The following is a 69,109-nucleotide window of genomic DNA, read 5'->3' as shown; positions in this document are numbered from 1 at the left end:
CTAAAATCATGAAAGGCCTAGAATTTCCCTAGTCTTGGAATCTGTCCTTGTGGCCTTTGGGTCTTTAAAATGCTTCTCCTTTCTTTATTAATCAAAGTTGTATAAAACCATATCACACTGCTGATCAGCATGAATTCATACTATCCCAGCTCAAAGCTAGAAACACACTTCTATTTGCTTACACAGTCCTGTCAAGGATAAACATACACTCTCTTTGTGATATAGTTTCTGAAATGTTGAAAATAGCTCATCGAGCCCCAACTACCTTTGAGCATCCTCAAGAATCCAGAGCCTCTCAGGCTGGCAGCCATCTCCTTAGGCCGAGTCTGACACCTATTAGATGAAATTTGTACCCTGCCTAACAGCAGTGACCATTTGATAACTATGTCCCTCAAAGAGAGACCCCACAAAAGTCAATTTAATAATTATTCAATTTCTGAGTCACTGGCAAAAAAACAGGAGAGAGTGAAAAGAGAGAGGTCTGGTGTTGATTTCCCCAGACTCCATCTTGCGGAGTCATCAGAGGCTGGCTGCATCCTGCTGGAGGTGGCGCTCCCAGCTCCCAGCCCTCTCCAGGCAGTCCCCTGGGCCCTGACTCAGGTACCTGCCCCTTCCTCACACAGACTGTTGAACCAGGCCTTTACAGATGTACCGTTTGTTTGTTTTCAATATTCTTCTCTTGAGAACAATACTGAAATGAATAACTTTGTGTGTATATATACATATGTCATTTTCCCTTGATTAGGGATCAATGGATTGTTGGGGTTGGGCTACTAAAGGGAGTAAACTAGAAAGACAGAAAGTGGGATGTCAGAAAATAGAATGATGACTTCAAGGTTAGGAAGTTACTGATAGTGACAAGGTCTAGAGCAAGACTAGGGGGCGAGTGACTGGGGTATAGTGAAGAATGTCATTTGAGTGAAGGAGTTAAAAAATACTGAAAGACTATGGTGTTGGAAGGATCACCTGGAATATTGAAGGAATCACTAAGAATTAAGACTAAAGAGAGAGATTATTAGATTGCAGTTAATATCATTGAAAACCATGGCAGCATTATTTATAATAGCCAAGATATGGAAGCAATCTAAGTGTCCATTAATAGACAAATGGGTAACAGTGATTGGTACATATACCCAATGGAGTATTACTCAGCCGTAAAATGGAATGAAACCTTACCATTTGTGACACAATGGACCTAGAGGGTGCTATGCTAAGTGAAATAAGACAAAGACAAATACCATGTGATTTCACTTATATGTGAAATCTAAAACCAAAATAAAAAAAAATAGAAGCAAACTCATAGATTCAGAGAAAAAACTGATAGCAGCCAGATGGGAGGGATGCTGGGGGGATGGGTGAAAAGTATGAAAGGGAATGAGAAGTACAAACTGCCAGTTATAAAAACAGTCATGGGGATGTCCATGCAAAACTGTAATAACTGTGTATAGTGTCAGATACGAACTAGACTCATTAGGGTGATTACTCTGTAAGGTGTGTTAATGTCTAATCATTGTGTTGTACACCTGAAACTAATATAATATTGTATGTCAACGCTAATTAAAGTAAACTTAAAAATTAAAAATAAAAATGTTAAATGATTAAATTAATCATAATTAATAAAAATTAATACATAATAGGAAAAAGAAGAAAACAAGAAAAGCAACAGATGGCAGCAAAAATGAATAGTATTGGGTGAACTAATCTGATAAGATCTTTTCTTAAGTTTATTTTTTTTTCTCACTTTTCTTCTAATTTTATATTCATTTCTGTGATGGTTTTTTTTTCCTACTGCTTCTCTTCTGAATTCTTCTATTTCTGATTTCATCACTTCCTGCTAATCTCACTGTATCTTCCTTGAGTTACTGCATTTCTGTTTTATGATTTTCTTTTTACAGAGGCGATTGCCTCATCCCAAAGCATCCCCTGCCCCACAATTCAATGAAACACATTTTTTAAAAATTCATCTGCCATAGCAATATTTTATTAGTAAAGTGTTCTTTATTATGTTAAGTTTTGCTACTGTTTTTCCAAAATTTCTGTTATAGTTTCTTTATGTTGGTACTGTGCTACTTCCTTTTTCATCTCTCACCATTGAACAAAGAGTGTTTTCCTGGCCCCGGTATTTGCAAGAGCTGGTTTTTCATTAAGTACAGGGTCTCTTCTCTGCTACCACATGAACAGATTGCTTCTTGCAAATATAGGTTATCTGTGTGATTCTTTGTTCAGACTCACTTTTTGCGGTCTTTTTGAATCAAACTGGGTACAAAGTCTTTTGTTGCCAGCATGGCTTTCTTGCTTCAGCTTCCACACACCCTTTTGCAAACAAAGGATAAAGCTTTTGTAATTCAGAGTGTGTTCCTTGCCTTCAGGAGTTATACTATGGCTCTGAATGTCTAGCTGGGCCTTCTTGCTGTTCAGCTCTGTCTGTGTCTTCCCTCTACTTTCTCCCACACGATTACTATTCAATCTCAGCTGCTATGTAAACTTTTATATGTTTTAACATCTGAGAAGTACACTTGTATCCTAGGTTTGCGAAAGAAGGAAGGAAGGAAAGAAGGAAGGAAGGAAAGGAAAGGAAGGAAGGAAAGAAGGAAAGAAAAAGAAGGAAGGAAGGAAGAAAGAAAGAAAGAAAGAAAGGAAGAAAGAAAGAAGTTTGTGGGTTTTAGGGGATGTAGGTTGTGTTTTTATCCTTGTAGCTCTCAAATAATTTTTAAAGAAAGAGAAAATACTAATATAGCTAGTCATGTTCACACTAGAAGTCTTCTCTAATTCTTTAGAATAGTGATTTCTACATTTTATGGATAATCAGAAAATCCTATGTGTGTGGCCTGAATTCTCTCCTATGAGAATTCATAGTGATATTCAAAACTATGAATTTTTAGGAAAACATACAAAGGGTTCTTGAAAATTATTTAGTCAGCTATTTATAAAAATGCACATAGAGACTACCAAAACTAGGGATGACTCATCTCTTTTCGTTAGGTCTTACTCAAAGCCTCATTATTACAATATGCTGGAAATCTCAAGATCCTAAGAGACAGACTAATTAAGAGTTTGTACTGTTCATTTACTCCTTATAAAATATCATACTAAGCAATATTTAGATATTTCCCATACTGCTTCCAGTTCTTTGCCTCAAGGTCAGATTCTACAATTATCTGAATCATATGGGCCTTGAGCTGGCATTGCTGGCATTGAATTGGGGACAGACGCCCATTCCTTGCAGCCAACAGTGTCTGCTTCTTTGGCAAGATTTACTTCACGTGGCAATGACGTCAGAGTATTTCTGGTCCTGAAAGGTACTTACCGAAAGCAAAAATTTGTTGATTAATTTTGATTATGTCAATGAAAATACAGTTAGGTACTTGAGCGGTTCTTGAGACATCTGGACTGTATTCAAGTGGCATAGAGCTTAATTTCTGCTCCAGATTTTTTGTTATTAACAGTTGCAATCAGCCTGCATTTCAGCTGTTTCATGAAAGAGAGGCATATAGACAGAAACCTAGGACAATCTTGTGATTCATATGCCACTTCTCAAATTCTAACTGTGTCTTTTTTATAGCATAGTTTCTTTCAGGTCTGTGACATTAAATTCCACTTTAACCAAGCTGCACGGAGAGGAGAGATACTTGGTAACTCAAACAGATCTTGAGATTTGCACACCCAAAGCAGCTGCGGAAACTTAAAAGTATGTTTCATATTCATCAAAATCTGTCTTCTGAAATTTGGACTTTATGTCTACCAAAACAGTACAGCAACTCCTCAAAAACCTTTAATTGCATTAACCTTAGAAAAGTTGCCATGAGCTCAATTCATATGCCTGGTTTAAACCTGAGATCTTCACTTCCTGAAACAAAAAGCTCTTCCTTTCCTCTGGGATTTCAAGCTCAGCATATTCCAGTGTTTCATCAGACCAGCAAGAAAGCACAATCTCTGTGGTCCCTGCATGTTGAGTAAGTTGGGCCCCTGAGTGCCTTTTCGTCCCCAAAGTCCTTGACCTCAAAGCATCTCTTAAACAAAACAAACAAAACAAGCAAATGAACAAAAAAACCCTCTTAAACAAGTTCCTATAACCTAGACTTCTGATTGCATTAAAATAAAGCTGAACTGCACACACTGCTTTGTCTTCATGCATCTGGTGATGGTAAGGGCACAGGTACAGAAAATGCTGACACCCCCAATAACTTCCATTCTTACACCAGGAAAGACTCTTTCTTTCCATACCATGGCTCACATCACAAACTGGCCTGATGCAAGGAGCATCAGGCTCTCTTTTGCTTTGATTTAGTACTGAAGCATTTCCCCTCCTTTCACTGCAGTACCCCACCTATAGCAAACATGCACATTTACAGTAACTTCTCCAATTCCTTACTGTCAGAGATGGCCCTCGAAGCGTTCCTGTGTTCTAATCATGGCCAGTAGGTCATCTACTGGATACTGCTTTTTTTTTTTTTAAGATTTTTAATTAATTTATTTTTAGAGAGAGAAGGGAGGGGAGAGAGAAAGAGAGGGAGAGAAACATCAATGTGTGGTTGCCTCTTGCATGCCTCCAACTGGAGACCTGGCTAGCAACCCAGGCATGTGCCCCGACTGGGAATCTAACCAGCAAGCTTTTGGTTTGCAGGCCGGCGCTCAATTCACTGAGCCACACACACCAGCCAGGGCGGGTACTGCTGCTTTACAGCGTTTCACTTCATACATTTAGCACATGGGCTTGCATCTTAAACTTAAATACTTTTACATTGCTGTTTAAGTGTGTGTGTCACAGAGATTTTGAAACCTATTTTTTTTTTTAACATCTGGAAGTTCAGCATGTAAACAACATAAAAGAAAAGCCAGCTGTAGTAAAAGAGGGCTGATAATAAGGAGGCATTCCCTCTGCCTAGGAGACACAGAATCCCCAGGCTCGTTTGAAGTCCGTGTTCATGCATAGTCAATTTTTATGAATAGTCCGTGACTATAGGAAAAGGAGGTACGTTCTTATTCTCTCTCTGATATGTTTATATGTATTTATAACTATATAAACTTATGTGTACAATCCACCTTATTAATTATGTTATTAAGGTCTTCTCTGTCCTTGCTTATTTTATTATTTGTAACCATGCAATCTGTTCTGTGTGAGAGGTAAATTAATTGGTCACGGATTCTGCTGATTTCTCATTTAATTTCTTGTAGTTTTTGCTTAATGAACTTAAATGCTGTTATTTGATCTATGGATATTCATAGTGTGAGAGCTTAATTCTGCACTCTGCACTTCATTGCTTAAAGTGCCTTTGTTTTATTTAATGCTTTCCCCCCCTAAATTATGCTTTGTTTGAGGTAAAAATTTTTGTTTGCTTGGTATGCCTTTGTCACTTTGTTTTCATTATCTTACATTGATAGCATACATTTGGGGTTTGATTTGATATTCCATTTGAAAAAAAACCCAATTGGTAAGTTTAATTTTTTTACATTTATTAAAATGAAAGTTATGTTTTAGTCCATCTATCATTTTTTGTTATGCTTTTATATTACTCACTTAATTTTTTTACTATATGACCTTGATATTTTTTATGTATGCAGATTTTTCCTTAACTAGAAAGGCATGCATTTTTGTTTCAGTGGATATCTTAATAACCTTGTAACTCTAACTATTTTTAGATATTATTTAAAGCAGTGAACAGTATATTTCCTGTTCCTCCCCTAATTCCCTAATAATATATTTTTCTCTAATGTTTACCTTATTCTTTCCTTTTTCAACTTCTATTGGTTGCTTCATTGCTATATTGCCAGGATTTTATAACATCTATTTTCTGTTTTGTGACCACAGTTATCACATATGTTTTAGACTTAATTGTACAGATAAATGGAATTAATGAAACTGGCTTTTTTTCACCCCTAAACGTCTTGGTTGGTTGATGCTCATCCTCAGCTAAGATCCTGTAATACGTTCATGAAAACCATATTGCTTGCTCATTCAAAAATGTTGTCTATTACATTTGTACTTGAACAAGTTTCTCTGGAATAAAATTCTTGGGTATAAATTTCTTTGGGTTACATTTTGATATCTTTTTCCTTACAGATGATTTGATCATTTTAATCTAGATACCCAAAAGATTTTTATTTGAAAATCCCATAGCTTTACTAGAATATTCTGTGCCATTTGGGTGAAGGGATATTACATGCCCTTTCTAGCTATAGCTTTAGATCCTTTTTTATTTCTGTAAAGTCTCTCAAAATATATATTTAAGCTTTTTTTTGTTCCAATACTTATAGATTCTTTTCTTGATCTTCTGTCTTGATTACGTATATGTTGGATTTCTTTTGTCCCTCATTTACATAATTTTCTCTCATCCTTTTAAACAGTTTGTTCATTTCTATTTCATTTTATTTGCTTTGCTTAAAAGTATTTCATGACTTTTTAAAAATGTTTTTGAGACTTTTTTCCTTACAATGGTTTATCTTCTCTTGTGGTATTTCCAAACCTGCCTTCATTTTTGAAATAGTTTACTGTATTTTTCAGACTACAAAACACATCCCCCCAAATTTGGGAGGAAAATGGGGGTGCATCTCATAGTCCGAATGTAGCTTACCTGGCTTGCTGGGGGCAGGGGCGGGGGCCACGGTGGTGGAGTGGGTTCACAGGAGGCAGGAGCAAGACCACATTTTTTGCTCCAAAATTTTTTTCCTGTTTTCCTCCTCTAAAACCTAGGTGTGTCTTATGGTCCGGTGCATCATATAGTCTGAAAAATATGGTAATTTCTTTTCTCCCACTTCTTTCAATTCATGTTTAAGCTCCTTTTGTGTCTTCGCTTCATTAAAAAGAATTCAAATGAAGAGCGTTAGGAAAGTTTAGTTAATCGTGCTCCTCAGTGCGTGCTACGTCACGGTGGCAGGCCAGTTATATTTACTTATTTTCCCACTTTATTCCCTCCCCTTCCTCCCTTACAGGCAACAGTATGTATCTTTTTTATTTTTGTAAAATGTGTATTTTTAACATATACAGTTTTTAAATGTATATACATGGTATTTATCGATCATAATTTTTCTTCACTCACCACTATGATTAAGACCCATCCACGTAGCTCTGTGGCCTCTAGCCAGTCACGTCTAACTGTGCATAACTCTCCCTGATGTACGTCTGCCCCTTTTCACCTGCTCACTCTCCGGGGGGTAGACCCCAGAGTGCTTCCAACTTGGGGCAACCACAGATAACCCAGTTGTCTTAGTCTGTTTTGGCAGCTATAACAAAACACCATAGACTGGGTGGCTTATAAACAACAGAAATTTATTTCTCACAGTTGTGGAGGCTGGAAGTCTAAGGTCAGGGTGCCAGCAGGGTTGGTTGTGGTGACAACACTTTTCTGGGTTGCACCCTTCACTTTTGAAGTTTATGGCAATACAGGTAGTTAAAAATTTCTTTTGCTTAATGGTAACACTTTTTAAAAGTATGTTAATCAATTTTAGAGAGAGTGTTAGTGAGAGAGAGAAAAACATCAATGTGAGAAACATCAATTGGTTGCCTCCCATATGCGCCCGAACCGGGGATTGAACCCATAACCTAGGTATGTGCCCTGACTGGGAATCTAACCCCCAACCTTTTGGTTATGGGATGGTGCTCCAACCAACTGACCCACAGAGGCCAGTGTGGGCAATGGCAACAATTGTTTTGATGAGAACTTAATTTGCCATTTTTTCCTATTCCCTCCTTCCTTTTTTCTTACCTTTGTGTGCTCGTTCCTTTTTGATTGATTACTCATCTTTGAAGGAGGACAGCTTTCCATATTGCTGAAGGTCTGTGCTAAGGAAGGGCCTGGACTGTGTTCCAGCCTGACAAGAATTCTCCTCATGACACAAAGGTTGTGCGGATGAGTTCCTTCAGCTTCTACTTCTTTTATTTTTTAAAAAATTGTATTTATTTATGTTTTAGAGAGAGGAGAAAGCAGGGAGAAAGAGAAGGAGAGAAACATCAGTGTGAGAGAGAAACATCCATTGGTTGCCTCTTGCACGACCCCACCCAGGGACCTGGCCTACAACCCAGGCACGGGCCCTGATGGGGAATCAAACCAGTGACCTTATGATTTGCGGGATAACCCCTAGCCCACTGAGCCACACCAGTAGGGCTCAGCTTCTGCTTCTAAGAGAGGCTGGCAGTTGCAGGGCTGGCCACACCACAGTCTGTTAGAGCCGTGCTCTCCCCATTACTCCAGAGCGGAAGGCATCCTGCACACACCACACATCTCAACATTCCTCTTCCGGCCTCGCTCTTCTAATAAGTATTGTAATAAATCAGGTTGCCACCTTCTCTTTTATAATTAATCAGGTTAGGAGAGGCACTGCTGCCAATCCGAGTACTTGATTCCCTTGTTTTAAATGAAAAATTGTTGGTTTTGCCCGTAAGGTAAGTCACTTAATTGTGTGAAGTGTGCTTTGTTGATGCTTACTGAGATCTGTAGCCTAGAGCATCTTTTATCAGCGTCTTCCTGCTCTTCACTGTACCTCAGGATGTACCTTACTTCAGGGTTTTAGGTGCTTTTCATTTTCAGTGAAAATAAATTTTGCATTCTTGTTTGTCATTATGCTTGCTACTAGGTAATTTCTGCGAGGAGGAGGAGTAGTGGGTGCTATATTTACTTCACCATTTTAATTCTGAACGTTTCTCCAGAGCATATCTTAAAAATTGCTGTTTTATGTATTTATTATGTTATCCCATCTAGATTACACTTTGGGGGCTTTTCTGCATTTCTTTACTTTCCTTATATTCTTTACTGTTGATTCTTAAAGTTTAGTATCATGAGAATTGCTTAAATGTTTGTTAAAATCTTTAGTAGTTAGCCCCAATCATCTCAGGTGATTCTCATGCTAGAAGCTCACCAACTGCACCTTGTAGGTAGCTACTCAGTGATATTAACTGACTGATTTACAAGGGCATGGGTATTTGGGTGAGATGTCTTGGTATACGTAATAGACTAAATACTGATTTTATACATAATGAGATCAGCTAGTAAGAAGCTAGGAAAATTCCTTGGCAATGGAAGAGGGAAACTGAGTCAGAGAACTGAACACAGTGCCCGAGCAATTTACAGCCAGGTGCAGATGGTCACCAGGGTGGAAGGCCTGGCAGGGGCAAAACTGGGAAAACAGGAACCTCACCCCCAGGTAACCTCTCCTCCCCTGGACTCTCCTCCCTGGAGAAAACATCTGGACCTCAGCTCTATTTCAGCTCCAGGCCCAAAAGAGCAGCAAACCAGGTGGGTGACGCCAGGACCAACTGCAATGACTAAGACCCCCTGCCCTGCCACTGACCAATCAGAGGAGACCACGACCCTGAAAGGGCACCTGGAGAACTGAAAATATTCTGCTGAAACCCTCCCCTGAGACCTCCCTAAGGTTCCCCCCTGCCAGAGAGAGAGAAAACCCTCAAGACAAAGGACCCAGCACAGGCTCTCCCTCTGGGGAGCAGGTCCCTTTCCCCTCTTCTTCCCCCACTTCTTTTTCACAGGCATGTGTCCTCTAAACTCTAAGGCAGTGGGCAGTTGGCATCTTGTCCCAGGCTAATCCCCTGAGCCTGTCCCCAGAGCCCTCTTTTCTCTGACTTCCCAGGGAGCCAAGGCAGCCCAGCTTAGGCTCTCCTGTTGCTTCTTCTGTGCCAAGTCCTCCCTTGTTTCATTGTCCCCAGCTTTAGTAAATGTACCCTCATAGTCACCTGGATTTGTGCTGTGAAATCTTTCCTACACGAAGTCAAGAACCCACGCACTACAGCTGGCCCTAGGCCGACCACGCAGGGCCAGGCCCCTGTCCGGTAATAGTAAGAGTGGCAGAGAGAGCATATGTAGCAATGGAGAAGGTTAACAAGGCAGGGTTTTTTTGTTTTTTTTGAGCATGGAGAACATTTTTGTCTTCTAACTCAGAAATATTCTGTGATTTGTTTAATTGAGTGGTTTTTAGCACATTGAATGGCAACATAAAAATAGGACAAAGTTTAATAGCCAAAAAGTCTCATGACTCTCTGAAAGTGACTGAAGAAATTCACGTTGTTTACATGTTTACCTGACTAACCAGGCAAGTTCTCTCTTAGTGTCAATCTAAGCATAGGGTGGATTGTGTGTCAATTTCTGAATGTGTTAGGCAGGGTATAATGTAACTTACCCTCGTTTTCTTTCCCCACCATTCTCTGTGGCAGGCGGCTAGCTCTCCCTTCTCCCAGGGCAGGTGACATTCCACCTAGAGACTACATTTCCCAGCCCCCCTTACAGCCATGTGTGGCCATGTCACCACATTCTTGAGTTATTAGTCCTGCTTTCTTTTTTTCCATAGCGTACATCATTCCTACCGTTATGTATCTATCCCTGTGCCCACTGTCTCCTCCTCTAGAACATCAGAGCCATACATTTAGGCAGGGACATTGTCTTAGGCTCTGTTATATTCCCAGCATTTGTCATGTAAGGGACACATAAAGCAATAGTTGCGAAGACATAGGAATTGCTAGGTGTTACAGGGCACGTGGGTCCCAGTATTTCTGTAACGAAGATGAGTAGTAGGCCTCATCGAGGACACTTTATGCTGATTTGGGTTACCAGTTGAGCTTGAACGCCCACCTTCTCTGTACACACTTAGCATTCATATTTTCAAAGAGAGGGAAACTTACAGGGTTGATTCCAGTCGACGAAGTGGAGGGTCCCCGTTGTGGAGAGCTTCATGCCACTTCAGAAGGTTGACCTTTGTCGTACCCAAACCAACCACACAGATGGCTTTTGGCTCAAGCACGTACCTAGGCCCAGTTATTAGTGGCCAATGCAGCGTTGCTGGTTCCCCTTATATACCGTGGCACGGGTCACAGCAGCACTGTGCACGAAGACCATCCTTCCTCACAAAAATGTGGTGAATATTGCTGGCTTTCCAAATGGATACTGTTCTTTCTAAATAGTCGCTTCGTAGGGAGCTGTACTTGAAAATATTTTTTACATGTCCTGTCTTAAAGTGTCAGAACGAGACAATGGGAATATATAGACTGGTATTCCAAAGATCTGGGTTCAGGAACAACACATGTCAGCTCCATGACTTTGGATATATCACTGCATCTTTCTGGGCGTCGGTTTTCTCATTTGTGAAAATAGGTGGTGGGGTGAAGTGACTGAAAGGTCTCCAGCTCCTGTGTTTTATGACTCTAAGTATTTTCAGAGCCTTCATGGCATAATTTGTGATCATTTCCAATTAGACCAAACGTCCTCTCTTTGAATGCAGACTTGATTTTTTGGAACAGGTAAAACTTATCAGTGCCAAGTCTACCAATACCATGTATGACAAAGGTCGATGATACTGTTTTTAAAGCTTGGAATTGCCATTGATGCCTTCATTTCTGCATATTCAGTTCCAAGTAGCAGAAACCCAACACAAACTGGCTTACACAAAGAGAAAATCACTGGCTCCTATAACTAAAAAGGTTCAGGTTCTTCAACTTTAGTCATAGCTTGATCCAGGAAGTCAAATATCATCAGGACTCACTCTTACCTCAGATCTGCCTTCTGCCTGTTAGTTCCATTCTCAGCCATGTTTTCCATTGGCTGGCACAGATGACATGGCTGAGAATGTTGGATCTGCTTGACTTATTTGCTTGTTGTGAAATAATCACAGAGACCAGGAGCATTCTTGAATGGGTTCTACCTGGGTCACATGCTCACCCTTGACGTTGGGGGGAATTCAGTTCTACTTGAATCACATGAACTGAGCGTGGTGAGAAGGCATGTTCAAAGACAGGGGAGCTTACTGGGTTGATTCCCCCCCCAAAAGTATTGTGCTGATCCCAGAAATGCATAATGGATGCTGGACATGAAGAGAGAGAGAGGGAGGGAAGAAAAAAGGGAGAGCTAGAGGGAGAGAGATCTAATTACTTGTATTAGACAAATTTCATCCCTTGAAATGTTTCTTCTTTCCTGTTTTATCGCAGGCACTCACTATCTCATAGTAACTTCCTATCTAATTTCTTTGCCTCTAGTCATTCCCCACTCAAGTACATTCTGGGCATGGCTACCACAATACTCTTCCTAAAGCAATGTTTCATCATTTCACTGTCCAGCTGAAAAATCTGTCAGGAGCTCTGACTACCAAATTCCACATTTCTCAGTCTGGCATTTATGATCTTCTGCACTCTGGCTCCCACATATCTGTCTACCGTATTTCTCTACCTGCACTACCTGCAGTTCCATGTGCTAATGAATCTGCACTGCTCACCGTCACTGAGCACACTGCATGTTGTCCTTACCGTGCCTTTGCTCTATTTGCATATTCCACCCCATCACCATTTCTATCATCCTAAATCGGAGCTCACATGGTAAGACAAAGGCTGCGAGTTGTCTCCAGTTATTCATTCTCCCTTTCTCCTTTAGTATTAGAACCACTGATTTTCCGCTGGGCACATGGCCACTTAATAGAGACTACATGTTTCAACATCACTTACAGTTAACTTCTGACCAATAAGGTGTAAGTGTAGTGATGTATATATACAACTTCTGCAAGTGTTCTAAAATAGAGGTGTGTATTCTTTTCTGCCCCCGTTTCCTTTCTACTACTTGGAAATAAGGATGTGATGGCTGGAGCTTGAGCAGCCACTATGGACTGTAAGGTAGGACCTACATGTTCACCATATGGTGAAGACACACGATAGAAGCCTGCGTCTGTGTGGATCAGAGAGCCACCATACCTGCCCTGGGCTTCCTGTACTTACTTACATGGGAGGGTGAATTTTATTTTGTTTAAGCTACTGTTATTTTGAGTTTTTAACCACTACAAAAAACCAATCTCTCCACAAAAAGATATTATTTTTCCACTCAAAAACCTATGCAAAGTGGGGGAATGATTTTAAAGATATATGGATTTCTTATAGAATCTATGAGCAGGAATAAAGGAAGCCTCAGAAATACACTGGAACCTGGGACTGAAACACTGTGGGGAAGCCAGGAGGTCCTCTCAAGAAGTCTCATCTCTCCTGCCCTTCCCTCCACTGCAGACTACTTATGTGCTTGGCATAGAGAAGCAATAAATAAACGTGTTTAATGGATGGAAACTTGTGTGTCTGTGAAATAAACTGTATTCGAAGCCAATCCTCAAACATACCCTTATATGTCTGTAACTTGTTAAAGTGACTCTTTTGAAGGAAACCATACTTTTTAGAGTCTAAGTTACTCTGTCAACACTTTCTCTTAGCCCTCAGATCTTTTCAGTTGTTTATTCCTATGTCAGAAAAAGGGCCTGAACTACAGTACTATCCACAACTGAGCTAATAAAAGACACTTTAGAGACAGCTCTCCTTTTGTATAGGAGTTGCAAAGGCAAATTTTTATGGGAATGTGAGCAGTGAGCACTGGCCCATAAGAACTATTTTGCTAGACAAGAAAATGATAGATTGCTTCTGGTACTTTTTTTTTTAACCTGTAACCAGCTTTTAAAAAAAATTTTGCATTGTTATTATTTACTGTCTTGATTCCTGCTTTTACCTAGTTTTTGCCCTTGAGAATTTCTTAAGTTCTTCTCAGCTTATTGATATGTTTGATAAGATGTTTTACATATTTTATCTGATATTTTGAGTTGCTTTAGGTGGGAGAATCAACTAGTCTCTAGTCTGCCATACTGAGGAATATGATGTCCAGTAGGCTTTTTAAAGAGTTTTAACTTCATTCGTTTGTAAGACGTTACCCTGCATTCTGACAACCAGAGCCCTAACTCTGGTGGTCTGATCTCTCCCTCTGTAACGATGAAGAATAATCAATCACCTTTCTACGCATGTCAAACTATTTTTTGTGAAGGACCCATGAGATAATTTATGTGAAGTCCCTTAGAAACTAGAAAGTACTGTGTAAATATACATTTTCTGAGCTTTGAAAACAAAACAGAGGTAAAGAAGCAATGAAAGTTATAACCAAGGGTAACAACCTTAGAATGATTTATTCAATTTTAAGTTTCTAGATATTTACACTCATCTCATTTGTTTTCTGACCCCAGGTACAGATGGGAAAGTCTTAAGATTTAAAAATATATTTATTATTTTATATGTAATATCTGACATCAGTTGTATAACTTACTTTTTAATGAATGAGAAGGCAAACTTGAGCATACTACAAAATCCATCATCATGTTTTTAAAGTGTCTATCTCTTTAATTTATGGTTGGGCAATCTAACTTAGGATGCTCACAACACTTTACATATTTTGCAAGTTGAGATTCTGAGTGTCTAACACTGTGTAATGTACCTTAGTTTCCGCTGCAAGGACACTGAAGTGTAATTATAGGCAACTACTCATATCACTCTTCACATTCTCAAATTATGCTAGCAGGTTAAGTATGTGAGAGAAAACACCTCTAAGTTTATTCCAAAGAGCCTTAGGGATGGTAGGTGGTTTGTAAAAAACCAACATAGGATTTAGGCATATGGCTATTGCTTACTATTTCCTATAGATGCATAATGTCGTAGGTCCTATGTAGAGTATGTCATAGGGCCTATCCTCTAAACATTTATATATCAAGACAGTACATCTCCATGTATGTCATTCATTCATTCTGCATTTATTGAGCCAGTCCTACTACACATCAGGCCTTGTGCCTGTTCTCAAGAAGTTCATAGTAATTAGGAAAACAGACATAACTACACTTAGCATTCTATGTGGTGAGTGCTACAAAGAGATAGGGTGGTATGGGAACACAGTTAGGGGCACCTAGCTCATATGGGAGCATGGGTGGGATAGGGCTGGGTGGCAAGCCACAGGGAAGAGCAGACAACAGAACTGATGCCTGGGCTGAATAATGAAGGAGAAGCAGGAATGAGGTAGGTAAGGAAGAGGTGGGAGGTCAGGATGTAACAAGAAAAAGAGTGGCACACGCAAAAACAAGACGCTTGAGAGTGTGTGGCAAGACTGGGGAACCCAACTAGTTTGCTGTATGTTGTTTATTGATTCCATTTAGCTGTTACTGACATATTTGACTCCCTATGTTTTTGTGGTAGGGTGGTGTGCAATGGTTTTGTGTCCAGCAGTAGGTACAAAGATGGAGCGCAATAAATATTTGAATGAATGACATTCATTCCTGACATGACATGGACAACAATATAAGGGAGTTAGGAGTCCTTTAATGAGGAAGGTCATATTTAGTGGCAGCGAATATGAGGTGTGATAAATTTAAGATCTGAAAGCTAGAATGGATAGGATTTGATATATTGGAGATGTGGTATAAAAGAGTAAATAATGACTTCCTAGGTTTCTGTTTGGATTATAGGTGGATTAATAGTAATAGTGTTATTAATGATTAAAACCAGTATTCATTAGGCACTGTGTGTCCTGCAGTACACCAAGTGTTTTACATGTATTAAACTGTTTACTCTCTCAATGACTCAGTGAGTACCTACTCTTAACTATCCCCATTTACTGATGAGAAAATTGGGGCTCTTAGAGATCAACTCATCCAAGGTCACACAGCTAGAGGTGGCAAATTCAAACCCAGGAATTCTGATTCCTATGGACATACACATAATCTACTTTTCTTCATTGCCTCTAAAAGATGAGAACAATATACAGAATGATGGCCCTGGTCCATATGTGTATTCCCATGAAACATACAGACGCATATGGTGACTGCCTCTTTTTGATCAGATTTTGGGAGCTTGGGTCTGAATCTTCACTTTTCCTACTAGGAGGACCTAACGGGGGAGAGGGAGTGGAAACTTTATAACAATTGACACGGAAGATGAGAAGGCAGGTATAGAAACGACATTCTCGAACGCTCCAGTAGCTCCTGGAAGGACGGGATCTGCGTTCTATTAGACTCTCCCTCCTCCCATCCCCCCACCCTTCCGACACAGACAGACACACGTTGTAAGGTATATATGGACGCCAAGTCTCAGATTGGTTCTAGCAGTCCTCAACTGACAGCGAAGGTTCATTTTCCGACTCCCGGTGAGCCCAGCACACTCGAAGTGAACCCGAGACTGCCTGTCGAGCCCGGGGAAACACGGCTCCGAGCCAGCTCGCTCACGTTCCCAAGGAAACCGCCCGCAGAGGCACCTGGGCCTCCGCCCGGGTACCTGCGAAGAGCCCCGCCTGGAGCCAGGGGGCGCGGAAGCGTGTGGGTCCCTCAGGCCCCACGCCGGCCCCACCCCTTCCCCGCCTCCAGCACCGCCTTCCCACCGCGGGGCCAGCTGCTCCCGGCTCTCGGTTCCGCTCCCGGCGCAGGCGCACTCCCGCACTCCCTCGGCGGCTCCCAGCGCAGTGCCCCCGCCGCGGCTGAGTGTAGCGGCTTCGGTCGGCCGTCATCCTCCGCCTCTCGCTGCTCCTTGGCGCGCTCTGTGCTGCTTTGCGAGCGTCCCCGAGTACCGGCAGCAGCCGCCGTGGGTTCCTCAGGTGAGTGCGGCCGCGCGCGAGAAAGGCCCGGGGCGCGGAGCACCGCCCGTCCCCGGCGCCCGCGCGCCCGCCTCCCGCGAGCCCGCTGGGAGGGGCGGCCGTGGCAAGTGCAGGTGCGGGGGCGGCGCGCGGGGATCCGGCCGGGCGAGCGCGCTCCCCGCCTCCTTACGCGGGCTCTGGCACCCCAGGCGGCGGCGGTGGCGCGGGGTTTCGGGCATCTGGACGTCCCGGATCCTTTGGTGGACGTCCGGCGTCCGCAGCGCTCCCCCGCCCCGCCCGAGGTACGGGCTTGTTACTCATTAACTGCGCGGTCCCGAGCGCCCGAAGCCGGGAGCCCGATGCCTGGTTACCTGTCGGCGGGGCGCGCGCGGCCGGGAGCTGGGGCCCGGGGTCGCGGAGGGGGGGTCTAAGGAGAGTTTCCGAGTAAGTCTGGCGCCCCGCAGATCGCTCAAGCTGCGGCGAGGTGAAACCGTAGGCGCGGACCAGGGGTCTTAGTAAACGATGTGTCAGGCACCGTGCCCTGGCGTAGAGGTCACCCGCAGGAGGTTCCCCCGAAACCTGCTGGGCAAAAGCAATCGCCGGGAGTCGCGCGGTAGGAGGCAGCCCGGTTCAGTCTGACTTTTGTGCCGCGGAGTTGAGACGAGATGCAGAAACGTAATTATGATTACATTGCTCTTTCCAGGGATGACAACTCGCTCCGATCGCCGGGGGAAAAGAGCTTAATGGATTCTAGAAGTGATGTTAGGTGGGATCCTGCAGCACGTGAAGAGTTGACAGTTGCTATGGGATTAAAAACCTATCTGTAATGGCTAAAGGGTAAGGTCTTGTAAATTAAGAGCGCTGACTTAAAACTGATTCCGAAGAGACAGACAATTTAGTTTGGAAGAAATGTAGCATATTCCGACACTTCCTGTTTCACACTCTTGCATTTCCCCCTCCAGCTCCTTTCAGTGTAAGGAAAGAGCCCTATATTGTTTGCTGCTGTGGAATGCTTACATAATTGGAGAGGCCGATAAGACGATTAAAACAAAACTGTTCTATTGTAAATCTGTGGAAAGACCCAGTTTTTATTTATTATCCTCATTCTTATTTTTTTGTTCATGCATTTTTTTTTTAAAGAAAGGTGAATGACAAATCAAGGAGAAAAGAGACAATAGATTTGTAGACCAATTATAGTGAATGTTTTATGTTGTCAAATATTCAACCAGTGTTATGGGGCCTTGTTCTGTTAATATTTGTTACTTACTATTACTGTGAATCATGTTTGGACGGACATTGTAACCCAAATATGGCTTAAGTGATCTAATCCTAAAGCTCTTGTGGAATTTATGGAAATAAATTTAGCAGTTCTATACAATTTTACTACAATAGTGTATTGCTGTTAGAAGAGGAAAAAGTCTTTCAATTTTTTTCCCTGAAGTTATATATTAGTGCATACCTATTTGAATCAAAGTGGGTACATTTAATATAATTCTTCCTTATGAGTTTGGCAAAGAACTCATTAGGGGCACTGAAAATTTCTAACCTTTCACCAGGATAGACGTTCGATGTTCAGCTGCCTGTAGGGTTTGTAATTACTGCGGTTTCTAATTAGATCCAGTTGTACTTTATGAATTAACGTAGTTATACATATTCTTCCTTCAATATTTGTTCCTCTAACTTTCCCTACCCGACCAACACATGCAGAAATACTTCACAAATAATTTTAAAATTAAAGGTTCTTAGGAATTTAGGTCTCCATCATTTTTTAATATGACAGAACAAAAACTTGTAGGTTACAGTAGATTTACATGTATTGTTGTGGTTAGTATACCTTTTTTCCCATCCTGAGTGGGACTCATTGAACCAGTTAGTAAGCTGGCCAAATGAAAGACTATTAAGTCTGTTTTTTAAAGTTTTAGTTATTTATTTATTGTGCATATGACCTTGAGTGAGTTATTTAACCTCCCTGAGCTTATTTTCTCTGTTTGTAAATGATATAGTATTAGGTTGAACCATATGAAATTGCAAGTAATCAACTGTTTCCCACATGGTTCAACCTAATATGAACTTTCTAAGAGTGGGAGGAGACTTAAATGAGATAGATACTCCATATGAGATGTGGGAGGTGTGGGGGACAGGAACCAAAATACCAGCTTGACAGTGTGCCTGATATTGTGCCTGTTGCCTCAGGTAACTTGACTCCTTAATACGTTGGGGCATTCCTGGGATATAGGTGATGGTATCGCATTTTAGAAATTAGGAAATTGAGGCTTATCAAGGTGAAACAGTTTGCCTGTGTTTGCTTGTCGATGGTCATAATAGCTGACTAATGGCGGCAACAGGATTAAAAACTAAGTGTGACTGTGCTTCCATTCATGGTCTAATCCGAAAGCCCTTGTGGAATTTACAGAAATAAAATTAGCAGTTATATACAGTCATACTACAATAGTGTGTATCTTGCCATTAGAAGAAAAGCCTTTTAATTTTTTTCTTATTTCAAAAATTGTAAAGATACGCACAGTAAAAGAGTTTTGTAACTGTAAGGAGGCACAGAGATGAAAGGTGTTATTATTTGTATATCTGGTGAAAAATATTGAGGTTTTCTGATAAAGGTGATACCAGTGCTACTACTGCTGTTGAGGCTGGAGCTTACCCTGTGTCAAGTTCTGGGCTAAGCACTGTTCCAGGGGTGGCCCGCGGGCCGCATCGCATGTGGCCCAGGATGGCCATGAATGCGGTTCAACACGAAATCGCAAATTTACTCAAAACATCACTTAGTTTTATTATTAAGTTTTATACTAAGGTTTATTACTTAGATATTACATTTACTATATTAGTGATCACAAACTGGGGACCTGCTCAATGATTTTAAAAGAGTGTAGAAAGGGCTGCTGCATAATTAGGGTTATTATGTCTCCCATCCAAGTACTAACCAGGCCTAACCCTGCTTAGCTCCTGAGATCAGATGAGCTCGGGCGCATTCAGGGTGGCATGGCTATAGACTAATTAAGGTTAATATGTGAGGACATTTTGCTTATCTGTGGTGGCAGATATCTCAGTAATTATGATCGGACCTTTGTTTTGCTCATCAGTTTTCATTAGTGTTTGTGTATTTAATGGGTGGCCCAAGACAACTCTTCTTTCAGTGTGTCCCAGAGATGCCAAATGGTTGGACACGCCTACACTATGCCAACTTATAATCACAGTGACCTAGGAGTTAGGTAATCCCTAATTTTATTTCATTTTATCGTTGGGGAGATTGAGGACCTGAGTGATGAAGCTTGCTCAAGGTCACAGAGCTAATAGTTAAGTGACAGGACTAGAGTGGGAGTCAGGCTGTTTGTCTTTTATATCCGCGCTCTTCACCACCACACTCTACTGCTTCGTCATGTGTAGGTTGTAATGTTGAAGAATAGCTTTTAATTTAGCTTTTATAACTTAATATTAGTATAAGAAGTAATTATTCATGTGCCACTAGAGAGTTTTAAATCAAATACTCATTGAGGATCTGCTCTGCCAGTCACAGTGGGGGTTAAAGGAAAGTATTCATAAAAATTGTGGAATGGAGGTGAGAGGATCATTTCCATATCTTTTGTAAGTTCCTCAAAATTTAGAAGACACTTTTCACATTCACATACTGTTGTAATTTTAATAAGTGAAAAATAAGACAAAGTGCTGTAATAGTTGGACAGTGGGGAGGAAGGGGGATGAATAGTGGGGTAGAGAGATTTGTGTGTTGAGGTAATGAGGGAAAGCTTTGAGGATAGTCTGAGTCCACTTTAATTAAGCCTTTGTCGTGTATAGTTCTGGTTAAGATGCAGTTCTAAGGCTGGTAAACTGGTTACTAAATTAATTGCTTCAATGCACTTGATATCCTAAAAATAAAATTTGTGAGCTTTGAAAAAAACTCCTTTCTAACTACTTTCTCCTTTTCTGTTCTGATGTCTTTAGCTTTTTTGCAGGGAATACATTATTTTTTTCCTTTATGCTTCCAGAGCACCAAGTACATGCCTCTACTTTAGTATTTATAAGTTTTGATATTTACATTGTATTTGTGATGTTAAGGACAAGGAGGTCTCTTCCTTTAGTGTATGTGTGCTTGGAGGGTAGGGCTTACGACCTCTTACCCCATTCTATAGGTTTAGTAGGTGCTGTGCTGTATTTGGTGATGGACCGTCAGTGGAAGTATGTTAGGAAGTATTGAAGTTGGTCTAGCGATAGAAGTGGAAGTGAGTGTACAGAGTGAGAATTAAGGGGACTAGGTTAAGGGGGAGAGGGATGCTTACACCAGGGAGCATTAACTTGCCATCTCTGTTTTCCCCTCTGCTTTTCTTTTCAACTTAACAACTAACTGATGTAGTTTCATAAGCTTAGATTGTATATAGTCATTGTTAGAAAAATGTAAAAAAGTAATCTTGATTTATCTTAAGACATCAGCCACACAAAATTAAATAGCTATAGTCCTAATCTAAGATTACTTAGATCAGAGGAAACAAGAATGAAAATTATCGAAATAGTTCAAATTTATGGGAGATTTGTTGCTTGTTGTTGACAACGGGGTTGTAAATGTAAGCGTAATGAAAGTTGGTGAAATTCTACATATAAGTAGATGAACTGACAGTCTAGTGTCAAGAAACTCTATTCAAGAATGTAAGAGTGCCCGAGAAGCATAAAGGAGCATACACATGATAGCTGAGCACCACTTAAATAAGTGGATTGTAATTTGATGTATCCAGAGAAGAGTAATAGCACTGAGTATTTGTTTTCGGCACTTGGTTGACAGATAGGGATAAAATATGGATGAACAACCAAAATAAGTTTGGAAAAACAGTAAGTGCCATATTTTGCCATGTATAATGCATACTTTTTTGCTCAAATATTTTTGGGGAAAATAAGCATGTGCATTATACGTAGGTATAATAATTACATACTGTGGGTATAATAATGGTCATAATAATTCTGTGTATAACATGCACAGAATGTGGGTGTGCATTATACACGGCGAAATATGGTAAATGTGCATTAATTTCCTGTTGGGAAGAGCATTTTGTTTGAACTCCTAGATATTAAATGACTTGTCCAAGTTCACACGCTGGTCAATGACAAGATCTGAACTAGAGATTTTCTGAACTGGAATGTTTTCTGAAGCTAGTTTGATAAAATGCTCATATTTCCCCAAACTTTGAAAACTCAGTTTCTCTCGTCTTGTTACTCTCAAGATACTGTTTTATGTCTCTTTTTTTTTTCCAGGAAAATAGGCTATAATCACTCTCTCAACTCCTCACTGCCCTGCTGTTCGTCCGCTCTCTAAGCACTCTTGTTCATCTAATCCAAACCTCACTGCCTGGTGAATGTTTCCCTGACACGTATTCTTGCATATACACAATAAGGAGGCTTCCACTGTTAAGAAAGAGAAACTTGCAAAACGATTTAAAAAATATTTCTGTTACAAGGATTTGTAAATACAATATTAGGAACTCAGTAAGTACTGAGTGTTTTCTGAAAACCCTTCATTTCAGAATTTGTAATAACTAACATCTTATGTGAGGTCGTACATAGTGGAAATTAGTGGAAATTAATTGTGGTCTGTATTAATGAGTGGGAAGGCTGTATAACTTCATTGACCGACTAATTTTTCTCTTGGGTTATTAATTAAATCTACATTTATAAACAATGTGCTTCTTAAAATATAAATGTGAATTTTTTTGGTTATAATCCAAATGTTAATTAGGAAAACCAACTTTAAAAATTATAGTGAAAGTTAATAAGCAAATTATTTCTATATTTCTATATACATTATATATACACACTGTTTTGGTTTTTTCCTCCTTTATGTAGTATTTGAATATATCTCAAAGCTTTCTAATTACGGAGAATTTTAAATAAAATAAATTCACTCAATAGTATAATGAACTCAAAGTTCCCATCATCGAGTCCTGGTAGCCATCGACCACGGTCAGTTCTGCCTCATCTACTTCTCCCCCTCCTGTGTTATTTTGAGCAAATTCTAGGAATTGTGCAATTAAATCTGTAAATATTGTAATATTCTTTAAAAATTCACACTAATTCCTGAGTAGCAAATTCTCTACCCCTTTTTTTGAATACACAAAAATAAGGCCACTGTAGTATAATCAAGTTTCTGTTTATATTTATATGCTAGTTTTTCCCCTAAATCGTATAAGGGGGTGAACAAGTATTTAAAATCCCAGCACAATAGCAAAATAGAGGAGGAAATAATGATACCAAAGACAATATAGGGAGAAAGAGTAGAAAGAACAGAAAGCAATAACAAATGCTCATTTCAATAGCAGTGTATTAGAGAAACTTTACTTTTTCTGAAAGTAAGACAAGGGTTCGGAGATCAGGTGATGTGCTGCTTGACCTGTTCACTTGCGGTTGGTTGGGGGAAGCCTGCTGTAGGAGATCCTCTGCCTTGATCTAACCTTTTTCTGAGTCCTACTCCTTCCTCCCCAGTTTTACCCCTTTTTCTTTTTCAGTTTTACCTTTTAAATGATTCTTAAATGTGGTGGAATCAGGTGTTGGAGTCATACACCAGCCTTTGAGTGCCAGCTCTGTTATTTATTGACCGAGTGTCGACGTTAATAAATCTCTCTGAGCCTCAGTTTCTGTATCTGTAAAATAAAGATCAGAACCATTTCAGAGGGATGCTGTGAGGAGTAACTAGAACAATGTGTATGTGTGTGTGTCAGACACATAATGTGTAATAATGTAACACATATGTGTCATGTCCTGTGTATGTATATGTAAATGAAACTGTTTGAATGCTTTTCATCTGTATGTGTCTCCATTTTCTCTATTTGCAATGCATGACCTTGGCATTGGGTCAGATCTTCATAATCTCTTGTCTAGCCTGTTTCAGTAACTAATCTCTTAAACAATTGCATCTAGTCTCTTCTCTAAAGTTCTTACTGCCTTGGGAGTCATTTTTCTAGTGACATTCCAGTACACATACACCTTCTAAAATGTGGATGTGATCATTGCTTCAGGATAAATTCCCAGCAACAGTTTCCATGTTAAATGAAGCTTTTAATGGTCTGTCACGTGTGCTTCTCCAGCCTGATTTTCTGTCTTTGTCGGTTTTGTTAGCGCCAAACTCTCATTTCCTGACTGCCCTGTCGTATTCCCTTGCCTTGCTCATCTATTGGACTTCTCTTGAACACTTAGAAATCTAAATTCTATTTTACTTCTCCTTGAAACATTCTCTTCTCCCTCCTGTTCTCCCCACAACCCTCAGCGTTATCGCTTCCAGGCAGTGTGCCACCGCTCCAGTCCGCGTTCACACCTGTGCTCTTAGACTTAGTACCGAGGGTTTGCTTGAGGAGTGGAAGCTGGCAATCATCCTTCCGTTCCCGTTAGAATAAATATTGATAAAATTATTAAATACGTTTATTTTATACTAATATTATAATATGTGTAAGTGTGCGTAATATATCCCGTATTTTGCCATATATAACGTGCAGTCACGTTTTTGGCCCAAACTTTCAGGGAAAAAAAAATCTTTCATTTTAGCTTTTTAATTCCATTTTTAAAAAATTTATATTTAGAAACAAAACCAATTATTGTATTCAAGGGTATTATTTTGCATACAGATACTGTTATTGCTTTCTAGAGTTACACTTTTAATGCATAAGCATAAATAAAGGAATTAAAAACATAGATATGGAATTAGTACTACCCATATTTAATGCTCATCCTTATTTTACCTCAAAAATTTGGGCGAAAAAGTGCACATTATACATGACAAAATATGCAGAATATGGTAAATATATATTTTAAATGTCAGAGAAGGTGTTTATGGAAATGAATTTATTGATGGAATTTATTGTACACACCTTTAATTAGTTGTACATGCTATTGAAGTAGCAATCTACTTTTTAATGACAGAAGCTGTTTCTTTCCTAATTTATGCTAAATTAAGAAGTCACTTGAGAATTAAAAGAAGCATCTGGACTTCCCACCATTCTCCAACAGTCTGTCAGTAAATTGAAAGAGGAAAACAATACATTATAAAATCCTTAAACTTACTTCTTTTGACCGTATAACATGTAGATGCTTACTTTGTTGAGAAAGAACATTCACAACTATAAACTTGATTTTTTTTAATCTGCACCTGAGGGTATGTTTTTATTGATTTTAGAGAGAGAGGAATCGGGGCGGGTGGGGAGGGGGGCATTGATTGGTTGCCTCCTGTACACACCCTGACGCAGGATCGAACCCACAACCTTTTCGTGACCGGACGACCCTCCACCCAGCTGTGCCACCCGGACAGGGCAATAAACTTAATTTTTAATAATGCATTTAAGCCAACAAAACAGCTCTTGCTTTTTGTTCTCCTTGATGATGATGTTTGTGCTGATACAGAGTGACAAAAGTATTTGTCAAGTATTATTCAGAAAAATACCTTAGAGACATTATAATTAGTAATAACTAATTGAAGTTGGTAAGTGGCAGGTACAGTGCTAAGCCCTTTGTGTGTATCGTCTGACTTAATTCTCATGGCAGCCTTACGACATAGGTGCAGTTTTTACCCATATTTTTCAGGTGACAAATTTAGACTTAAGGCTTTAGTGTCACATTATTTGTGACTAGCCCAGATAGGATTTGAGCCTGATTCCAGAGTACAAGACTTTTGGTAAGGTAGCAAACAGTGATCAATTTTTCCCATTGAGAAGTCAAACCCCAGGCTGCCTTCCACAGACAAATATACTCACACTTCACAGTTAGGATCATCGGGCCCAATTCTCTCAGTAAATAGATGGAGTAGGCTAGGACAGTCAGGGAACGAGGGTGTGGCACTAAAAAAACTGAGAAAGGAAAGACAGAAAATCAGACTGGAGAAGCACACATGTGACAGACCATTAAAAGCTTCGTTTAACATGGAAAATGTTGCTGGGAATTAGTCCTGAAGACATTTTAGAAGGTGCATATGTCCTGTAATGTCACTAAAATATTTGGGCTCAGAGAAGTTTAATGACCTGCTTAAATTTGCATATATAATTTAGAGCTTGGTCAAAACTGGAGCCTTCTCTTCGTTTTTCAGGTCGTGTCATTTCTGCTCTGTTGTGATGCCATACAACCTTCTGTGATGGAGATTCTTTACTTTCCAAAGTGTAGTGCTTTGAAGGGTTTTAGTAATACAGAATTTAAATTATTTAATTTTCACATGTTAAGTTGATAAGAAAAAAAGATTAAAATCACAGCTTTAACATATATTTTTTTTTCCTGCAAGTAAGCCCTAAGGGGAATGTGTTTTTTGTGGTAAAGTAGATTTTATTTATTTTGGGGGCTACCGATAAAATAGAGTTTCTTGATTTCATTTATTACATGTATTTATTTTACCCTTGTCCTTGAGATGTTTAATTGAAAATACTGTACCTGTACTTCATCTTAATTTCCCTACAGATACCTTGTGTTTGCAATTAGAAAACTAATTTTTATTAGAAAAAATAACTTTTATGAAAAGTTATTAAGATTTTTGTAGGCACTGAATGAGTTAATACATGTGAAATTCTTAGCAAAAGTGTATGGCATATAGTTAACTTTTGGTAAATATTGGCTGCTGCTTTTTCTATGGTAATAACAACTTCTAGAAAGAAGAATAATATGAAATGCATGTTGGGAATCAGAAATAATTGTTTTAAGCAGACTCTCTTTATGATTGGAAATCAGTTTCTTTACTTGAAACTGAATAATAGATCAGCCAGCCAAGCTGTATTGGTAATTCACCCATAAGATTTAATAGAGCCAACTTTTTCACATGTTAGTAGTGATCCTTGACAAGTTCAGTTTATAAATTGGGCTAATCTCCAATTGAAATTATATTTTTTTGAATTACTCATTACTTAAGGCAAAGAGAACCACTTAAACATAACAGTTTATCTTACTCATTTAAGAACTTTGAATATAAAATCTTAAAGCTTCCATATATTTTAAAGAGCAAAAGATTTCCAGACCAGTGAGATTATTAACTCTGCCAGATAAATTACATTTTATGAAAATTTCATGCTTGGAAAAAAAATGGCTAAATTTAATCTTAAAATAGTCTCCCTTTCAGAAGTAGCTTGATATTTAAACGCATCCTCCTAGAGTGAAACACCGTAGGTAGAGGCACTGCTCAGAGGTGCTGCCCTGGGCACTGGAGGTGTGATCCGCTGTCATTCGCATCCCTTGTGGTACAAAACTGAGGCACAGATTTCCAGATGAGCCAGCCTAGGTCCAGACTGTCCCAGCGATTTGTCAGAGGCAGGATTCAGACCTGCCTCTCTTTCATCAGGCGTACTTGTGCTTTCCGTAAATGCTTTGCTTTCACCTCTTAGGTGTGTCTGGGAAGGGCTTTGTCTTCATTGTTGTTATTACCTACCTGTACTTTGGGGCTTGTCTTCTGCTTTAGTTTTTCTGGAAGTCCTTCCGGTCTGATGTTATTTACCCCTCCTGTGTAGTCTCTTCCTCCTCTAGCATCTTCTGAGGCCTAAATCACAATGTATCATTTTGTCTACTTGTCAGTCCTTCCTACTGTATTGACACTTTTTGGAAGCATTTCTTATCTTTCCCCAGAACCTGGCAGGTAGTAGGCCCTCAGTAGACGCTTGTTGAAAGAATAGCTCAACTATTATGTTACATAGAGGGGAAATAGGGTGGATGTTGCAGGGAGGATGGAATTGAATTCAACATAAGGAGAAACATTTTTCCTCATACCATCTGACAATGGAATGAATGGCAAAGCAAGTCTAGTGGTGGTAGTGTATCTGGTGGTTTAGGAGCTTGGATTCTGGAGTGTGACATACATAGGTTTTAATCCTGGCTACTTTAAGCTGCGGTTTCGTCAGCTATAATATGCTGGAACTATACTGACATATAAAGTGCTCAATAGTTATTAGCTGTTTTTCTGGGAGAAACAGCTCTATAATCCTGTGTGATTGGGACTTGTAGTTGGGTGGCTCAGCTCCCCATCCCCTCCCTTTCCCCCTGGATTATTTTGAAACAAATACAAGTAATCCTATTTCATCTATAAATACTTCAGTGTGTATTTCTAAAAGATAAGGCGTTTCTATGTAAATGTAATACCCTTATCCTTAAAATTAATAATATATAATATCAGTAATATCCCCTGTTTAGGTTCCCCTGATTGTCTTATAATGTTTGTTTTTACATTTGGTTTATTCAAATAATTCAAAAATGGTCTGCATATTGTATTTAGTTATATCCCTTCAGTCTTTTTTTAAATCTAAAATTCTCTTCACTTCTTTTTTTCCAGTTTGTTTATTGAAAAAACCAGGTGGTTTGTCAAGTAGAGTCTCCCAAAGTAGAGATTTTGCTGTTTTCATTCCTATGATTTATTTAACATGTTCCCCTCTCTTCTGTCTTCCTAATAACTGATGAAGACGTGGACGCTTGTTTGGACTGGGGTCCTCTTTTATTCCTTTTGGGGCAAGAATGCTTCGTGGGTAGTGAGGGTGCTCATTTCCTCTTCACTACCTAATCTTCATAATGTTTGCTTTTCCCTTTCTGTGATAAAGATGTCATTCAGTTCCTGTCATTCTGATCCACTAATTATAAAGTTCCCCAGATAGATTTCACCTTAGGGTTTTAATAGCTCTCGATAATTATTACCTAGAACCATTATTCATTGCAAAGTTTTGCAATGAATAATGCTTGCAAAGTTTTATTTATTAAGTGGAATTCTTTTCAAAAGAAGAACTTTGTCTCATAAACTGTTTAGTTCCATAATGTACAGAAAAGTCAAGATACAAATATTTGATTCTTTCCTTTATTTTACTAGTTTTCAAAATAACAAATTGGTTCCATAGCTCTGATCAAGGGGGACCAGTGAAATTTTGTTTTGCTTTTATTTTTAGTATCATCATGAACTCATCCATTTAAAGATGTTTTGTTCCAGTTCTTTACAGATAGTAAGTACCCTTTTGTGTTCAGACTGCCCGTGTTTGGTCAGCGGGAGTCTCGTTGGCACCACTGCAGTAGTCTCTGCCAGCTTTCCTGCGTCCTCGTCTCCTTGTGCGGCAAGGTGTCCCGGGCCCTTCTGCGCATTCCCGCCTGGGCCTGGAACCAGCCGTTCTCCAAGGAGTCCTTGTTCTTTTTTTTTTTTTTTTTACAGGAAATGGTATTATTCTAGGTACAGTTGCGCTTGAGCTGGTTATTACTGCTATACTTTTTTAGTGAATAAAGTTAGGAATCAGTTTTTAATATTTTTTTCTGATACTTCTGATTACAATTTAGGATTTCAGAGTTTTAACTTCGTTGATTTTACATTTGTGTCCTCCCATAAGCTGACAGCCTTAGTTTTGAGTGACGTTAACACAGTAACTTACTTGTTTAATCTTATATGTAATAGTTTCCGTACAGCAATATCATCAGTATGACTAATACGTTACTGAAAATAGTTTGTAATTTTTCTCATTTCCTTTTGTCCTTAGAATATATTGCATTAGAGATACACAGTTTTATTACTGTTTCGAAGTCATTTGCTATAGCTTTTTTTCTATGTGGTTAAGCTACCATTTCAATACACAGCTAGGTTCAGTTGTTTTATTTTTAGGGATACTCTTTTAAGATTTAATTTTATTTTATTATTTACATGATTCTAAATTCCAATTTAAATCTACAAGGCAAGGTCAGTTTGGAAAAGTCTAGCTTTCATGCCTGTCCCCTTTTCCCATTCTCTATGTCTTCCTATAAGTAGTGATTTTAATTAGTTTTTGTTTTTCCATTTCTTATGGTCTGTCCAAAAAGTATCCAGCTGTGTAATATGAAAAATAGAGACATTTACTGAAGAAGATACAAGATACGAGAAACATTGTATGTAGGACAATGATGCCTCAGTCCCCTTCAAAGGCGGCACCTTGGGACCTCACACAGTTCTCCCAGTCGCCATCAGCTGCCCCTACAAATTTTCCTGAATCTCACTGACGATCTGAATTCTCTTCCCTTTCAAAGGTGATTTTGCTTTTGGCAAAAGCCTAAAGTCGCAGGGCACCAAATCTGGGCTGTAGGGGGTGAGTCACCTGGGTGATTTGATGTTTCGCCAAAAATCTCTGCATGAGACATGATGCGTGAGTGGGTGCATTGTCCTGATGAAGCTGCCAATCACCAGTTGCCCATACTGCAGCCTTCTGAATCATGTGAATAGTTTCAAGCTTAATGCAAAATTTGATGCAGATCCATTGCTCTGCTCTCTCAGTCATTTTGAATGCGACGGCCACACAGTACACATGCTCACTCAACGGTGTCTACTGCCCCCACTGACTAGTACAGTGAAGTTGTCATTGTTCACATATGCACATTCCAGTCCACTCTCCTTGGCTGCCTGGTTACATTGATGTTGTTCTTGGTGTGTTAACAGTGGTTGGACTTTTTCCGGACAGACTTTGGTATACATATAAATATGTACGTATGATATATAAGTAAATTTATATTTTCTACTTTCCTAGATAAAAGGTAGCTTACTATTCAGTTATTTTGTTTTTTAACTTTGTCAGTATATCCTCAAGATCACTTCATAGCAGTATGTAGATAAGTGACTCTTACAGATGCATAGTGCTTCATTATAAGGAGGTACATTAGTTCATTCAATTAGTCTTCCTGTCACACGACTGCCTTCTGCTAGCTTTATTTTGCATAAAGCTAGTACTGCCAGTTTATGCAAGTATCTTTTCTATTTTGCCAGTTTATCTTTGGGATAAAGCCCTGAAAGTGGGCATGCTGGATCATAGGTTTAATGAATATGTCATATTGCTAGATAGTAAGTTTTCCTCCATAGGATTTGTACCATTTTACGTTAAATGCAAATGCTTTCACATTCTATGACTCAGTGACCCTTCAAGGTGTAGAGATGAATTAGAAGTATATGGGATAGAAGAGAATATAAATAGTTACTGATAAAATGTCAGAAGTTTTTTTTTATTACTCCATTAAAGTTGTCCCAGTTTTCCTTCTTTGCTCTCCCCTGCCCCGCCGCCCCCCCAGTCAATCCCCATCCCGTTGTCTATGTCCATGGGTCATTTATACCTGTTTGTGGATTAGAACCTTCCCCTTCTATCCCCTCTTACCACCCCCTGCCCCAAGTTGCTGTCAGTCTGTTCCTTGTTTCCATGCCTCTGGTTTTGTTTTGCTCATTTGTTTTGTTCATTGGGTTCCTCTTATAGGTGAGATTATATCTTATTTGTCTTTTGCTGCCTGGCTTATTTCACTTAGCATAATGCTCTCCAGTTGCATCCATGCTGTCTTGAAGGGTAAGAGCTCCTCCTTTCTGCTGCATAGAATTCCATTGTATAAATGTACGTAGTTGTTTGATCTACTCATTTATTGAGCAGCACTTAGGCTGTTTCCAGCATTTGGCTATTATAAATAACGCTAATATGAACATTGGGGTTCATAGGTTCTTTTGGATTGGTGTTTCAGGATTCTTAGGGTATAATCCCAGCAGCGGAATTGCTGGGTCAAAAGGCAGTTCCATTTTTAGTTTTCTGAGGAAATTCCATACTGTTTTCCACAGTGGCTGCACCAGTCTGCATTCCCACCAAGAGTGCACCAGGGATCCCTTTTCTCCGCATCCTCACCAGCACTTGTTTGTTGATTTGTTTATGATGGCCATTCTGACTGGTGTGAGGTGGTATCTCACTGTGGTTTAATTTCCATCTCTCTGATGGCTAGTGAAGCTGGAACATTCTTTGATATGTCTGTGGGCCTCTGTATGTCCTCCTTGGAGAAGTGCCTGTTCAGGTCCTTTGCCCATTTTTTTAAAATTGGAGTGTTTGTCTTTGAGTTGTATGAGTTCTTTACTCATATTTTGGAGATCAAACCATTTTCCGAGGTATCAGTGGCAAATATGTTTTTCCATATGGTTGGTTCACTTTTCATTTTGATGATGTTTTCTTTAGCTGTGCAGAAGCTTTTTAAGTTGATGAGGTCTCATTTGTTTAGACTTTTTTCCCCTTGCCCTATAGGATATATTGGTGAAAATTTTGATGCCTGGGATGTGTGAAATTTTACTGCCTGTTTTCCTCTAGGACTTTTATGGTATCACAGCTTATGTTTAGTAATTTTATCCATTTTGAGTTTATTTTGGTGTATGGTGTAAGTTGGTGGTCCTAGTTTCATTGTTTTTGCATGTAGCTGTCCAGCTCTCCCAACACCATTTGTTGAAGAGGATATTTTTACTCCATTTGATGTTCTTGCCCCCTTTGTCAAATATTAATTGACTGTAAAGACATGGGTTTACTGCATTTTGCCATGTATAATGCATACTTTTTTGGTCCAAATTTTTGAGGGAAAAATAAGGAGGCACATTATATGTGGGTATAGTGATCACATACCATGGGTATAATAATAGGTATAATAATCCTGTGCATAATGTATGCACAAACATGGGTGTGCAGTATATACAGCAACATACGGTATTTCTGGGCTTTCTGTTCCATTGATCTGTGTGTCTGTTCTTCTGCCAGTACCAGACTGTTTTGATTACAGTGGTCTTGTAGTGTTATTTGATATCAGCATTGTGATTCCTCCACTTTGTTCTTCTTTCTCAAGATTGCCGAGGCTATTTGGGGTCGGTTTTGGGTCCATATAAATTTTTGAAATATTTCTTCTAAATCTGTGAAGTATGTCACTGGTATTTTAATAGAGGTTGCGTTGAATCTATACATTGCTTTGGGTAGTATGGACATTTATGGTACATGCTTCCATTTATTCGTATCTTCCTTAATTTCTTCTTTCAGTGTTCTGTAGTTAGAGTGCCTCTTTGATTAAGTTTATTCCTCAAAGTTTAATAAAAGCCTTATTATCTTAGTGAATTCACTAGTTAACTATGTTCAAGTGTAAATGAAATTTTCAGGATCGGATGCTTGCTTGTTGTGTATTTGTGTGTGTGTATTATGAGTAAGGAATGAAAAATACTCTCTGATAAAAAATAATAAGTTATAATTGAGTATTTAACACTGTAAACTACTTGTTAATATGATCTTTCATTTGGCATAGTGAGTATTTTGGGCAAAAATATAAGGACTAGTTTTTTTTGAGGACTGAAATTACTATTTGGTACAATGAAAAGAATAATAATTGGATTTGAAATTTGGCATTTGTAGATGTAGTTGTTATAGTTTTGATTGCCTGTATATATTGTTGAAAGTCTGTGACATGTAATCTGTAATTTTGAGGGAATATGTAAATATTTAGGCAACTCTTTTTTCCCAACTTTATAGCAGCCTTCGTTATTCTTTTACTTGGCTTATTATTTATTTATTTATTTTTTTAGAGAGAGGAGAAGGGAGGGGAAAAAGAGAGGGAGAGAAACATCAGTGTGAGAGAGAAACATCCATTGGTTGCCTCTTGTACTTGCCCTGGTGTGGGACTGGACCTTGCAACCCAGGCATGTGCCCTGACCAGGAATGCCTTTCGGTTTGCAGGACAATGCCCAACCGAGCCACACTGGTCAGGGCTTGGCTTATTTTTAACACTTTCTGTTAAGGATATGACAGTAAAAATTTGCAGCTTAATGAATGAGTTTTGTGATATTTAATAAAGAGATGTAGGCCAACATCAGTGCTTGTGTTTGGTAATTTGGGGAAGCTTTCAGAAGGTATTACGATTATCCAAGTACTGTTGCAGGAAGGAAGAAATTGGAAAGAGGTTGGGTTCAGATAATAGAAGACCTTCATTTTGAAGCTAGTAAGTTTGGACTTTATTCTGAAGACAGTGGGAAGTCAATAAAGGAGTTACAAGACTTCTTTTAGATTCTTCAAGTGGAAAATGTAAGTGGTACACTTTTTAGTTTTCATGTGAACTCTGTGATATAACTGTAGTCATGAGAAATATTTTTTGCTTATGGAGAAACCAAAGCATCCATGTTATTGTTAGTGGCTGACTATGATAACAGATGTTTATTGAGGCCATACTATGTGCCAGATAAATAGCACACTGCCAAGTATCTTCTGTGGCTTGTCTCCCTTAATCCTCATAGCAACTTGGTGAAGGAAGGAGGTACTGTCATCCCTGTTCTCATCTCATCAGAGGAGAAACTTAACGCTTAGAGAAGTGTAATACATTATCATGGATTGGATCCTAGGCCTATAAAGGACATTTTTGGGACAGTCAGTGAAATCTGACTGGAGCCCGTTGTTTAAATGGTAATATTGATCAGCATTAACTTCCTGATTTTGAGGCTGGTCTTGTGGTTGTGAGGAGATTGCCCTTGTACTTAGGATATGTGCACTGAGATATTAAGGGATAGTGGGCAACATGTCTGAAACCTATTCTTACATGGTTCCAAAGTGTTAACAGTTTCATAATCTCTGTGAAAGGTTTGTAAGAGCTCTGTAGCTCTTATGTAAATTTGAAAATATTTCAAAAATACAAAACAAAAGAGAAAACACTGGCTCATCCAAAGAAACATGATCGGCTTGAAGCAGAACAGAACAGATAGGTAGGGTCTATCTCCTAAATACATATGTTCTACTGCCTCTTCTAATTCTAACCAGTGCCACATGAGAGCAAAATTAAAAGTATCAAGCAAACTTTCATTTATTCCTCATTGTTACTTGTGACTCGCTTGAACAGTATTTGTATCACTCTCAAGTTTATTCCAGATCAGACTATTTGCCTCTCGCAGTATGTGTACTCTGAGGTCGCTTAAGGAATGTTAAATGATTGTGATTTTTTCTCTGCTACCTCTTATTGTAGGCTTATACTTTATAATAGACTGTTAGACACATTTTATAATTTAATTTTCAATGACACTATCTCAAAAGAATTACCTGCTTTTTGTTTTAACAATAGGTTATCTTATGATGAGGCTGTTGCTATGGCTAATGACCCCTTGGAAGGCTTCCATGAAGTAAACCTTGCTTCACCTACTTCTCCGGACCTTCTTGGCGTGTACGAGTCGGTGGCCCACGAGCAGACTACCTCACCAGGTGTCATCTACCGGCCGCTCCCTTCATCTTTGTGCTCTGCCCCTATCCAGGCTAATGCCTTAGATGTCTCCGACCTTCCTACACAACCCGTATATTCATCCCCCAGACGTTTGAATTGTACGGAAATATCTGGCATCAGGTAGGAGATCATCAGTGTGCTATTGTTTTAAACAGATGGACAGTTTGCTTGGTTACCTTATTTTAAGTTTTAATGATTTAGGAAATTTGAATTATATAGGCTTGTCCATGAACAACAATACATGTTAATGCTCGACAGCAGGGGTCAGCAAACTTTTTATATAAAGGGCCAGATAGTAAGTATTTCAGGCTTTGTGGGCTATACAGTCTCTGTTGCCACTCAGCTGTTCAGCTCTGTTGTTAAATTGCAAACGCAGTCATACACAGTAGTAAAGGAATGAGCTTCAATATACTTTATATGTGGATACTGAGTTTTAAATTTCAGATAATTTTCTTATGCCACAAAAGATTATTTTGATTTTTCTCAACCGTTTTAAAATGTAAAAATAACTCTTGGCTTGTGCGCCTTATAAAAATAGGCAGCAGGCTGGATTTAGCCTGTCCAGTTTGCTGACCCCTGTTCTAGAGCAGCACTATGCAGTAGAACTTTCTGTAATGATGGAAGTGTTCTATTTCTGTGCTAATATGATAGCCACTAGCCACCTGTGACTATTAGGGACTTAAAATCTGTTAGCTTTGACTGAGACATGCTATTCATTAAATGTAGTGGCTGCCAAATTGGATAGACCTGGTGTTTATGGCCTGAGTGTTTCTGGACCTGTGTTTATGCCAGTTATATTTGAGCATTTGCTGAAGTTTGCTGAACTCTCCTTACAGCATCCATGTTACAGACCCAGCACCTGGTTCTACCTCTGGAGTAACAGCGGGGTTAACCAAATTAACTACGAGAAAGGACAACTGCAGTGCCGAGAGGGAGTTTCTGCAGGGTGCTACTGTGACAGATGCTTGTGATGGCAGTGATGATATTTTCGGGTTGAGTACCGATAGTCTGTCCCGTTTACGAAGCCCGTCTGTTTTGGAAGTCCGAGAAAAGGGCTATGAAAGATTAAAAGAAGAACTTGCAAAAGCCCAGAGGGTAAGCAAAAAGATATTTTATTCTTCCATACATTATATTCGACATGGAGTGAGGTAACTCAAATGAAATCATTACGGTTCTACACTTATCCTTCACATGTGCACGGCCTCAGCTTCTCAAAATACTAACTGGAAAATCAGATTCCGAAACTCTCTCTCCCCTACATAGCCTACTCCCTGCCTTGCAATGCATATTTGGTGGGTTTTGTTCCATGTGTCAATTTTTCCCTTCTTATATGTGATTGACTTTACGATCATTTGCTTGAAGTCAGTCAGTCCAAGTCACTTTGTCTTGAGGGATTGTTTTAGTAATATAACCTTTGTCCTGTAGCTGGGTTTGAATGTTTTCTGAGCCTTACCTTGGAGAATTTTCTTTTTCTGGTAATTTGTCCTATTTTCCACTTGGTTGTCTTTGAAATTTCTGCTGTGTATTCTCAAACTTGTAGCCCTATATTATTCTTTTTCTGAGAATAATTAAATTTCAGAAGGAAATTTATAGCATTAAATATTCATAATTAGAAAAAAGGAAATGTCTCCAATCAACAATCTAAGCTCTCACTTTAAGAGTGAGAAACCAGAGTAAGCAGAAGGAAGGAAATAAAAAGCAAAAAAAAAAAAAAAAAAAACCCAGTGAAATTGACAATAAAAAAAACTAGAGAAAATGGATGAAACAGAGTGCTTGTTTTTAAAAAAGATCAGTGCAATTGACAAACCTCTGGCAAGATTGTCCAAAAAGTGACAGAAGACATAAGATTATATTCAATAGTTGGAATAAAATGGAATATCATACAGATCCCACAGATGTAGAAAATGCAGTGCAGGAAAATATGAACAATTCTATGTAAATTTGACAACTTAGATGAAATGGACAAATTTACATTTAGATACTTCGGAAGATAGGACAGACGTAATAAATTATAGGTGTAATTTCCAGCATATTACGACATGTTAGAAACACGTATTTCCACCCCATCCCTACTCTACTTGTCTATCAAAAGCATGACGCTGATTTTTGTATCCCCAGCACCTGGTATAATATGGTGCAATGATACATGTTTCTTTGTAAATGCTGTAATGAATGGCTTATGGTTAAGCAGCCATGCAGATATGTTAAAACATTTTGGTTAAACATAGCTTATCAGAAAGAAATATTAATAGCCTTTTACGTCCTTTCCCGAAGAGAAAGGGGTATACTGAGATGCGATTGTATTTGTCTTCTGCCATCGGGCTCAGGCTCTGCTGTCTGAATACACAGAGTCCAGTGAAATCACAGTTTATACAGAGGTAAACTACTGAGCGTGTATATTCATCTTTGAAAACGCATTGTAGTTATTTATTGATCAGAACGGATTGCTAATTTCTTAGCTGAAGCTGGTAATTTCTTTTGAAATCTTTAATTTGCGGTATTTAGGGGTATTGTTGGGGTAATTGAAATAATGACATGGAACACATATGAATAGTGGGTTTTATTATGAAGAGTACAAGGTAGTGCAATACTCTCCTGAATTACGGCAATTTGTGAGTCAAAATGAAGTCAACAGCCATTCTTGAGAGGCCGGATAGTTACCATTTTTCCATCTTTTTGCTTCTAACCTATTTTTGTCCTCCCACGTAGCTGTGGTTTCCAGTGCTCTTCACCCCTTCATGTAGATCTAGGTTTCCATCTATATCATTTTATTCCTGCTCTAAAGGCACCCTTTAGCAGTTCCGTTGTGTGTGTTTGCAGGTGATAAATTATTTTTAGCTGTTGTATATCTGAATAGGTCTTTTTTTTTCCTACCTCTTTTTGGGAAGATATTTTCACTCTGTAAGGAATTTTAGATCGATAGTCTTTTCTTTTAGTACTTTAAAGATATTGCTCCAATATCTTCTGTCCTGCATTGTTTCTCACGAAAATCAGCTGTTACCCTTACCTTTGTTTCTCTCCAGGCAGTGTAAGATTCCTCTTTATCACTGGCTGTAAGCAATTTGATTATGATTTACTTTGGTGTAGTGTTCTTCAGGTTTCTTGTGCTTGGGGACTTATTGAGCTGTTTGAATCCATAGGTTAATTTTCATAGAATTTGGAAACTTTTGGCCATTGTTTCCCCAAAAGCTCTCACTTCTCCTTCAAGACTCCTTTTACATGAACATTGGATTGCTTAAAGTTGTCTCGCAGCTAACTGAAACTCTGTGCGTTCTTTTAAATCTTTTCCGTGTTTCATTGTGGAGAGTTTCTGTGGCTGTGTCACTGTTTTCTTTTGCAGTGTCTACTCTCCTAATCCTTCTTTGCTGTATTTAACATGTAGTTTCCCTCTAGCTTCTTGAACATATGAAATTCAGTTAAATAACTATTTTAATCCTTGTCATACTTCTCTTTGGGTGATCAGCTGGGGCAAATCACAGAGGTCCTTTTATTTCCTGCCATGTCTGGAAGATTGCTGTTTTGTTGCCTGACCTCCATTGCCTTAAACATCTTTGTCTCATGTATTTTTTCCAGGCTTTTCATTGTGTCAGGTGGGGTGGTGTTAAATGTGATCCCTGTTACTCACTCTGTCTTGACTGGAAGTGAAAGTTCCATTTCTTTATTCTACCCCAACACAGAGACACACACGCACACACTTCATTAATTTTGAACTTCATAAGGATAAGGATCATGTGTGGTTTTGCTCATGATTATATCTTGAGTATGTAATGGATACATTTTGTTGATTAAATGAATATATACATGTATATGCAGTTACATCGTTGTATGAATAGGCACACATGCATAATATGTTAGTTAGGAACGTACTAGCTGCTTGTAAGCAACCCCTAAATTTTAGTGACTTAGCCTAATATAAGTTTATTTCTATTCTTTTAATACTCCAAAGCAGCTGCTCCTGGTTGATAGGGAGTTCTCTGAGAGTGAAATAATTTACAGATCTGTGTTTGTTCTGTCTACGATCTTTGTGGTCTTTCAGAGTTTTATTTTTATCTGTACTTAACCAATGGAATGAAGGGGGAAAAGAAGACTTGGAGAAGGTACGCCTGTTTTTGAAAAGCCTTGACAAGAAGTGATACACGTGACTGTCAATCGTATCCCTTTGGTGTGAGCCGTTACTTGCTGCTACTTAGATGTGTGGTGGGCTGGGAAATGCAGCCCTGGCTGGGCCGCCACTTTCCAGCAACAAATCCGTATTGTGTGTGAGGGGAGCACCCACGTGATCATTGACTTTCAGGCACAGGAATGTGAGAGATGATGATTTAGACTTTCACCCGTTTGGCCTTCCACAGGTCATTGCTGAAGAACCGTTTTTGTTGGGATTCTGAGGCAGAAGTTTGGCTTTAGTCTATCTTTATTAAAATGTAGCTTCTCAAATTCTGCTGAAAGGAAATTATTGTGTTGAGGCTTGAGAATATGCATTTCCACTAAATTCTCCTGTTGGTTCTTATATTTCCCAAAAGTGTGAAGCCTACTGGTTTAAGGAGTTACTTTCATCTTTTAATAAACTTGGAAAATAACATCCAGTGGGATAGCTTGCAGCCAGAGAAAGTCACTCAAAAACACATACCTGTACCAAATCCATGTTCAGCACAGCCCTACTAACAGTGGCTAAGGGTGTGTATAAATGTTTACTGTGTTCCTTATAAACAAATATTCTTGAGTAACCAAAGTACTTAGGGCAGTTTGTGAGGCCCTGCGGAGGGAAAAAGTAAATTTTTTTGACCCTGTCCTTCAGGTGTCTCCAGGTGGAGAGAAAAGACATGTATACGTAATAATGTTTCACTGACTCTGAGTTGTAGGTTTTTTCCTATTTTAAGGTCCCTGAAGTCAGCATGAGTTTTAAAATTGCTCTCAGCTGGGCAACAATCACGACAGTTGTCACTGACCACTTGTGCATGAACTTGGTTGTAGCTGTTCATGTGTGATTAGTTCAGTCGAGGCACTTGAGTTGGGTGCTGTATTTGTTGGCCTTAATTACTTGGTTAAATGTCTTCAAAATGATCTTACTATGACAAAAAGAAAGGTACAAAAGAGAAGAATGACATGTGATAAAAGTCTGTGTCTTCGTCAGTTTAAGAGAGTCTTCCTAAGACTATACTTTCAGGGATCATTTCTATAGTTCGTTACAAGAGAGTTCTTCCTATAAGTGTAAAATGAAAATTCTAAGTGAAAAAGCAGCCTTGTATCATAGTTTCATTGACAGCATCTTTATTTCTTGATGTATGAAATGTTTATCTTAAAAGTTATGTCTTAAATATGATGGAATACACTTGATCAGGAGCCCCGACACAGTGTTTTAAATATCCCTCAAGTTTCTTTTCTCTGGTATTCCCACTCGAAAGCTGTGTCTCTTGCCTAAAATACTGCAGTGATCAACTGTTTGCCATGTCTCCAGTCTTTTTTTTTTTTAACCTGGTCACACCTTCCAAGTTATCATTTGAATTGCAGATCTGATTGTCACTGTTCTACTTAAAATCCGTTAGTGACTTCCCATTGCCTTTGAGATAGTTTCTCCTTGTCTTTAAAGTAAGCCTCAATTTCTTAGCCATGACTTTTCAGGACTGGCCTTAACCCTAACTTTCTGGCACTATCTTCTTAATGGTATCCACTCCTCCCCATCTGTAGTTACTATAAAACTATACTGTTTTATTTATTTATTTATATTTCTGTGCATTTTCTAGTATGTACATATTACTACTATAGTGCTTACCAAATTGCCTTGTGAATCCGTTTAAAGATTTGCTACCCTTACTAGGCTATGACTTCGTGAAAATCATGGACAGGGTCTCACTTTGTTTAAGTGTCTCCACCGCTTAGATAAATGCCTGATGCTAACAGAGAAATGAACATCCAGTGAACACAAAATTAATGTTCACTGAAGGGATGAATTTTGAAAACTGTATTATAATAATGAAAAGTACAAATTGAACTCTTAAAAATACTCACATGAGGTACAAATTTGACTTCATATAGGTACATTATGTTGGACCTTGAAGCATAAAGAGAAGGTAATCTGACATTTACGGGGAAAGGGTTAGCCCAGCTAGCTGGGATCAGTTAGGGGGATGACACAAGAATGAATCAGACCAAATTAACTCTAGTTTTACTGTATGGATCATAGGAAATAACTTGGGAAAGGAAAATCGAGCACATGCAAAGCGTCTTTAGTGTTAAGGTGAGGTTCATGCCACTTTGGTAGACTGTAGGGAGCAGTCCGAGAATTTTGCCTTCACGAATGACATACGTGTGGCTCTAATAGATGGAAGCTTATCAAGGGGTAGTATCTTACTGGGTTTTGTATCCTGAAGGATTACCGTAGTGCCTGCCTAGCAGGAAATGTTGAATGAATTGACTTAGTTTTCATATATATTTACAAATGAGTGAAATTTTAGAGTTCCAAAGATCCTGGTATTAAATGTATGCATTTATAAATTTATAAATTAATTTGGGAAAATCGGCATCTTTATGATGTCTTTCTCTCCAAGAACATGAGATATCCTTCTTCCTATTTGTTTAGGTTGTTTTTTTATATTTGGGAATATTTTAAAGTTTTTATTTTGCGTTGTAGTCTTTAGCGTTATGAAGTTTCCTTGTCTTTAATAATTTTGCTTTGCATTCTGCCTAGTCTGCCTGCTATCAAGATTGCCAGACAGCCCTATTTTATTTTTATTTGTATTATATTTTTTAGTATACTTTTCTGCTTATTCCTTTTATTTTTAATCTGTCTGAGTCACCTTGTTTTAGGTATGTCTCTTGTGTAGAGCATAGAGATGGATTTTGCTTTTTTAGCCAATCTGAAAGTAATTTTGTTTTAATAGGTGAGTTATGCCCATTTGCATTTATTGATAAGTATGTTACATTTGGGCTTGTTTCTGTTACATGACTTTCAGATACCTGTTGTCTTTTCTCTGTGTGCTTTGTTTTTTTGTTTGACCTCCTCCTCCTTTCCTTTTTGGCATTTTGGAAGGTGTAATTTCCATTCTGTTACCTGTAATTGAAGATACAAGTATCTCTTAGCCCTTCTTTAGCTACTGTCTTTGTTCCCTATGATAAGCAATACTAAAATTATGTAGTTACTGTTTTTTCTTGTATAATTAAATTGTAGTTTAAATATCTTAATCCCTATGGTGTTGAATATATGTAGGTTTATACTGATTGATTTCTGAGTCTCAAAGTGATTTGCATCCCTTTACTTCCAGTTATTATTTAAGATATTTGTGAATTTAGTTTCATCTTTCTCCTATTTTATGTGTGGTATTTTTACATTCCCAAAGCTTCTAACATTTACATAACTATTTTGTCAGCTTTATCCTCATTTAAAAAAATAAAATTTATTTTTTAGAGCCGTTTTAGGTTCGCAGACAAATTGAGGGAGAAGTACAGAGTTCCCAGAATAGCCCCTGTCTCAACACCCGCACAGCCTCCTCCGCTGTCGCCACTGCGCTGGAGTGGCACGTTTGTTATAGTTGGCGAACCTGCATCGACACACTCATCATCCCCCAAAGCCCTGAGCTTACGTGGGGTTCACTCTTGGTGTCGTATGTGTATCTCTGAGTTTTAGCAAATGTATGATGACGTGTATCTACCATTATAGTATCATCCAGAATAGTTTCCCGGCCCTAAAAGTGCTCTGGGCTCTAGTTATTTATCCTCTCTAGCCTCTAAACCCTGTCAACCATTGTTTTGCCTTTTCCAGTTTGTCATATTAGTTGGCATCATCCAGTACGTAACATTTTCAGATTGGATTTTTTTATATAGTCCTATGGTTTATTTTTGTCCATGCTTTTTCATGGCTTGCTAGCTCATTTCCTTTTAGTGCTGAGTAATATTCCTTTATCCGGATGTACCACAGTTCATTCATTCACCTACTGAATTTTTCAGCCATTCATCTACATTTTGGTTGCTTCCCAGTTTTTGGCAATAATGAATATATAAACATTTGAGTACAGATTTTTGTGTCGACATAAGTTTCAGCTCTTTTGGTTTATTATCGAGGAGTGCGAAGCTGGATCGTAGGGCAGGAATACAGATGTCAGCCAGCCAGTTGGCTTCCAGAGACAACCATGGTTGGGGGTTTCTTTTTTGTATTCCCATGAAGGCTTTCTGTATGCATGAAACTAAATGTTACCTATTGAAATATGTAAAGATATGTAAACGCTGTTCACATCTTAAATTTTGTACTTAAGCTTTCTTGACCATTCTCTCTCAGCATTCACATGAACCGTAGCCCCAGCCCTGAAATTGAGCCCTTTTCATCGTATGGAGTTATGGTAATTTACTTAACCAGTCCCTTGCTTTTGGGTATTTAGGTGAATTCTAACCTTTTTCTATATTAAGCACTGTTGCAATAAATAGTCTTAATGTATAGTAAAAAAAAGAATACGTTTAATTTTTGTAAAAAACTGCTGCACTGTCTTCCTAAGTGGCTGTACCATTTTGCATTCCTGCGCAATGAATGGGAGTTCCTGTTGCTCCACATCCTCACCAGCGTTTAGTGCTGTCTGTGTTCTGGTTTTTTGGCCATTATATGGTGGTGCTTGTTTCAACTTGCATTTCCCATGATCTCTTCATTTGCTTATTTCCCCTCTGTATATCTTTTTTTGGTAAGGTGTCTGTTCAGGTCTTTTGCCCATTTTGTAATCAGATTGTTCATTTTCTTACTCCTGAGTTTTAAGAATTCTTTGTACATTTTTGGATAACTGTCCTTTATCAGGTATGGGTTTTTTTGCAGGTATTTTTTCCCAGTCTTTGGCTTGTGTTTTCATTCTCTTGATATCCCCATCTTTTAGCTGTCGTTCTGTAATTAAATACATTTACTTCTCATCCCCGGTCTTTAATGTTAAATCTTCTTCAGTATTTTCTTGATTATCTGAAACTCATTCTCCACTCAGCCACCCAGGCATGCTCTGGGAAAGAGATTCTCTAAAGTTTTACAGGTTTATAACTCTTTGCCTCGGACCTTACACTTGAAGGACACTTTGGCTGGATTTAAAATGCTCATCTCACTTCTATTTTCCTTTGAGTATGTTAAAAACATTACTGCATTGTTTTCTAGCATTAACTGCCGTTGATGTTAAATACCAGTCTGATTTTCTTTCCCTCATAGGTGGATTGGCTTTGTGTTTTAAGTTTTTTATTATGATAACTTCACATAATTTTGTTTGTTTTCCCTGTTTCCATGAATTGGATTTCCCTGGACCATTAGGAGGAGGGTCCTGTGAAGGAGTAGGTAAGCCAGGATAGCTTCCTTAGTTTTACATTCACCGGCTTTCCCTTCTGTTGTTATGAGTGTATCTGCTTAGCTGCTTCTATCTCTCTGAGTTAAGCCTTATTCGAGAAGGTTTTCTCCTCTTCTAGCCCAGTGTCTCTGTGAGCTTTACAGGCTTAACATTACATCATAAGCTACTTATTTTTTATACTATTTTCTGTGATCTGTTTCCTTTGGAACTTTGCCCTCACCTTTTTCCTTTAATATCTGAAACTTCTATCTTCCCTGTTCCTTTCCTTCAGTTTGGTTTCCGATTACAAGAGTTTTTTCCTTAACATGGGGCTCTGTGCTGAAAGATTTCTTTGCTTTGAGATACCTGAAAGTTTGGAGCTTCACAGTACTGTGTGCTGCCTTAGGACAGATTTTTGCACTTAACCTACAACGGTGGAGCCTGGGAAAACATATCCCTTTTTTTCATTTGTTTTCAGATTTGTTTTCCCAGTTTCCACCAATGGCAGAATCCTCTTCTTTTGAGTTATTTTAGTGATTATTTGGGTTGTGATATTTTGCAGGGTATTTCTGTGGTCCCATTACTTCTCTTGCTTCCCTTCCACACGCCTGCTGATTCCGTGGCGTTGGTAGTGGAGCCACATTCTCTCATGGTCTAAGATTTGAGGGGATTCTCTTTTACCTGCTTTTATTGAAGACGTAGTAGTCATTGGGTTCTTCTGATAATCACAGTTGGTATATTTAGCTTTCAGGAGTTGTCCTTGGGAGATTCAAAAACTATGCTGCCACCTGTTATAACGCAACTAACCCATTATTTTATTAGTGTAATTGTGACCAATGTATAAGGAGCTTGAACTTCTTCATCTCTAAGTTTGAAAGATTAATTTAGAGCAACATATAAAATTGCATTTGTAACATCTTTTAAAAAATGTAGTGCTCATTTCAGCAGCACATTTACTAAAATTGGAACGATACAGAGAAGATGAGCATGGCCCCTGCACGAGGATAGCATACAAATGTGTGACATGGTCCATATTTTAGTGCCCACCAGTAAATGAGTGGGTCAAAAAACTGGTGCATTTATACAGTGGGATGCTGTACCGCAGCAGAGAGAAAGAAGGAGCTCCTACCCTTTGCAACAGTGTGGATAGAACTGGGGAGCATTATGCTAAGTGAAATGAGCCAGGCAGTGAAAGACAGATACCATATGATCTCACCTGTAAGTGGAACCTAATCAACAAAACAAGTGAGCAAAATACAACCAGAGACTGGAAATAAAGAACAAACTGACAGTGACCAGAGGAGAGGGGCAGGGAGATAACAGGGAAAGAAGGGGAACAGTCGTCAAGGACCCATGTATAAAGGACCTATGGACAAAGACAATGGGGGTGGGGGAGGATTGAATGTGAGGAGGGTGGGCAGGGCAGGGGAGAGCAATGGGGGGAAAGTGGGATCAACTGTAATTGAATAATAAAAATTTTTTTAAATGTAAAATTTAAATCATTTTTTATTTTTCAATTAGAGTTGACATGCAGTATTATTATTTGTCTTGGTGTACACCCTAGTGATTAGACATTACATAATTACTAAGTAATCATCCCAGTAAATCTCATACCCATCTGACACTATACTGTAACATCTTAACATAGCAGTTCTTTTAAACATCTTTTTGTGTTCTGTTGGGAGTCATGTATAAATGTAAGATGTGATTTTTGTTGCTAACATTCTTCTAGATTTTAAATACGCACCATTTGCCTCTGGTTGTAGTGTTAAAATGGTATAGTCTAGTGGAAATTTTAAACTAATTGAGATATGGTACATAAAATTATCTGTAAGTAAAAAATTTTGTAAGTAAACATGGGAAACAACCTGTTGAACTGAATATGAATTTAAGTGAATAAACATAATTGAAGAAATTGCTTGCTTGATGGAAATAAATATGCTCGTACAAAAGTTAAGGGAGAAAAGAATGAAATAATTTAATTGTTTATTTTCACTTGTAATATATAATCATACTTAATCTTTGGATGTTTTATGAAGGAAACATGAAAATTTAATATGTGAGGTACAATTATTTGTGATTTTAGTTTTGCCCAGTTGTCTTCCACATATATAGCCAGTGCTAAATAAACATTTCATTGTGACTATTGTAGAGGGAACAGCATTAGTATTTTGTAATTTTATTAGTAAGATTATATAGTCTGCTGAGTCTAACTTCAAACTATGGAAATCCAAAGTAAAATGATTGATTTCTCACAGGAACTAAAGTTAAAAGATGAAGAGTGTGAGAGGCTTTCCAAAGTGCGGGATCAACTTGGACAGGAATTGGAGGAACTCACAGCTAGTCTCTTCGAGGTTGGTCTATTTACATCTTGGCCAGAGTCTTGATATTTATGTATTGACAGAATTGTTTTTTGAGGGAATCTTGAGAAAAATATGCTTAGATTTATGCATATTTATAAGTCCTCTAAGAAAAAAATAAAGTCTTTAAGAAATGTAGAGCCTGCAACTTAAAATGCTGTGAAAAGGAAAAAAGACTATGGGCAACCGGTATCAGGTTATTTAAAAATGCATATGTGGAAGGAAAGGAGGTAGATTTTAATTTTGGTTTTTACCGAGTATTCAGGGACTGCTTTAGATTAACCTTATGTGACTTCTACAACAAAGATGTCAAACCCTTGATGGATATCTGATACGGGATGATGTGAGGAGTTTACGGAGGTACATCTCCTTACCGGAAGGTACACCTTTTCACCTGCAGCCTGCCGCTGGGACCAGCATTTTTGCCCAGCTCAGTGTTTCTCAGTAGGAGTGCTGTTGATGTTGTAGGATATTTCGTGTGCTTGGTGCATTAGTCAGGGTTCTCCAAGAAAAAGAAGTAATAGGATGTGTGTGTATACATTGACACATATATACAAAAAAAGACATGTAAGGAATTGGCTCACATGATTATAGAGGCTGGTAAGTCCCAAGTTTTGCAGGGTGAGACCCAGAAGAGCTGCTGGTATAGTTCCAGTCCAAGTCCAAAGATCTGAGAACTAGGGGGGCTGATGGTATGATCCTAATTCTAAGGCCGACAGGCTCGAGACCCAGGAAGAGCTGATGTTTCAGTTTGAGTCTGAAGGCAGAAAGAATTCTCTCAACTCTGTGTGGGTCAGCCTTTTGTTCTGTTCAGGCCCTCAGCTGATCGGATGAGGCCCACCCATGCTGGAGGGCAGTCTGCAGTACTCAGCCTACTGATTTAAATGCCCACCTCATCCAGAAACACCCAGGATAATATTGGACCAAATATCTGGGCACAGTCAGGTGACAAAATTAACCATCACACTTGGCTTTGCCCCCCCAGTGCTAAAAATACTCCCTGATCATTTTGACAACTTATAAATGTTCATGAGGGGTGGGTAGAGGATAGTACTTCCTTGCTGTTAAGAATTGTGGCCATGGAGTGCCTCCTTTAGGTTAGCCCCCAGAAATGTTCCTTATCAAAAACATCCATGTGTTACTAGAATGACTGATGTTACTATCACTCACCAGTATTTTTTTTCTTAGAAATTTGTTCTTAAAACTTTTGATGTAATGAAAGATTTTAGGGGGAAATTTCCTTACCCTTCATTTGAATCTATGCAGCATCTGTGGATGTCAGTGTTGGGGATGCATATTTGCTCACATACGTGTAATCCTACTGTATTTTACAGGTTACTGCATGTTACTGCATAGTCAGTGGAGTGACAGGATAATCTATCAGATGCATATTCTACAATTTTTATGTTTACAAGTAGTGTTGCACGGAATTCTCCAGACATGGGAGCTTCCTGTGTGCCTTCTGCTCCACACCTTGCCTTCTCCTCTGTCCTTTAGGGGGTCATTTTCTTTCATGAACATTTTAAAGCTAATTTATATTTTGTTTAGTTAGCTAGCCATCAGAAATGAGAGGACGAGAAATTTGAGGTGGAGGCGATTGGGGAGTTAAAGATCTGGAACAGGAGCTAGCTATGTGTCTTGTTATATTTTTATATGTACAGGGGGTATACAGAAACATAAGACTTTCTTCCAGTATTGTCTGGCTAGAAGAAAATTTTGAATGGTATGTTGGTATTCGATAAGAAAGCAGATATGTTACACTACTTAAGTTAATTTTGATTTCTTACCTGCATGCCCTTAATTTTAGCCCTGCTTAGCACCACCCTTCTGTACTTACATGTATATTCTGCTAGATGAAACTGAAGGAAAACAAATGGAAAGAACCCTTTCCCTCTCTGTAGTGGGACGTGAAGTACCAGAAATGCAGTTTCTGTAATGAATGAAAATATATCTAGAAAACATGGCTTTGGGGTCCCTTAGCTATCCCTGTGCTAACAATGGCTAATAGTATTGACACTGGGAACCTTCTGGGAAAGAAATTACATTGATTTAACATTATTTTAGTAATGAAGAATATTGTATTCAAACCAGTTGTTTATGAATTTTGAAAAAAAGTGCTAAAAAGTTTTTCTCTTGTCTTATTTGTGGCTTCATGATCTCAGTTTACCATTGTCTTTTGAAAAGATTTTTTGCTTGTATTTTATGTATATGTATATACGTGTGTAGGTTTAAGAATTAAAGATTATTCTAAATAAGCTCAATTTGCACAGTTTTGGTGCATTTAACATGTAAACTCAAATTAGCAGTTTATTATGGATGATGAATAATCTTGAATATAATTATACTTTGAATATAGCCATGTTGAGTCTTAAAAGTATCAAATGGAAGAACTCTAAAGTTATATATGTTATTTTTCTCCTAGTTTCTTAGATTTTGAGATAATACTGTAAAATTAAGTCAGTTGAAAGAATGCATTACAAAGTACTCTACATTTACCATGGGAAAAAAAGATAGGTGATCCTAAGAGTTTTAAAAATTGTCAGCCAGTTTTAGTAAATTTTTATGATATGTGTGGTTTTCTCTCCATAACACTATGAGGCATAGAGTGTACATTATTATCACTTTATGTGTGAAGAAAACGAGGCATAGTAGGCCAAGGAGCGATGCTGGGACTCAAATTCATGACCTCAGCTCTTGCCTTGAGTACTGTAAAAGTCATAAACGGTGATTCCTTTTGTCTCAAGCCATCGTAGAAGAGTCGTCATTGAGACCTCTCTTCATCCCACATTCGGACTCTCCGAACGGTCATACTGAAGCACATAGAGCAATCCATCTGCCTTTCTATTTTGATGTTGCTACACCATCGTTCACGCCATCATCATTTCTTACCTAGATCAGGATATGCCAAACATTTTGTTCATGTACCTGATCAGTGAAAGAAAAATTTGAGCATGTACCTTAGTTATGATGAAGATACCTTATATTTCCTGAGGATTCCCTGTGGGCTAGGCACTGTTCTAAGAGCATATATACTTACTTATACATTATATGCATATGCTAACCTTCATAATAATGTGTTATGTAAATTGTGAGACAATAACTTTATAAAGAATAAAAATAATAAAAATACTTACCATTTTTTATAATAGTACACAATATTTTCTCACTGAAACATTGTGTGTGCACATTACCTTACAGGGGTGGGCGAAGTGGGTTTACAGTTGTTTGTGTGGAAAGTAACACAATAATTAATAAATAATGATGCAAGAATCAACTCAGTTTTACATACAACCATACACTTACTTTTGTGCAGCCCTGTATTTAGTGAGAAGAGTTTGATTGAATATGTTACCTTGTTTTTGAAAATCTTGTTTTAACAATTTATTATCTCGATGAAGGTCTGGTCTAAGTTTTGTTTTTTAAAATTAGATTTAATGCTGCTGATACCTCACAAATATATAGATCCAAATGGGAGAAGTGCATCTTCCTTTGTTTTAAATCATTGTACTGAATTTTCAGTTCTGTTGTCAGTTATGTGAAGGCTTTTTCAGAAAACTCTGTATTGAAGTTCTGCCTTCTGTAATACCAACAAATTGTTTGTGCAAATTAATCAGAAGATTAGGAATAACTCATGCTTTTGGGAGAATTAGGTTAAAATTCTGTTTTCAGAGTATAAACATGTGACTACTTCCTGCAGGGTAAAGCTAGTCCATTGTCTACTTTTGTACAGCCTTGAGCTGATTGGTTTTTACATTTTAGAATAATTGGGGGGAGGAATCAAAAGGAGAATATTTTGTGACATCTGAAAACTATGAATTTCAAATTTTAGTGCCCATACACTTGTATGGAAGTGGCTACACTCATTTGTTTATTGCTGCTTTCACCCTGCGGCCGTGGAGTTGAGTAGCGGCAAAACTGCTTACTGTGTGGCTCTTAGAGAAAGAATTTGCCGACTCCTGGTATAAATGATACTTCTGTCATTTTCTGCTTCAGAATGATAGATTGATAGAAAAATGTTCTCACTTTTTCGTGCCTACTTCTGATGTGTTTTGTCGTTGTATAAAACCCTATATTCTATTTAGAGACTGCTGCCCCCTTCTTCTAGCTCTCTTTCCTTTCCTTCCGGGACTCCAGTACATGTGTGTTGTATCTTCTCACTGTGTCCTGCAAAGGGAAACGTCACCCCAGATCCCAGCTCCCTCTTCTGAGTTTGCGTCTCCTGTTGGGTTTGGTCCCCCAGTCCTTCACTGTTTCATTTGCTCTCTAAGGCCTTCAAACATGTTTAAAAAAATCCTCCAGTTCTTTTCGTTGTTCCCCATGGGAGGTTTGGTCCAAGTCGCATAGTCCACTATTAATGAAAGCAGAGTCTGTTTCTAAACATTTAAACAATTATTCTCTCCATAGCATGAGTTACTCTGCATTTATAGTTAAAATGTCACTTATCTTGAAGAGTCAGATTAGATATGTCTATTATTTTGAGAATATCTGCCAGATAGTTCTACTGACAGTTACTTGTTACTACAGAAAAATTCAGCAAATCTGAAACATTTGTTATTTTCACAAGAAAAACGCTTACTTCATTATTAAATTTGACAGTTCTAAGGACTTTGATACAAAACAACCAGCACAATTGTTCATGGAAGATTTTCACAGTTAATCTCATCTTGTCATAAACCATTGATAGTAAAGCTTTTTTTATTTAAACTAACATAATCTGTAAATTCACATTCATGGGCACATACTGGGTTGGCCAAAAAGTCCGTTACCTTTTTGCCATAAAACAAGAAACACTATTTTCATTTTCGCCAGTGACTTTATTGATTTGGATCTTCTGCGTATGTCTGCTGTCCCCTGCAGTTTATTGGCTTCTAGTGGGCAGAGGCCAGGGGTGCTGCTAAGCATATTCCAATGCATAAGTCAGCCCCACAGCAAAGAATCATTTGGCCAAAATGTTAATACTATCACAAAACTTCACAAACCACTTCTAACACGTTCAATCAGCCACAGCACTATCTCCATACACTGCACAAATCTTCTTTTTGTGTTTCAGTTGCGGTTTTACCTTTCTTGAAATAATGAAGCACAATATGCCAAAAATGTTGCATTATCGTCTTCCATCTTCAATATTAAAATGGTTGCTCAATTTTGTTTTTTTTTAAATGCACGTTGATATGACAGCTGTCACAATGCAATCTACCAAAATTGGTTTGAATGAAGTTAAAGACAACTAAGCTGTATGGGAGTCATTGTGTGGAAAAAATGTAACAGACGTTTTGGCCAACCCAATATGAACTGCAATCCCCTGCAGTGCCGTAAAAGCAAATGAACAAAGAGGAGTGCCGCTGTCAAACTCTGCGGTGGAGGCCTTCCACTCCTCCACTTTGCCACTGAACACTTGACAGACCTGGTGAGGGTGGCATTGCTTAGATATTTATTAAATATCTTTGAAGCTAGTTTCCTTCCTTCCTTCCCTACTTCCTCCCTTTCTTCTTCCTCATAAACTGCAAATTGAAGTTCCAGAGTATATATTATTACATCACAGGGGATTATTATTAGCACCCTCTATACTGTTCCAGTCCATCTTTAATCCTTTTATAGGGGTTATTCCATACAGCAGAGTAATCTTTCAAAAATACAAGTTTGGCCCTGGCTGGGTAGCTCAGTTGGTTAGAGCATCATCTGATCCCTGGTCAGGGCCCATACAAGAATCAATCAATGAATGCACAAGTAAGTGGAACAACAAATCAGTGTTTTTCTCTACCCCCCTTCCCCACTCTATCTGCCCCTCGCCTTCTCTCTTTCTCTCTCTAAAATCAGTAAATAAGAAAAGTACACATTCAATCATATCCCTCTCTCTCTTAGAAAACTGGAAGACCTCATGCTGTACTTCGAATACAATCCAGAATTCTTGCTCAGACATTTTAATAACCAGAATGTAATCAGGATGTAAGCTCCTTAAGAGCAGGGACCTTGCTTTTTTCCTAATACATTGTGAGCACCTGGAACAGAACCTTGCGGGGACGGTGCAAATAAATGTTCGATGAATAAGTATTATATGAATAAAAGAATTAAATACCTGGAGTTTCATATTTGTGGCACTAAAAAGTTAAGACCCTGTTAAAAGGTAAACTGATTTATCTTTTTAGATTACTCTGTAAAAAATCATTACTTCATATATTTGTGACTGTTTTCTTTTTTAAAAAATCGAAAGCCTAGGTTTCTCAGCTGTCATTTCTGTAAACAACAGTACTATTGATGTTTCAGTGTTACTTGTCCCTCTGTATGTCTTTGCTGTGACTAAGATGAGTGTGTTTATATGCATGAACAGTAGACATATGTACACATGTAGATAGTGATCGAACTGTAAAAACCTAATCACATAGAATTCGGGTTTAACACGCACATCATGTACTTTGTTCCAGCACAGTCGCGGTCCTTTCTGCTCCCGCGGATTGGAGCGATGGCACTCCGCCTGGCTGCCTCAGTGGTTACCGGTGCTCAAAAAGTGCCTGCTCCTGATTTCTGACAGGTTGTCTCTCTGCTCACAGCTCCTATTTCAGTAATCGACACTGAATACGTGCTTTCAGGCTAAATTTTGGTAGTATATCTTGGCTTGCGTCACTTAAGAGATTTTTGAAAATAGATGCTAAATACTTTGTTTCCAAATTTGAGGTGTTAACTTTTCTAGGAAGCACATAAGATGGTGCGAGAAGCAAATGTGAAGCAGGCAACAGCAGAGAAGCAACTGAAAGAAGCACAAGGAAAAGTAAGTTTTTACTGTTTTTAATTGTATACAAAGTAAAGAAATTAGTGATTACTATTTTTTTTTTTAACCACAGCACTAAGTTTTATCAGGAATTAGATTAAGGTTACATCTCTTGAGAATGAGGTAGTCAATTAGGGGGCACAAAGTCCATGAAGTCTCCCCAAACCTCCTAGTGAGCCACCTGCGCAGGTTGTTGGGTGGGATCTCTGCCTCATTCCAGGAACAGATTATTGGGAGCGTACTGCCTCAGCCCCGCAGACGGGCAGGAGGGGTCGTCTCCCCGCCCCACAACATGAACAGCATGCAGGCTACAAAGCTGAAGAGGTGCTTACACGTGAGATTCCAAGAAACAGGTGTGGGGGACGTGTCCATACTGTTCCTGATGTCCCTCTAGGTCCCAGTGAATTGGTCCACCCCAGCTCAGTCTCAGGTCTGCTGGTCCCAGTCATCCCGTGGACCCCTCTCGTGCTGTGAGTGGTCGCGGAGCTGGGTAGTCACCTTACCCCGTGCCATCCATCACCCGTGTACTGCTCATAGTCTTTCACCCACTTACCTGGCTGCGGCAGCCCACTCTTCTGGCGGTTGGGATAGTGCCCCGGGATCATGTCCTGTTAAAGTGGGAGGCGGTCGGTCACTCAGCAGCACTACAGGCTTGGCTGCTCTTCGCAGCCACTGGACTCCCAGGACCCATGCCGTGGCGGCTGTGAGGTTGACCTTCTTCATGTTGCCTAGTGGTTACTGTCTTAAAGATACATTAACAGTGGGTTTTGTTCTGATTGTAAACGTAGTGATTATTTTAGAAGATTTGGAAACTATAAAGGAGAAAATACTATGTAGATAAAATTGATAGTGAACATTTGGTGTCTATTTATATTAGAACCCGATGATTCAGAGGCATGTGAATCACATGTATTATCAAAAGGATTATATAATCACATTTTAAAGTTAATATTCTCTTAATTCACTAAAAAAGCTACTGAAATGTTAGAGTTTACTCTTTTAGGAATGATCTACATCTAATGATAAGCTATTATATTTTGGGGATTTTGAAAATTCACATAAATAAAATGTTAGTTTGATAATTTTTCGATTTCACTAGACATTGTGAATAGCAGCTGAATGCACTATGTGGAAACATCCGAAAACTTAGTTTTACTTTGCTTTTATTAGTCCACAGAAAATACAAATCAGACTTAGGTTTTATCTTTGAAAGTGCCCTGACGGAATTGCTCACCTTTGGCTGCATCTGTCATTACATGTATTTAGTATATGTGACTATGTTGATTGCTTCTCAAGATCGATGTGCTTCAGGCTGAAGTAGCTGCATTGAAGACGCTTGTATTGTCCAGCTCTCCAACCTCACCTACGCAAGAGCCTCTGCCAGGAGGAAAGACCCCTTTTAGAAAGGGGCACACAAGAAATAAAAGTACAAGCAGTGCTATGGGTGGCAGTCATCAGGAGCTCAATGTGATGCAGCCAATTGTAAAAGACTGCAAAGAGGTAACTCCTCAAGGACTGTCCCCTCTGACTCTGTTGATACTTATTTATTCTCGTCACTGAGGTGTCAGTTATGATTTTTGCCAGCAAAGTTTTTAGCAGTATTAAGATGGGGGAGGCTTAATCTAGAGCTGGCTGCTTTCAGGGATTCTTCAGTTCCGTTCTCTACCTGACTGACCTTGGAGTATCTGCTGGAAACTTGGTAAGTTTCTTAATCTCGCTATTTCATTTAGGGAGCTAACTGGCATGTTTTGCGTAAAGGAGAACGGGTGGCTTTACTGCTCCGGCTAGTTAAAATTAACTGCTCGGGGGCTCTGACAAAATAGGCATGTAGCACATGTGTGAACGCCAGGTGACTCCTTGAAGAACAGTGTGTTGCTTTTACTTAAGTTCTGGGAGAAGGAGAGTTAGAGGAGTTAGAGTACAGGGAGTCCTAGGGCTAATTTAGATAATTAAGCAACCAAAAAATAGAACTAATGGAAGACTTACTGTTTTAAAAACTAGAATGATAACTGAGATAATATAGAGCTATTTTGAGTAAAAATTGTATAATTGTAAAATGTTTTTCACTTAATCATTGCATGTGATGAGGGTGCATTTCCAAGGGGATAAATCAGTAATTTAAGGAGCAGCCCTCCCTTGTTTTTTTCTTAAAACCTCTACTTTACAGTGTCGAATTCAAGTCTGTTAATCTTTAAGAGGCCATCTGTGCTCATTCAGTTAAATTTTTACATGGAGGCCAGGACTTCAGTAAACTGAATAACCAAGGGCATTACTATTTTAATTGAATTACATCTTGTTTAGTTACTATCAAAGATGCTGTGAGAGAGAGGTTCAACACTCGGTCAGATCTGAATGCGACAACATACAAAATTTACACTGGTTCTGTTAAATATTTAAGGAACTTTTTTTTAGTCATAATTTTAATTTCTTTGAATTTACCATATTTAATGGCTTAGCATGACTTTTATTTTTGTGATGGTTTCTCAGTGTGTGTAGTTATGTACCTTTTTCCTATCATTTACACTAACAAAATTGTAATGTTTTCTCATGGAACATTTTAAAGTTTCATTTTTAATTAAAGAAATGCCTTAAAATATGAATAGGCAGCATATAACTTTCATAACTTTTTCCTCTCCAGCTACATACCATATTCTATTTTGTGAAAAATGTGTTAAAAAGTTTTTTAGACAAAGGAAAGCCATAAATTTGACATGTGTCTTAATAAAAGATACTACAATCCAAGAGAAAATGAAACATTCACGTTTCTGTAGAAAATGTGGTGCAGGCATTCAGTCATGACATCTGCAACGTTTAAAACATGGGAGAGTGCACGCGCACCCACGTGCGTGTGCAAGACTTCGAGAGCCAGTCACTTAGGTGTGCATTGGAACTTTATTAGCTTCTTGCTCTGTAGCCTTGGACAACTTACTTTCTCTAAGCAAGTCTGTAGGAAAGGTTGGCTACACTCAGCCTTTTGCTATTTCTATGTAGAATACCTGCACACCTGATTAAGCTATCCTAGAGGCCATAGCTGTGGTCAGTGCCTCGTTTAGAGTGTACCCAGGGCTTCTGAATACGAGGACCTCAGAGCTGCAGGCGGAGGAAGGACATTACTCTGGGTGGCTGGGCGGACATACAGCCTTGTATGTTGACAGGTGGTACTGAGCTCGGCTGTGGAATCTGTAGGGAGGAATACTTAAATTAGTTAAAAGGGAAGAGGGAAAGAGAGAGACAGCTGGCAGAGTGAATAGGAAGGCTGGTGCCAGCCTGGATTATTGTTGATAATTCAGTTGGTGGTTACGGGATGTTCATATGCCAAAAAATATCTAAATCAATGTTACATTTTAAGATAATCAATTTAGGAGGCTTATATGTATGCTGCTTTTAAGTTTTGCTGCTTATACAATAAACATTTTGGAAATTCCTTTGGAAATGCCTTCAGGTAATAGTAGAACAATTAGTATCATTTTTACCCCAAATTTTTGGTTTTACAACTTAGTCTCAGTTTTTTCAAATACCGTATTTAACTTAGGTCCAAATTAATTTTTGATTACTTTCACTAAAGACTTGTCATCATTTTTTATAGTCAGAACAGTATGCACATGTGTCTTAAGAGGAGCTCCGTGCTAATTGTGGGGAGGGATAATGGTTGCATCACTAAATGCCATGGTGGGCACATTGGAAAGGGCCATTTAATCATTTGGGAGTTTGAATTTTTAAAAGGAAAAATTGCCACCAGGTATTATAACTAATTAAGAATGGTTCAGTTTATTATTTTAAATGCAGAGTATTTCTTTTTCAGTAATGTTTATAATTTTATATTTGTACTTTTTAAAAATTTATTTTTTGTGTTTTGTTTTGGTTTGTCAGGCTGACTTATCTCTGTATAATGAATTCAGATCTTGGAAGGATGATCCCACAATGGACAGAACATGTCCTTTCTTAGACAAAATCTATCAGGAAGATATATTTCCATGTCTAACATTCTCAAAAAGTGAGGTAACTAAAAATTTTTTTAAATAGGAATGTATTAGAGTTGCTCCTATACCTTTTACTAAATCATGTTATGTATTTTAGTGTCTCTTACATAACTAAGTTATTATAAAATGTCATGTTTACCATTTTCCTTGTTCCCTCTGAGGATCAAAACTTCTTGGCATTCAGGTACGGAGCATCTTTTCTGTCCGAGCAGAGGGTCTTTCACACAGGGGTGTGCGTTGCGCTGGAGCGAAGTATTGGCTGTGTGTGGGGCTGGGGCGTGTGCTTGATTCCCAGTCCAGGGCGCAGTGCGCTGGAGCGAAGTATTGGCTGTGTGTGGGGCTGGGGCGTGTGCTTGATTCCCAGTCCAGGGCGCAGTGCAAGGGCAGTTCTACACTCTCAGGTGTGTGTTGGGTGTATCTGTACGTAATAAAAAATTATAGTTTCCTCATCTTGAAAATGGGGGGGGCGGGGGGAATGTCTTCCTAGCCTGTGTCATAGGTTTTAAGGAGGTGGATTAAGTAGGTAAGTAAAAAGGTCATGATCTTAATTTGCTCTTACGGTGGAAGGTTTGTCTGTAAATACCTGTCAGTCAGTGTTTAAGATAGTTCATCCTCAGAGTCTTTTGTTAAGTCTCTAGAGGATTTAATGATAACATTACTTGTAAGGAGAAGTTAAGATGAGCAGTAAAACACTTCTGATACGTAATAGTTACTCATTGTAGCTCTGTGCCTGGTTTTCGGCAGGCCATTCGGTATTGGTGGTTTTGCCATACTGAAGTAGTTTGCCCGCTTCATCTGTTGTTTATTAGTTACTACCATCTCCATCTGGGCATCTAATATTTAGTGATTCTGTTAATTCTTTTGTACACATAAATGGAAGTTCAGAAAATATATAGCTATAAAGAGTATATATTGTTGTTATGAATGAGCAGTATTAAACATATTGCATATATTTAACAAAATAAGGCATTAAGATACTCATTTTGAAGTTGCAATAACAGGGTTATGTTAATTGTGGGTAAGGTTGAACAGAGATTGGAATTAATGCCTTTAATCCTCTCCCAGATAATGAGAAAAGTTATTTAGCTGTAACTGAATTGCCTTTCTTAACAATGTTTGAATCATAAAAGAATTCAAATCAAGATTACACGGTTTCTTTTTTTCCCCATTGGCTAAGTCCCAGCTAGTGGAACTCGGGGAAAGAATGTTAAAAATTGGTTCACTGTGGAAAACAAATTTGGTATTTTTCTGCCAGCACAGTGTCTAATGCTTTTTTTTTTTTTTCTTTTTTAAGCTGGCTTCAGCTGTTTTGGAGGCTGTGGAAAACAACACTCTAAGCATTGAGCCAGCGGGATTACAGCCTGTTCGATTTGTGAAGGCTTCTGCGGTCGAGTGTGGAGGGCCCAAGTATGTTTTCAGAACCATGTCTTGTGGAAGATACTGAGTTTTTAAATTTTTATGTGTTGAAATTACTTAGCTTTTCCAGTTTGAAATGTGGTTGCATTTCTTGTCAGTTTTCTGTTTGGAGCCTGGGCAGCTCAGGCGCAAATCTCCAGCAGTGTGGGATGGAGCGCTTCAAATTAGAGTCAAAAGAGAGCCCTTTGAATTACAAAAATGTATGTGTATGTTAGGGACCCAGGCAGTCCAGACGTTAGAGACTCTTTGAACCACAGGTCGTGACCCATTCGTTGATCATGAAGTCACCTTAGTGGGTCCTAAGCAGAATTTTTGTTTGTTACACAGATATGTATAGCTGTGTGTCCTCAGTTTCTGTGTAGAATGTCTCTTCCCAAGGGTTACCAGCAAAATTAGTTGGGAAGACAGTGATTTAGACCGAGTCTTATCAAGCATGAAAACAGGTACCAAAAAGACTTAGGTAGTGAAAGGCTTAAGTAGCCTTCTCCTTTCATACTGTCATAAAAAAAGATTCTCACTTTGGGAAATGATTGGTTCTGTCTTCGTATGTGAGAGACGTTTGGCAACTGTAAATCTTCAGAGGGAAGACTCCCGCCTTTCATAGCGGGGCAGGCTCTGTTCCCTCCAGACCTAGGAGGAAGAAAGATTGAAATCAACAGTACCTAAAACCTTTGGCACAGCTGGTTAAAAAGTGACTAGGAAAGGTTTTGAGGAAGCTGCTTACTTGATGGTTTACAATTAGATTAATATAGGGGACTGGAAAGCCGAAAAGAGCTCATAGAAGGCAGCAAGTGACTCTCGTCTGGGTCATTTTGAAGACAGAAAAGGGAAAGGCTGATTGAGATTCACTGTAGGTCTGTGCTATAAAGCCTGTTGTGGGAGTTGTCTGATTTTCCCCTTCCCTGTTAATGCAAATTACGTTCTGATCAGTCGGATCAGATAGTGTTGTTGCTGTTTGGGTAATCATGCGGAGGGACCTAGTCATGTATTTTGCTCTGTGGGCCACACAGCCCGCCTAGGCTTGTGTCCTGCTCACACTCCTCTTGTGAAACGCCTGTAGCAGAGTGGCCTCTGAAGTTGGGGAACGTGTTCACATTCTTAAATTCAGCTCCCCAAACATCCACATGTTTTTATCCTGATCGTTAATGCCACTAGTGTTCATGCTTTCAAGGTTTGTGTTGTACCTTACTTTAAATATGGCATATAGTAGTTTTTAATCATAAAATTTTAAATCCGTGCTTGCATAATATATCACACATACATGTGCAGATAAATATATGATGACAAAGAGAGTACCAATTGAGTGGATTTATATAGTATCTTAGTAAAATAATTATATAGATTAGGATCAGGGAACAGTTTACATAGTTTAAGGATATCGTGTTTGTGGGAATGGGGCCAGAAACCCATTTTTTGTTTCAAGTGCATATTGTGTGGAAAGTACACTGTAAGATGATACTGTCCTCTTTTTCGAAATGTGAAGCATGGCTCTGGTCAGGGTTGCTGTGGACCAGTTAGGAAGGTGACCTCTGAGGAGTGGCGGAGCGCTCTGGGAGTGTTGACGACGATAGTCCAGCGCTGGGGATCAGATTCGATCTGGGGTTTTGAAGCATGGGTGGAACTTGGATAGAGAAAGAATACATCTGACTGAAAGCCTAGGAACAAGGAAGCGGTGTGTTCAGAGGGTGGCGAGTATGTGGGGAGGAAAGATGGGACAGATCTAAAGAAAACTTAGGAGACCATTAGATTTGGGTGGAGGGATGGTCATAGACAAAAGAGTTAATGATGACTGAGGAGAAGAATGATGTGGCATTTGGAAATTAATGGGGGAGGGCAGCTCTGCTTTTGGGAAGATGATAGGTCTGGATTTAAACATTTTGACGTCCCAAGTGAAAATGGCAAGCAAGGGTTTGAAATCTTGGGACTGGAGCTGACGGCAGACTCGGAGGGGGTGTGGAGTGTGAAGAATAGTGGAGTCGGAGGTCAGAGGACTCAGTATCGAATCCTAGCTCAAATGAAATACGTTGGCGGTGACAGTTTTCAGATGGCTTTAAAAATGAGAAAACTTAACTACTTTTTATTATTTAAAAATTGATACTTGAAATCACTTTACCAGATCCTTTCAAACTTAGACAAAATAGTAGACAAACAGGTATAATCTGTCTCCAGAACAATAGTGTATAAATTGATTTCAATCAGTTTGATGGTACTTTTTTCCTCTTGTATAAAATTATACTTTTGGAAGTTCCAAAGACTTTCAACACTTGTTCTTTAAATTTCTTGATCTTCTATCCTCCCTGAGCTAGTAGTTTAGTGTGTTTGAAAAATATTGTTACAGATCATTAAAGGAATTTGCTAATAAAGAAACAATGAGGCAAAATTTCTTTGAAAAGACAAAAATTATTTTGTGATTAGAATGGCCATCTCCAAAATTATTCTGTGCTAAATACACATTTTCTATGTGTTTTCTTAATATGGAGGCATATTTGTGTCATATTTCTTATAAGTATAGTGGAAATTTAATGTTCATTTAATTTTTTTTACTATTTGTGATGTCATATAAAATGCTATTGGCCACTTTATTTTACTTAGAACTGCGCTAATTTTGCATTGATCGGGAGTGGTAGTTGTGTTCAGACAAGCTCCTCACTGCCCAGGGTGGCTGCTGGGCTGCTGCACGTCCAGCCTGGTACACAAGCCAGCTTCGTCCTGAGCAGTAGAGTGAGTGACAGGTGTCTGTCTCTTCACCAACTGCCAGGAACATGCTTGGTGCCGGCCATTTAAAAGTGGATACAATACAGTTCCCGCCCTCAAGAGGCTTGCAGCCTAATTGCAACCAGAAGGCCCTTATACCAAATTCTAGATTTTATAGTATGTAATAAGGATGGTATATCTAAATGTAGTGTGCCCTTTCCATAGCTGTTAAGATTCAGTGTTTTTGTAAGGTGGCTTATTCCTTTGTATTTCTCAGGCCTGGGTACCACATTAAATGCATGTAAACCAACAGAACACACCAAAAAGTACCTTATCTGGAAGCTACTAGCCTGGAAGCTGTTGGTAACATGTTTTGAGACTTGATAATCATCATTAGGTTTTCTCCAACCCAGGAAGAAGTCCAAGTCCTGATGGAAAGCCGAGAGCTTTCCTGTATTGGGTTGCTCATTGGTACATTTGCTCCAGGATAGGACGTATATTTAAAACAGTTTGTTTCTATTTCTAGAACCACATTTAAGGTTATGCTGTTGAGCTCACGTTGGACCGTTAACCCCACAGGGGGAAGGGACTCTGTCTTTTCCATCACGGTAGCCCAGCATCTAGAACAGTGCCTGGTACCGACAGGGTCTCAAGTATTAGTTGTCTTTAGCTTGTACAGAAGGTAGGGCAAAATGCCTTTAATTTAAAAAACTGAAATTTATCATTATTTTACAGAAAATGTGCTCTCACTGGCCAGAGTAAGTCCTGTAAACACAGAATTAAATTAGGAGACTCAAGCAACTATTATTATATTTCTCCTTTTTGTAGATACAGGGTAAGTAACTTAATCATGGGTTTTAATAAAGTTCGCTGTTACATAAGACATGTAATTATTTATGACATTTTCTTCTTCTGGCCTAGATCACGTCTGTGTGTAACTTTTTTACGTACATTCGCTACATTCAGCAGGGACTTGTGAAACAGCAGGATGGTGAGTGTTCTTAATGTCTCGTAAAACATCTACATAAAAGTTCAGTAATGCTTCAGTAAACCTTATTGTGGGCATATTTATATTGAGTCTCTTTTATAGTTCTAATAAAATGTGTGGAGAATTTGGAAACAAATGTCTCTAAAACATTGTGTTTAATCTTTATATTTGCCTCATTTTACGCTGATTTTGAGTTTTAAGCAGAATCAGTTTTAACTCTTAAGAGGTATATGATAAACCAGATGATAAGTGTGAGGTGAGTACAAAGCTGATTGAATTTACTCCTTAAGAGATAAAAATGAGCAAGCTCTAGACATGGTCAGTTTTATTTTAATGGGTGAAAACCACGAAGAGCTAACAGCTCGTATCTGTATTTTCCACTCTCACGTGAGAATTAGGAAGCAGGCATGGCGTGGTGTAATTCTGAGTGGAGGAAAGTTACGGTATTATAAATCGGCAGACGCCTGCAGGTGACACAGCCAGGAGAGCCACCCTCACGCGAGGGCTTCCGTGGCCGTGTCTCAGTACCGGGCATAAAGCAGATGTGGCTGAGCGCGCCCGGCTGTTTCAGAACAGAAATAACGGACACTGGGCAGGGGCAGGTCCGTGCCAGTTTTGTCTTTGAAGTTGTGGGGAGTTTTCCTGTTCATACGTTTTTTTAGACACTGAAAATACTCTTTTTTTCTTTAATTCTTATACTTAAAAACCAATAGAAGTCTTCTTTCAATCAGGTAAAGCAGTGAATCTTAATTCTGTGGAAAAGTTAGTCATGCCCATAAAAACTTAGTTTAACATTTCTCAAGGTCTGGTATAGTGAAAACAGGCATAAGAGTAAAGGTGAAACCTGTCAATAATTAATGTTGAATTCCAGAAGGTGTGTGGCATAAAAGGAGTCTTTCTTTAAACTGCACAATACTTCCTATGACTTTAATAAAATTGAAGTCTTTTTGAATCCTGTTGGTGGATACTGTGATTTAAGCTGGAGGACAGATGATTTTTGTTATGTTAAAGTGACAAGCGTAGTTTTTCTCCTGACTAGAATGATGTTTTTGTAGGGAAAGACGACTGAAAGATAATTTACTTTATGTAAATAGAAAGTCATGAGTGATGGTCGGGTGTTGTTGATAAAAGCAGTTTCTTCTCTGGTTTCCATCACTCTTTCCCTTGACAGTATTAGATGCACATCATACACTGTGTGGGTTTGTAGTAAATAAATATTACTAATGTAAAAATCTGCTTATTCTCTGTGCTTGTGCCAAAAAGAATTTAGGGCAGCTGAACCGAAAGCAAGGTTTCTTGACCTTTGTGCTGTTTAACATTTTAAGCTGGATATACCTTCTTGTGGGGGACTATCTTTTACATTGTAGGATGTTTAACAGTATCCCTGGGTGTTACTCACTAGATGCCAGGAATGAAAAATGTCTCCAGACATTTCCCAGAGAGCCCCTGGACAAAATCTCGCCTGGTTGAGAACCACTGATTTAGGTCTAAGTCTGATCCTATGTCAGATGAAGACATTTTATTGTCTGAAATGTAGAGCCATCTCTTTTTGTAATATTTTTGATTATATTTTACTGATTATGCTATTACAGTTGTCCTGATTTTTTCCCCCTTTACCCACCCTCCACTCAGGCAATCCCCCTACCATTGTTCATGTCCATGCATCATGTGAATAAATTCTTTGGCTGCTCCATTTCCTATCCTGTACTTTACATGTCCATGGTTATTCTGTAACTACCTGTTTGTACTTCTTAATCCCCTCACCTCTTCACCTACTTCTTCACTTTCCTTTCACATCTGGCAGCCATCAAAATGCTCTCTGTATCCATGATTCTGTCTCAGTTCTTATTTGCTTATTTTGTTTTTTAGATTCAGTTGTTTTTAGAAATGTATTTTTGCCACATTATTGTTCATAGTTTTGATCATCTTCATTTTCTTAAATAAGTCCCTTTAACATTTCATATAATAATGGCTTGGTGATGATGAAGGCCTTTAGATTGTTCTTGTCTGGGAAGCTCTTTATCTGACCTTCGATTTTAAACGATAGCTTTACTGGGCGAGCAATCTTCCCTGCTTTTCATGACTTTGAATATTTCTTGCCAATCCCTGCTAGCCTGCAAAGTTTCTTTTCAGAAATCAGCTGACAGTCTGATGGGAACTCCCCTACAGGTAACTAAGTTCTTTTCTCTTGCTGCTTTTAAGGTTCTCTCTTTACCTTTAACCTTTGGCATTTTAATTATGATGTGTCTTGGTGTGGTGCCCTTTGAATCCATCTTGTTTGGGATGCCCTGTGCATCCTAGACTTGCATGTCTCTGTCCTTCACTAATTTAGGGAAGTTTTCTTTCATTATTTTTTCAAACAGATTTCCAATTTCTTGCTTTCTCTTCTCCTTCTGGCACCCTATGAAGTGAATGTTGGAGTGCTTGAAGTTGTCCCACCAGGCTGCTTACACTATCTTCATTTTTTTTATTCCTTTTTCTTCTTCTTCTGATTGTTTGTTTGTTTGTTTGTTTTGATTCTTGGCTTCATTCATTCTACTGTTGTTTCCCTGTAAATTGTTCTTTATTTCAATTAGTGTATCGTTTGTTTCTGACTGGGACTGTTTTATGCTGTTATGGTCCTCACTAAGTTCCTTTAGCAACCGTATAACCAGTGTTGTGAACTCTGCATCTGGTAGATTGCGTATCTCCATTTCTTAGTTCTTTTTCTGGAGTTTTGATCTGTTCTTTCATGTGGGCCATGTATCTTTGTCTCCTTGTTTTGTCAGCCTCCTTGTGTTTGTTTCTATGTATTAGGTAAAGCTGCTTTGACTCCGTGTCTTGGTAGTGTAGCCTAATGTAGTAGGTGTCCTGTAGGGTCCAATGGCACAGCCTCCCCTATCACCCAAGCTAGGTACTTAGGTTCTTGAGGTGTGCCCTTCGTGTGGGCTGAGTACTCCTTCTGTTGTAGTTGAGCCTTGGTTGCTGTTGGCAGATCAATGGGAGGGATTTACCCAGGCCAGTCAGCTACAAGGATTGTCTGTGACCACTGACCACCAACCTCTGCCCTCCATGGAGGATCAGCTGTGCAGGTGCAGGGTGGTGGTGCTCTGATGTGGTCTGCAGCTGTCCACTGGGTGTGCTGGCCCTGTGGTTTACTGGGTGGTGCAGGCCAATGTCAGTCCCCACCTGTGTTTTTTGGGGGCCACTCTGCCTGAGCTGTAAAGCAGTCTGGGACAGCTGCTTCTTGTGCTGGGCTTGGAGATGCCCAGGCAAAGGCAAGCTGTGAATCTAGGCTGGCTGCCACTAGTGCCAGGCCTGGGGCTCACTGAGGCCAGCTGTTCCTTGTTTGATAGGATTTAGGAAGTTGCGAAGCAGGAGCCAAGACCAGCCATTTGTATGGAAAATCAGCTTGGGTGGGCCTGTAAGTTGGGTGGGACAGAGTCTCTAGAGATCTCCAAGGTGGGTCTAACAGTGTTAGCCAGGTTGATAGAGTCGCAGAATAGGACACCAGCCTGCCAGCTCTGTGTCTCTGTGTGGGGAGAGTTTAGAGAAGGGACAATGGCCTCTGTTCGCCTTGATGCCATATACTTCAGTTCTTCCCTATATCCCCCACTGGTGCCTTTCAAGCTGCTACCCTGGTGCTGAAGTCCAGACGGAGTGAGTCTGAGTAGGTGAGTCTGTGTGTTGGTTCTTTAAGCGGAACTGCTTGGGGCTCCAACAGTTTCCTCTACCGATTTAATCCCCGCTGGTTTTTTCAGCCAGAAGTTGTGGGGACTTATCTTCCTAGCACTGGAACCCTGGTACGGGAGGCCTGGTACGGGGTAGGGACTCCTCTCCCCTGAGATATCCCTCCCAAATTTTTATTGACAACACGTGGGTGTGGGACTGGCCCATTCTGCATCTGTACCCCTTCTACTAGTCTGGATGGATGTGGTTTCTTTAATTCCATAGTTGCCAGATGACTTCCATTCAACTTGATTTCTGACGGTTCTGAGTGATGGTGGTTCTATATTTTAGTTGTGATTTTGTTGAGGTTGTGGGAAGAGGCATGCCGTGTCTGCCTACCCTGCCATCTTAACTGGAAGTCTGTAGAGCCATCTTTTTTGTACCTACAGAAGGGGCTTACAAATGTGGAGATAATGGAAATTTACAGGTCATCCTCTACATTTGTTTTTATTTCTAATTTGAGCTATATATAAAACTTTCCTTATTAGGCACAAAAATGTTACTGAGTTCTCTGGACTGTCTCTTGTTTTCCTTTTCACTGTCTGTTATTAATGAAAAGTGCAATGGCCAGGATGGAGTAACCAGAGCAAGAAGATGTAGAAGCTGGATAGTAACTCGAGCATAATGGAGCATTGAGTGTAATTAGCTATGAAGGCAGCAGCATTGCTGTTTACTCAGGACACAGAAATGTCTACCTTCTGTTGAGCTAAAGTGCTGGTCGCTGATGCATCTAACAAATAGCTGTGGCAAAGTGGTGAATCCTGCTTGTTTAAAACTGGGATGCTCACAAGGACATGAAAAAGAGTGTGTGAAATAGCAATAGAATGTCTAGGCGTTGGGTATGTCACTAGGAAATGCCAAATGGCTTTCCAGGTAATCCTAGATTTTCATTGACACATGTTAAAAGTAATTAGGATGGTATTTTATGATTTATGCATCTCTCTTTCCTGTTTGTATAGTTGATCACATGTTTTGGGAAGTTATGCAGTTGAGAAAAGAGATGTCACTGGCAAAGCTGGGATATTTCAAAGAGGAGCTCTGATCCTCTGCCTGGGACCGTGCACGAACCTCCCTGAATACCTGGAAGATGGCTGAATATTTTTATGGTTACTTGATATTTATTTCCAAGGTCTGGGCCCAAGACTTCTTCCCTCTTTTGCAATTTACACCAAGAAGTACTGTGATTTCTTTTAAACTGACCTATGCTGTTTTTGCTTATTCTTTAGTTGAACACTATAAAAAATTACAGGTGTACTAGTGATTGTAATTTATAGTTGCAAAAGAAAGCTAAATAAATAAATACTAGATCGAATGTGTTTTTGCTTTTCTCTTCTAGCTGTGACATAGCACATGGAGTCAGCTGAATGTATTGCATTCGTTTTCAAACTGCACAGCAGCCTGTGGGAGGCAAGGAAGAAAGCTGAGTGGACAGGGTCAGCTTCTGTCTCTCCACTAGAATGCCTCTATTCTCGTCTGTTTTATATATTGGGATTTTAAAAAAAAAGCTTTCATTTAAGGAGAATTCTGCTGCTTAAAAGTCTGAAAGTTACTGTTTTAATCATTCTGTTCTTTGTAATTTAAAGAATCCCTTTATTACGGTGGTTAGATAGAGGATAGCCACATTTTATCCCAGAAATGCATTCTCGAACGTCTTGATGTAATATATTCATACTTTATATATGTTGAGCACTGTAATAGGCATTGAAAGGATACAAAGATAAATAAGGAATTTGAGGTATCGCAAGGAACATCGAAGGAGCGGGGTTGAAAGAATGGTACATGCAGAGAGTACACGGACCATAGAATCACTTAATCTGCAAGTTCCAAATTGTAAAACTGACATCATGTGGAGGAACTATTTATTAAAATTATTTATAAAAGGAAAGAGTTTCGTGGTCAAAATATAGTGAAGTATAGAAAGGAAAAAGAAGAAATGACAAATGAATCTCTCCATCTAAAGAAAGCTACTGTTAATATTTTTGAAGAATAATAGCCTTTCGGCTTTCAGATATTTCATACATAGTTCTGAAACTAAAAGCAGACTTTCTTTAAAAATTTAAGTATTTTCCTACACATCTTGATTACTCTGAGGTTTTGATTATAGGATAAGAATTTTTTATCACTTGATAACATGCTTATCAAGACACTTGAGAACGATACAGTAGAAACAGTGATTACCATGCCCAGCTTAAGAGTCTGAAATTGAACATGAAAAGAACTTTGAACCTAGAATTTTATGTCCTGATAAATATTTATTCTAATGGAAGGGCATAATGAAAATGTTCTCAGGCATTCAGAGCTTCAGAAGATTTTCCAACAAAGGTGGAAATTAAAAGCCCCTTTGGAGAAAGCACTTAATATAAAGAGAAACAAATCCAAGAGATGCTACGAGAGATTTGAGAAGAAGAGTAATCAGATACTTAGGGGAAGTTTGTTGATAACTTTAAAAAGAATAAATAAAAAGTAGGACTAAAGCAAGTAAAGTATATCAATTACTTTATAATTTTAACACATGGGAGTGGTAGGGGACTAGAGAACATGAAGATCAAGTTCTTGTTAGAGGGGAAAAGACAGAAAAAAGAAATATAGTGTGACACAGAAATAAAAAGATGATTTAACCACTGAATTGGACGCCTTAAAAGGGGATTTCTATGGTATGTGGATTATATCTCAGAGCTGTTTAAAAACATTTTTTAAAGTGCTTTAAGATGGTGAGATAAACTCACCAGTGAAAAGATAGTCCAATTGGGTTAAGATATATTTATAGACAAGGCATAATGGCACGAAAATGTTTAAAATAAAGGATAGAAAATATCAGGAGGATAAAAAGGTGAAGGGATTCAGACGTACAAAGTGGTAGTTACAAAATAGTCATGGGAGCTCAAACAGTAAAGCACAGCACAGGCATATAGTCGACAGTATTGTAATAACTGTGTGGTGTCAGGTGGGTACTAGACTTCCTGGGGGATCTCTTCGTAAAGTATGTAAATGTCCACCCACTATGCCATACACCTGAAACTAACATATATTGAATGTATACTGTAATTGAAAAAAATAGATACCAGGAAAATAACAAAAGAAAGCATGTGTGGTTATACTATTACCAAAGTAGACAAGACAAAGGTATTATTAGAGATAGAAATGGTACTACATGATGCTAAAAATTGAGTTCACCAAGGAGACTTAAGAAGATAGTAATAATAAATGATGGAAATAGAAATAAATTTTAAAATGCTAAGAGCTAATAGTGAATACTACAATATAGGGTGCAGAGTAAAGATGGTTCAAGGGAAACTGTATAGTCTTAAATCCTTATTTATATTTTAAAAATGAGCTAAGTGTTCAATTAAAGAAGTTACAAAAGAATAAGATAAAGGAGATAAGAGCAGAAGCCGAGAAAACAAGGTTGCAATAGAGGGTCAACAAAACTGTGCTGTAACGTTGAAAAGATGAACAACGTAGACAAAAATTGGGGCAGGTTTATCGTGGAGAAAAAAGAAACGGCACAAATAACCCATATCGGGCGTGGAAAAGGGTAGGCACTGTGTAAACCGCAGGTGTTAAACAGGTAAGTGTTATGAACAACATGCCAATAGTTTTTATAAT

General features: G+C 38.8%; 1 protein-coding gene, 1 non-coding gene and 1 pseudogene across 7 annotated transcripts; all 3 read left to right on the top strand.

Moving 5' to 3' along the window:
* The first annotated feature begins 16,147 nt into the window (after positions 1-16,147).
* RAB3IP (RAB3A interacting protein) lies at positions 16,148-66,815 on the top strand. Of its 6 annotated transcripts, none has more exons than XM_053921147.2 (12): positions 16,150-16,364; positions 17,047-17,180; positions 34,158-34,433; positions 35,150-35,408; positions 45,850-45,945; positions 52,640-52,717; positions 54,014-54,217; positions 56,588-56,716; positions 57,992-58,104; positions 61,543-61,642; positions 61,729-61,798; positions 66,463-66,815. In XM_053921147.2, exons 2-12 carry the CDS (start codon positions 17,170-17,172, stop codon positions 66,543-66,545), a joined length of 1,419 nt encoding a protein of 472 aa, XP_053777122.1. In that variant the 5' UTR covers positions 16,150-16,364; positions 17,047-17,169; the 3' UTR covers positions 66,546-66,815. The 6 variants fall into 6 exon arrangements, with proteins under 6 accessions (XP_053777124.1, XP_053777122.1, XP_053777123.1 ...); XM_053921148.2 differs by lacking the exon at positions 16,150-16,364 and adding an exon at positions 16,468-16,645; XM_045184713.2 differs by lacking the exon at positions 16,150-16,364 and adding an exon at positions 16,682-16,787.
* On the top strand, positions 39,462-39,544 carry LOC112319211 (small nucleolar RNA U3; annotated as a pseudogene).
* LOC112319187 (U6 spliceosomal RNA) lies at positions 44,524-44,630 on the top strand. The gene has a single exon (XR_002976290.2). It is a non-coding gene; the product is annotated as a U6 spliceosomal RNA (small nuclear RNA).
* Positions 66,816-69,109: the final 2,294 nt, after the last annotated feature.

Source organism: Desmodus rotundus, chromosome 3, assembly GCF_022682495.2.
Source record: "Desmodus rotundus isolate HL8 chromosome 3, HLdesRot8A.1, whole genome shotgun sequence".
In the NCBI taxonomy this organism is placed as follows: domain Eukaryota; kingdom Metazoa; phylum Chordata; class Mammalia; order Chiroptera; family Phyllostomidae; genus Desmodus; species Desmodus rotundus.
Note: the sequence above shows the minus strand (reverse complement) of the source record. Positions and strands in the feature narration are given on the sequence as shown.

Bases quoted from the DNA above. Each gene is read 5' to 3' on its own strand.
- RAB3IP (XM_053921147.2), top strand. The intron at 35,409-45,849 runs GTAAGCAAAAAG...GATTTCTCACAG, and splicing joins AACTTGCAAAAGCCCAGAGG to GAACTAAAGTTAAAAGATGA. The intron at 54,218-56,587 runs GTAACTCCTCAA...TTGGTTTGTCAG, and splicing joins TTGTAAAAGACTGCAAAGAG to GCTGACTTATCTCTGTATAA.